A 72,089-nucleotide genomic window follows, 5' to 3' on the forward strand; every position below is an offset into this window, starting at 1 on the left:
CCAGCCCTGGAATCAGGAAGACCTGAGTTCAAATTTGACCTCAGACACTTAACACTTATTAGCTGTGTGACCCTGGGCAAGTCACTTAACCCCAATTGCCCCGTTTAAAAAAAAACAAATTAAAAAAAAAAAACTAGGACATTAGTGGAAACATCCCATACAGCCTCTGAGAGCCATTTGTTAAATTTTGAATGTGAGCAATCGCACCTCAGAAATTAACAAACACTATAAATTCGAGATCAATTTATTGTTTTGTTGATTGTATAGGCTTAATAAAGAGATGGATTAAAAAGTTAATAATGCAAATTATATTTCAAAGCATATCATTTATACAGGTTGGGTTTTTTTTAGTATCATTGTTAAACATTTACCAAGATACCCCTGTATAAAATGTTAAGTTATTGAACCAAGGAATTTTAAGGTCTGTTTCACCTATTATAAAATAAACTACTTTCAGATGTGAGTAATATTCTATGGCTTCTAATCCTTATGAGAGATATGTCCTCTATCTTATCTGAAAGATTACAGCCCTGTTTATGTGTGTCTCATATGTGTGTAGTTATGTACATATTAGCTCCCTCAGTAAATGTAAGCTTCTTGGGGGGCTGTACAGTCTTTTTGCCTGTATCTTCAGTTTTTTAGAAAGGTCCCTGGGTCACAGTAAGCACTCAGAAATGCTCATTTGACTGACTGAAATGTTTCAATAGCTGAGCCTGAGCATTATCTTTCTTTGTACCACCTTAAGTTTCAGGAGCAGTCCAGTGAAAAACCAGAGACCTTTAAGCCAAGTCTGGCAGAAGTCTCTCCAGTTCTGCTCCTTAGAAGGCCCTTGTCTCTGAAGCTTGAAACCTCCCAACAATATACACTGAGAGGGAAAATGTAGTTGTTCCACTGGAACATTAACTGGGGTTCTGAGCTGGGTCCCCTCAGTGGGACCTTACTCAAACTTAAGGTGATGATTTCATATGTTCCCATACTTTTTTCTTTGTAAGTTTGGTCATAATCAGATAATTGTCTTTCACAAAATAATCACCAAACAACTTTGGCTTTCCAGGTTCCCTAGTTTTATTAAGCTCTTAGGCTTACCTGGTGGTGCATGTAAATGAGTGGCTAGGAAAAATGTATTGCGGGGGCAATTGCATTGTCTCTACTGTACTTTTGTGTACTTTTCAAAGCCTGAAATGATCTACTCCCATCTGAAAAAGCACTTATTTTCTATTAAGTGAGAACCCAGTTTGGGTGAGAAGTGCCCTTACATCTCCCATTTTATAACTTTGCCCTTAAGACCTGCAAATTTCCTGAGGATTGAAAGGAGTACACCTTTATATCTGTGTGTATACATGTATGTGTGTGTGTGTGTGTATATATATATATATGTGTGTGTGTGTGTGTATGTGTGTACATACACATATATGTATATGGGTATGTGTTTGTATATGCATATATATATGCATATGTGGGTATATAAAGATAGATATATATATGTGTGTGTGTATAAAATTTACCCACATGTACATGCTATTTCTACCAATAGAATTGAAGTTGCTTGAAGTCAGAAACTTAATTTTTCTTTGTAATCCCAGTGTCATGAACAGTGCCTGGTATATAGTAGGTACTAAATAAATCCTTACTGATTGATTGGCATTGGTTAATGTATGTAAATTTATTTTGTGAATATTATCATTTTCATTCATTGTAATTCATTAGTTCCTCTCTAAGTTAAAGGTACTGTACTGCACTTTATGAACCTCTTCTACACCTTGAAATAAATTGTCCTCTTCATATAAGAGCATCTGTGGGACTTTAATAATTATAGGCATTTTCTCTTTCTACTCTTATGCAAGAAGAAATGCAAAAGATACCATGGAAGGCATATATGACAGTGAAGGGACATAAGCTTGTCACATAGAGGAAATGGTAGCAAAATCTGTAGCTCATGCACTGCTCAGGTACCCACATAACATTAAAAAACCAAAAACAAGGTCCCACTTCAAGTAAGGATGAGGTTGAATGAATAAGTCACCCTACCCTTATAATATGCTTTCAGGAGTTTTGAATTAATACTAAATTTCAAGTTCCTTTTATTATCTAATCATATCACTTATTTGTTGTCATTTATATATTTTATTGCTTATGGGGTTTTTTGGGGGGGGGCAGTGGGGGTTAAGTGACTTGCCCAGGGTCACACAGCTAGTAAGTGTCAAGTGTCTGAGGCCGGATTTGAACTCAGGTACTCCTGAATCCAGGGCCGGTGCTCTATCCACTGTGCCACCTAGCCACCCCGCTTATGGTTTTTTTTTTTTTCCACAAACTTTTTTATTGGGTATATACCATTTTTTAATCATAGTGAATAGTTTTTAAATGTACTACTTTATTGTCACCTAATGTCTTAGTGTGTTTTTGCCACTATATTCACTAAGAAAATGTTCATTTTTAGTGTTTTTATATAGGTCTTAAAATCAATACCACATTTTCCTCACCAAAGTTTTTGGGAAGTCGTCGTTATAAACAATCTTATCACCCAAGCAACCAAATAGAATGAATTATTAAGGACATTTATAATCCAATAAATGGAGTTCAATTAATGAAATGTTACTGTAATATTTTAGTTACTTCCCTTTGGTCTCCATTAGGAATCTTTATTTGTGGATTTATTCCCATTGTATAATGTGAAGAGCTCTATACTAGTAATTACATAGATCTAATATATCATCTTCAATATTTACTAAATGTTTGACCAAGGAAAAGTCCTTGAAACTCTGAGAACCTTAGTTTCCACATATGTGGAAAAGGAGATTAGTGTTATCTGTAGGAACAGTTTTACAGGTTGTTACAGGTTGTGGCAAGGCTCAATTAGGAACATGTATTCAAAGAACCTTTCAGATCTTAAATGATCATTATCAATGCCAGACATCATTCTTACCCTTCATTGTTCTATTACATATTGCAGTTGTTGATTACTCTGTCCTCCTGCTTTTCTATGCCTTGTATATTTCATGAAATTTGGGAGGGGGTTCTTGTTATTAGCTGTACTTTAAAATACTAATTGCATTAATTAATTAGTACTCTACAGCATATTTATGACCATTTCCACATTACTGAATATTTGTTTCTTCCAACTTTAGGCAATTAGAAATGATATAATTATAAACAATATTTCAAGAGCTCTTTTTGTTATTATTTTGATAATAGTTTCATTATGTTAATAAAATGGAATTCTGATATATTCTTTGTATTACAATTTTTGTACATTTTCCTTCAAACTGCTAAATTGTTCTCCCAAAATATTCTCTTAGCTTGCGACTGCACCAGCAGATTCTTTTAAAAGTGAAGAAAAAGTGTTAATGATCACTTGCTCAACTTCACTAATAATCAAAGAAATGACAATTAAAAAAAAACCTTTGAGCTACAAAGATTCATGAATTTTATATATGAAATATGTAATACATGGATTGTTCTTAGAACATTTGAAGAATTTAACTGGGAATACATGAAAGACATAGCCTTCCAGAATAATAATTTTTTTTTCTCCAGGTTGAACTGTTAAAATAAATAGTTTCCTGCTGCACAATTTATGGTATTTTATCTCTTTGTAAATAATCTATTTTTAAGCTTGTCATCACATAGTTGTGTGGAAGTATTCAATAGTTATTTCTTTTATCTATAATTTTTAAAATCACAATTGTGTGTGGATTATTAAATATTATTAAATATATAATTATTGTCTGTTTCTTGTTTGTCTCTCTTTTCAATTATGATTTTGCTGATTTGTGTTCCTTCTATCTTCTAAAATTTTTTTCAAATATTATACAAATTTTATTGATCTTTTCAAAAGACTGATCATGATTATACTAATGAGTTCATTTATTGTTTTCATTTTCTCTCCTATTACTTTGTGTTGTTAATTTTACAATTTCTCTCTTAAAAAACCCTTTTATTTGGCCATTTCCTTCACAACTTTCTCTAATGTTCTGAGAATGTGAGGATGTAGAAAAGGCAGATTAAAAACAAGGAAAATGTGGATACATAGGCAACAACTTGGAACTAGGAGTCAGGAAGAATGCAGAAAGGTGATTTTCATTAGTTAAGAGAAGTAGAATGTGAACACTCCAGGGCTCCTAGAAAATTAGTGATTTATACTGGTAAGTAAGTAGCCAATGTTATGACATTCATTCAGAGGGAGATGGGGATTGGGAAGAAATGGAGAGCAATATTATGGACGAAGAGAGGTTTTTAGATCCTGAAAATGTGTGTGTGTGTGTGTGTGTGTGTAAGAGAGAGAGAGAGAGAGAGAGAGAGAGAGAGAGAGAGAGAGAGAGAGAGAGAGCTAGATCCAGTGACACACTAGCAGGATCTTCTGCTCCCTGTCAGAAGGTGTTTTCACACAGTGGTGTTAATGGTGGGTTATATCTGCAAAATTGGAAAGGACAAAGATATTCCCTAATATAACTGTAAATCATTTAAAGCTTTGAGCCTACAATTTATTTGCTAAAAAGACAGAAGGAAAGGGAGATCAGAAATGAGAAAAACTTAGACACGGGAGAAAAGACAGACCTATACCCTTCCCAATTTTCCATCAGAAAGAACTGACTAAATCATAAACATAGTCCAAACAGTATTCCTAGGGTTGCACTTGCAAATGACTCAGTTGTAATATTCCACTGCTGAAACTTCCTTCCTAAACCAGTTTCCCTGGTGTACAATAAAGCCAAGAGGCACAATGAACTCTGGTGTAGCTACTTTCCACATGGTCCTTCCTTTTTTCCAAAATTCAGAGTCCTCAGCCCAGGATCTGTTTCCCTCTATTTCCTCCCTGCCATACATCCAAGGCTACAATGGAAGTAATTCTTACCAGTCTGTTTTCTACTGTCAGTGGGAAGCTCAGCACAGCAGCAATCTGTGTGTGTAGCCACAAAGCTGGGACTAGTTATAGGGACATGATTTCCTGAGTTCCCAGTCCCTCAGAGCTGTCTTTAACATATCACCTACTAGAGAAGTGGCACTGTCTGCAGGGGGAGGTGAACATTATCCCCAAAGAAAGAGTCAACTCTTGTCCCAGATGCAAATTATCAGGTACAATAATTATTAATAATCAGCTCCACATTAAGTGACTGGAACAGCTGAGACTTCAACTTTTCTGGAAAGCAAATAATGAGGGATGTGGAGACCAGGAAAAGAGAGAATATTTAATCTCAGCAATTTTTATGATGCATGTTTGTGTTGTGTGTGACCAATTCGGTCACTTTAAGTTCCATTTACAAGCTAAGTATCTATTTATTTCTTCTGAGATTTTGCCTGTAATTAATGTAGCAGCCAGCTGGTAAATAGTTGTGTCTCATTTTTTAGCTATTTGTGACACAACTTGTACTATTTTTAGTTGTGTAGAAATGGGCACATCTATCAAGATAGCCCATGAATGAAAACTCATGTGGAGTTTGTTCTTCTCCCTCCCCCATCCCTTAACTTCCAGATTACTATAGAGGGCAACACCATTCTCCCAACTTTTCAGGCTCTCAACCTAGGAATAATTCTGTATTCCTCACTCTCTTTCACCACCACTCCATACCCATACTATTGTCAAGACTGCTGGTTCTACTTTTGCAACATCTCTTGAAAATGTTCCCTTCTCTCCTCTGACACTGCCACCACTATAAGTATAGGTCCTTGTCACCTCACACTCAGATTATTGCACTAATTTACTGGTAGGTCTGCCTACCTCAAGTCTCTTCCCATTCCAATTGCAAAAAAAATTATTAACTATATCGAATCTGTAAATTTTATAACTGTGGGCTATATGAAAAATTATATCTATATGAAAAATTATAAGTGGGCCATAAATCCCATCTGGGTCACCATTCAAGTGTAAAAATATTTTTAACTAAACTGGGTGGGCCTAATCTGTAGACTTTTGACTGGCTGGCTATCTGACTGCTATTTATTTCCTAAGCTAGTCTGTTAGGGCCATTCCTTCCCCCACTGCCTCTCAGCCTGATAAGAAAAAAAGGATTAAAATGCCTTTTTTAATTAACGCAAATATGGGGTTTATTTAGGTGAATAAATTTGGAGTTAAATGTAGAAACAAGGATAACAAAAGTAAAATACGACCTGTCAGCTTTTCAAACCTTCGGCCACCTCTTGCCTATGGGTGTGCTGGCTGCTGATACTGTGGCCTGCAGCCGAGCCTCACTCAAACAGGTTTGCCTTCAGTCCTCTCCAACTTCCTCAGTCCTCTCTCTTTCACTCTTTCTCTTTCACTCCAGCTCCCCTGCACTTCTTCTCTCACCAACCTCTTAGCATCTCTAGTGTCTCTGTACCAACCGACTTTCTTCTAGCATTCCCCCTTTCTGTCTAACTTCCCTCTCTGGACTGTAGGGACGAACCCCTGAAAAGCCCCTAACTCCATACTGCTGTGAACCCCGCTTTCTGTCTAATTTCCCTCTCTGTACTGCCATGCTGCACACCCTAGCATCTCTAGCATCTCTTTTTACTCACCTCCTTTCTCAGGTGAAACTCAGGCTGCTCCCCTCTCCCCCCGCCCCACAAGGGCCGGCTGAGCCCCGTGCTGCCCATGCCTGGAGCTGGGGCTGGGCGAAGCAAACTCCAGCATCCCTCAGTTTTTTTCGTGTGCCCCTCTGCAGTGCACATGGGCTGTGCTGGGCCACACTCTGGGCCTGGGGCTTTTCATCAGCACAGTTTAGCCCTGCTCGGAGGCCCCCCCCCCCCACACACACACACAGCTGAAATGGAGGGGGAGGGGCAGCTCTGCTCAGGGAGCCTGAGGCTAATTTTTTTTTGGTTAGGCAATTGGGGTTAAGTGACTTGCCCAGGGTCACACAGCTAGTAAGTGTCAAGTGTCTGAGACCAGATTTGAACTCAGGTACTCCTGAATCCAGGGCCAGTGCTCTATCCACTGCGCCACCTAGCTGCCCCTTGAGGCTGATTTTAATGTCTACACAATCCATTCTCTGTTCAGTCACTAAATTGATTTTCCTAAAGTGCAGGTCTGACCATGTCACATTGCTATTCTATAAATCCAAATGACATCCTATTGCCTCTAGGATCGAATACAAAATGGGGTTTGACATTCAAAGCCCATTATCACCTACCCCTCTTCAGTCCCACTGGCCTCCTGGCTGTTCCACAAGCAAGACATTCCATCTCTGTGCTCCAGGCATTTTCTCTGGCTATCCCTCTGCCTGGAATACTCTTCCTTCTCTCCTCTACATACTGAACTTCTTAGCTTCTTTTAAGTTCCAAACCACAATCCTCTTTTACTGAGAGCCTTTTCCAACTCTTTTTAATTCTAGTGTCTTCTTTCTATTCATTATTTCCTATTTATCCTGTATACAGCTTGCATTTTATATATTTGTTATTGTTGTCTCCCCCATTAGATTGTAAGCCCTTTGAGGATAGGAACTGTATTTTTAATTTCTTTTTATAACCACTGAACTTAGTACTATTCTGGGGACATAGTAGCCACTTAATAAATGGATATTTATTAATCTTTTTTTCCCCCTGCAATGCTTCAAATTCTTTTCTTTTCTTGAGCATCCATCTTTGTTTCAATGATGATATTGCAATTTGTAAACTGTCATTTTTGCATTGCATCGTGACCTTCTTTCCCTTTAAAAATTTTTATTCCGGGGCATCTAGGTGGCACAGTGGATAGAGCACCGGCCCTGGATTCAGGAGGACCTGAGTTCAAATCCAGCCTCAGACACTTAACACTTACTAGCTGTGTGACCCTAGGCAAGTCACTTAACCCCAATTTCCCTGTTTTAAAAAAAGGAAATATATATATATATATATATATATATATATATATATATATAAAATTCCCTGGGGCAGCTAGATGGCACAGTGGAAAAAGCACCAGTCCTGGATTCAGGAGGACCTGAGTTCAAAGCCAACCTCAGACACTTGACACTTACTAGCTATGTGACCCTGGGCAAGTCACTTAACCCTCATTGCCCCACCAAAACAATGACAACAATAAAAAATATATTATTCCCCTTCCTTATTCAGTTTCTGATGGTTACAAAGTAATCTTGTGGGGGCAGCTAGATGACGCAGTGGTTAAAGCGCAGGCCCTGGATTCAGGAGTACCTGAGTTCAAATCTGGTCTCAGACACTTGACACTTACTAGCTGTGTGACCCTGGGCAAGTCACTTAACCCCCAGTGCCCCACCCAAAAAACCCCACAAAAAAACCCAACAAAGTAATCTTGTGTCATTTGAATTTCTTGGTATTTATATTTGAAGGGTTTTCTCCCAATGCCTTACAGAGTTTATTGTTTGTCATTGAAATTGTTGGGTTTAATCTCTGTTTCATGGAGTTTGATTCAAGCTTTTCTAATCTAGTAAATTTTCATCTTTATAATCCATAAGTCATATCAATTGTTCACTCCTAATCTCTCCCAAAATTCAAATTTTTCTCTTGAATCATTCTAGAACATCATTTTTCTTTGTCTTGAAATACATATTTTTAGAGGTGAATAATTTTATAATATCTCAGATATTGTGGTATGCATATTCTCTTTGGTCCTTTTTTGTTAATTCATAAACCAAATTTTCTACTTGACATATTTGGTAATTATATCAATCATGTATCTTCCTATTGCCCACCTTCTGAATTCTCCCTCTTTTGATGGTTTCACCCCCAAGAAATGGGACCTCAGAGGTATCACACTCTTTTCCCAAATTGGAAAATCACTTTTCTCTGGCTTCTGACAATGTCCCATTATCCCATTCATGGCCCAATGACTACTTTCTACTCTAATTTACATTCAAGACCCCATTTTCCAATTCTCTGCTTTTATTCTTGCTGTCCTCCACTCCTAGAATTCTCTGCCTCTTCACCTCTACCTTGTAGTTTCCCCAGTGTTTGGGGGGACTTGTAACCTGTAAGGGAGGTGTAGCTTACCCAAAGAATTAGAGGGTCATCATGAATCTTGTAAAATAGAAAGAAATTTATGAGAAGAGAGAAATATGGCCAGGGAACAGATCACCATGGTGAGTGTCCCAGTGGAGTAAGAGAAGCCCTGGTCTTTTGTATCTTTATAAAACAAAGAAGGAAAGAAATCATGGAAGGGGGAAAGGGACCCACATGTACAAAAATATTTATAGCTGCTCTTTACGTGGTAGCAAGGAATTGGAAGTTGAGGGGGTGCCCATCAATTGGGGAATGGCTGGACAAGTTGTGGTATATGAATACAATGGAATACTATTGTGCTGTAAGAAATGATGAGCAGGAAGAGTTCAGAGAAACCTGGAGGGTCTTACGTGAGCTGATGATGAGTGAGATGAGCAGAACCAGAAGAACATTGTACACAGTATCATCAACATTGAGTGTTGACCTACTGTGATGGACTATATTCTTCTCACCAATGCAATGGTACAGAAGAGTTCCAGGGAACTCATGATAGAAGAGGATCTCCAAATCCAAGAAAAAAAAAGAAAGAAAGAACTGTGGAGTATAGATGCTGATTGAACCATATTATTTCTTTTGTTTTGGGTGCTGTTCTTTTCTTTTTCTATTTTGAGGTTTTGCATCACTGCTCTGATTCTTTCTCTTGTAACAGGATTAATGCAGAAATAGGATTAATGTTATTATGTGTATATATATGTGTGTGTATATATATATCTATATATATATGTATAGATATATATAGATATAACCTATATCAGATTACCTGCTGTCTAGGGGAGGGGGGAGGGAGGGGAGGGAGGGAGGGAGAAAAATCTGAAATTGTAAAGCATGTATAAACAAAAGTTGAGAACTATCTTTACATGTAACGGAAAAAATAAAATATCTAAAATAAAAAAATAATAAAATAAAATAAAACAAAGAAGGGTAAGGGAGTTACAAAACAAGGGGAAATGAAAAAAACAGGCCAAACATTATGGGGTTGGGACATATTTGGAACTATTAAAATTTAAACTGGGGGGCAGCTAGGTGGCGCAGTGGATAAAGCACCAGCCCTAGAGTCAGGGGGACCTGAGTTCAAATCCAGCCTCAGACACTTAACACTTACTAGCTGTGTGACCCTAGGCAAGTCACTTAATCCCAATTGCCTCACCACAAAAAAAAAAAAAAAATTTAAACTGGCCTACTAGCTAAAGGATGAACACACCTTAAGAAGTAAGAGAGATAAGCCCATTAGGCATGGCTGCTGCCTGATTGCTGTCAGGGGACAGAGATAACTCCAAAAGTCTGGACCACCACCTCTCATTCAAGCCTTCCCCCACCCCCAAAGGGAACTTTCCATTGTCAGGTGGTGATCACCCCATCTACCATCTATAAAAACTTTTGCCTTTCTCCGGTTCAAGAAGATAGGTATCTCAGAGAATCATGTCTCTGAACTAGCTGCCCTTGAGAGAAGTTGGACTTCTCTCTTGGTTCTTTTCTCTAGTGTTTAAATAAAAGATTTACATTCACAGAGGGTGAATATTTTATTCCAGTTGGATTTGTGTGTGAGAGGGTATAATTCTTTTATGGGGAATACCTAAGAACCCCTACCAGCTATTACCCCCCATCACCATATTATTTTCCCCATGACACCATATAACTAAGAGTGGATCTTTGATAATGGGTTATCAATAGGATATGCAGCATCCGTCCATATCCTGCATACCCTCTTGCAGACCTTAGTATTGCTTCAGTGAACTAGGGTTATGTCCTGCCATACCTGAGGGGGGAGAGGGCTGTTTTTCCCTTGGCTTTGGGGGTTGGGATCTTTACGTTTCTTGAAATCCCACTGTATATCCACAACACCCAGCACCCTTCAAAATTCAGCTCAAATTCTACCTTCTTCAAGAGTCTTTTTCCTATCTCTTCAACTGCTAGTGCCTTACCCTCTCTGAATGTATATCTTCTAGTTTACCTAGGTATTTACATTTTTTCTTGCCTCTTAGAAAATGGGTTTCTTGGGTTCAATGATGGACTTCACCTTTTGTAAGATGAGCATTTCAAAACCTTCCAACCCTAACTTATGTAACTAATGAGATGTTCTATGCCTTGATATGTTTATCAAGTGAGAATACCTCTTTGAGTTAGATAATCTATCAAAGTTGTAAGACAGATGTGAATAATTCCTACACACATCTATTGAATCAACCAAAATTTTTTTTAAAAGTGTAAAATTTTGTTCTTCAGTGGTCTCAAACTCTTTGTGACTCCACAGACAATAATATGCCAGCAAATCCTCCCACAAATATTTGCAGAGATCATAGGAAAATGGGTACAAGCTTAGCAAACACATATGCCCAAAACATGACTCATAGGTTCTAATTGCTGGAAATCCTGCCCTCTCATTTTTAAGGTACCTGACAAATGAATATTAAGTATGTAATTTCTTTCCTGAGTTCCTTATGAGCCTTAGGATGTACATTGTCTGTCTTTGACTCTTAAGGTAGTCAATTATTCAACAAATCTTTCTAAGTGCTTATTTCTTATGCACTATGCTAATGGCACAATCTGCCTATATGTATTGTTGCCCTCCCTTTTCCTCCACCCCAGCCCTCTGTGACTTCTTCAAATGCCTTTGTAACATTGAATATTTATATTTTTTCATTGAGAATTAGGCTCAGGTTTGAAGTGTATGCCCATTTTTTATTGTAGCTTAATTTCCTTGCTTTATGAAAGAAATCATTTCATCCTGTGGTAAAAAGTTTTTAACAGTCGCCTGCTCTCCTGGTCTGATGACTGTGCTGCACACACAGATGCTGACTGGAGTTCGACTCGGCCCAGCTCACCATTAGCAGCACGTGCTTGACAAGGCTCTTCCCCCCCAAAGGTGGCCTTGGGCTTTTGGTGAGTTTTATATGGAATATAGACTAAGCTTAGACTTAAGACTATTTGTTTTGTATTTCTACTTTTCTATCCCTCTAATCAACATCACCTTGTAATTTCCAAACAATAAAAGCTCTAACTAGAGACCAGAGGCTTCTTCCATTTACTAGTCTGGGAGATAAATCGGGAAAAGTTACAAAGGGAGGTTAATACTCTAGTATCCAATTTTAAATCTCACAGTTATGCAATGGTTCCCCCAAGAATGGTAAATGGAGCTCAAGAAGCTCAAGGAACAGTAGAGGAGGTATCCAAAATCCCCTCTGACATTCCTGAGTCTTTATGGGCCTCATCCCCTAATGAGGTGGGGATCCTTAAGTCTGCCATGCCTGTTACCTTTAAAGTTAAGGGGGGACCACTCCCTTCCATTCCACAATATCCATTGTCTAGGGAAGCAATAGAAGGGATCACCCCTACGATTGAGGCTTTGAAAAGCCAGGGTATTATTATTCCATGTCATCACTCTCCATGCAATACTCCCATTTTGCCAGTTAAAAAACCCAAGCCTGGGCCAGATGGTAAACCTGTTTATCTTTTTGTGCAAGAATAGTGATCCTGTTTCAAAGGGGAATGCACGAGCTGATTCTGCAGCCAAGCTTGCTGCATTAGAAGCTCCTGAACATATATTTAACCTTTCACCTTCTGAGGATATTCCTTCCAACCTAACCTATGATGATTCTGAAGTAGAAAAGTGGAAAAAGAAATTTAAGGCAAAACAGATCAACATCGTCTGGGTGTCTCCAGAAGGTAAGCCACTTCTTCCCCGGAAATTCTACCACCAGGTATGCCTCTCTGTTCACAGAAAAGGCCATTTTGGCACACAAGGCATTGTAGACTCTATTAAGAGAACCTGGATAGCACCAGGTGTGACTAACACAGCATCTCGAATCTGCTCAGGCTGCTCCACATGTCAATCTTATAATCAGTATGCTTTTAAGGCCAAAGCTTATGGAGGGCATCCTCTAGCATATACACCTTTTGAGCACTTACAAATTGATTATATTACTATGCCAAAAGCAGGACATTATAAATTTTGCCTTGTTATAGTTGATCAACTCACTCCGTGGGTGGAGGCATTTCCCAGCTCCCGAGCCACAGCTGCCTTTGTTGCCAAAATTCTTCTAAAAGAGATAGTACCTCGTTTTGGCCCACCAGCCTGCATCGATTCTGACAAAGGCATACATTTTACTGATTCGATTTTATCCCAAATCTACTCTTTCTTGGGAGTGACTCCAAAATTCCACACGCCCTACCATCCACAAAGTTAAGGCCAAGTTGAACGTATGAATAAAGAGCTTAAGAGTATGATTGGCCAATTATGTACTGAAACCCATTTGAAATGGCCTGATGTTCTACCATTGGCATTATTCTATCTACGCAGTAGACCAAGAGAAGAACTTCATATATCTCCTTATGAAATGCTTTTTGGTCACCCTCCTATCCAAGCTAAAACTTTTCCCCCAGTTTATACATCACTGGTGGGAGGTGATACTTCTGTTGCCTCCGATATACAGGAATTACAGACCGGGCTACATGAACTCCATGAGGCAGGAGCTGTGGTCCAGGCAGGCCCATTAGACTTTTCATTGCACAGCCTCAACCCAGGAGATAAAATATATGTAAAGAATTTTCAGAGAACCAGTGGAACCCAACCTGCCTGGGAAAGACCTTTTCAGGTTTTATTGACAACTCCTACTGCCATTAAAATTGGTGAAAAAGACTCATGGATTCATTGATCTCATGTAAAGCCTGCACCATGCATAGGTGAAGAGATTTCAGATAGACCTGAAGTAGACGCTAAAGAGCAAAAAACCCTAACAATAGCAACTGTTAAAGAGCAAAGAGAGTTCAGGGGAAATAGGCAGTTCCCATTTGATAGTCCCACTGATCAGTTAAATGCTTTGGGACTCAGTCTTCATAAAGTATCAGGAGATGGAAATTGTCTTTTTAGGGCCTTAGCAAACCAGCTAGAAGGTCACTGTAGGAATCATCTCAGACACAGACAAGAAGCTGCTTCTTATATGATTAACCATAGACAAGAGTTTGAGTCTTTTAGAATAAATGACTCCCCTTTTGAAGAATATGTTTACAAATTAAAGAAATTTGGAAAGTGAGGAGGAAATGATACAATTGTAGCATTTGCTAGACAGCATCAGCTGAATGTGGTAGTTCATCAGTTAAATCAGCCCTTATTGAAAATCAGTGGCACAGACAAAACTGATGCTAGAAAACTCCACATTTTCTACCATAAAGAACATTATGACAGCATTAGAAAGAACAATGACAATTCAGAAACCCCTGCCACTTTGGCATGCAGAGAACTGGGGAACCAGTTAAAACAATGTGGCATACCCCAAATTCTAGCAGCTTAAATACCTTAAAAATTTAACAAGCATTTCCTTCTACAGGCAAAGCTCTGAAGCACATGGCCTAGTTTTCTGGCCCACCTCAATTTCCCCCACCCTTTTCTCTACCCTATACCTATTTTTTTTTTATCCTTTTTGTTTTTGGTTTTTTGTTTTGACTTTTGAAAGGCACTGAAAAGACCTGGAATTCACCACACCTTTAAGTTCTTTAAGAGCACAAAAGGGTGCTTATCGAATCTTTTGCTTTTTATTTTTGGTTTTGGTTTTGCTTTGTTTTTTGACTTTTGTTTCTTTTGCTTTTCTTTAAAACCCGATTTTGTAAACTAAGTGACTTTTCAAAGACATTTTAAATATATGCTGTGGGTGAGGCCATCGAGCCTCAGAAGCTACCAGAATTCTTTTTTTTTTACTCTTTCTTTTTGAGAGAACCATGAGTTCTAATGAGTTTTTATTTTTTTCTTCTCTTTTCTCTTTTATGGTATTCTGTTTAACTAAAAAAAGAGGGTTATTGAACCCTATTGCTTGATATCTCACTGAAAACATTGAATATAGAATCTTGCTAATTGAAGTTTTATTTCTTTTTGATAAATTGATCACCACTTTAAGTATCTGCTACTGTTATACTAGAGAATTCATGTATAAGATGATGTGATTTACTTGCTAAAAGAAGATTATATAATAATGTCTAAAAAGATTATGTAATAATGTCTAATATAATCAGCTATTTACATTCGTTTATTATTTATATGTCATTATACTCTGGGTATGGTTTGGAATTATTGTATATATCACTAATATATTCTCAGTTATGCAGCATAGCATGAATTTTTACCATCATACTGTCTTTGGTGAAATTAATATGAGATTTTGGAAGTATGGAAATTTATCATTTCAGAGACTAACTTGCTGTGAACTTTGATGCAGACCCTGGAGAGAATACATGTGCATGAAAAGGAGAGACAGGTATACGTAAGTCCATGGTTTGCTTATGATGGTGACTATGTAGAGCACAATTACTAGGCACAGTCCAGTATTCATCCTCTCTCCCTCCTAATTTAACCTAACTTAATTGAACTTTTTTTTCTTTTTGTCTCACTCAGTCGAACTCACCTGTGGCCTAGCATAATCACTAGCTGTCTCGGAACCATGAGATATGGTATGATAATCTTTCCATAACATTTTCAGGTGTCATGAACACATACTAAACTTGGCTTTGATTCAGACACATGGTGGTAAAAAGTGTTATAGATTGCATAACTACCTCAACCCTCTATTAGAAGTCTAAGGATATAAAGGAGGGAATGTAATGGAATTTATTAATTTGATCATTGACAATGCTATGCTAAGGTTTAGTAAAAATGCAGCAATTCAAACAGTTAAAGAAGATAATCCAGCTTTCCAGACCAGAGTCCAGAATCCAGTTTTTCCAGACCAGAATCCAGACCAGAGTCCAGAATCCAGTTTTCCAGACCAGAATCCAGTTTCCTCCTGATGACATCTTACCACTTCAAGAAGACAAGAGAACTCAGAGACTTTATATGAACTGTTTTGTTTTGTTATTTTTTATTATCTCCTTTCTGTTGTAATACACACCATCTATAACATGTACTCTCTGCAGAGGTCCTCCCTTTGCAAGACCAATGTCAAAGCGTCAGTTTATGAGGACAAAAAAAAATCACCCCTCTGGACAAAACTTTCCTCTCTTCCTTTTCTATATTGTTGTTCACATATTATTAGTTAGCAATAGTTATTATATTCTTTTTACAGTTCCGTCAAGGAAACATTTCATTTCTTGAGGAATCAAAGGGGGGAATGTGGTAAAAAAGTTTTTAACAGTCGGTTAGTGAATACGGAAAGACGCCAGTTTTTGAAGGACCACCCTTTTGGGGAGGAGACCAACGGCCATGCATGGGCTATGCATGCCAGTCCGGCTGTTAAGCACTCCACTTCCGGGGTGAGAGCTTAAAAGGCAAGGAGAGAATGGAATTGAGAGGTCTTTTGCCTGCTCTCCTGGTCTGATGGCTGCGCTGCTCAGACAGACGCTGACTGGAGTTCGACCGGGCCCGGCTTGCAGTTAGCAGCATGTGCTTGATGTGGCTCTCCCCCTGCAAAGGTGGCCTTGGGCTTTTGGTGAGTTTTATACGGAATATAGACTAAGCTTAGACTTAAGACTATTTGTTTTGTATTTCTACTTTCCTATCCCTCTAATCAACATCACTTTGTAATTTCCAAACAATAAAAGCTCTAACTAGAGACCAGAGGCTACTTCCATTTACTAGTCTGGGAGATAAATCGGGAAAAGTTACAAAGGTTACAAAGCTCTAGTATCCAATTTTAAATCTCACAATCCCCTTCTGAGGTTTCTTGTGGATAGAAAGTAGTCTTGTGTTCTTTGCATTTGCTTTCTTTTATTTTGGAGGTCTTTCAAATGGATACTTGAAGAATTTCTTGCTTGTCATTAGAATTTTTAATATTTTATGAGGATGTCTTAGAGTTTGCAGCATAAGTTTGGTTTTTTGTTTTTTGGGTTTTTTTCCCCCAGGAGGCTGGATGTTTCAATTGCTTTCTTTTTTGGGAGCAATTTTCTTCTGTAATTTCCTATAAGATGTTGCTCAGCTTCTTATCATTATTTTTATTATATTAAGAAGAAAAAGTATCACCTTTAGTTTATTTTTGCATTTCAATAGCATTGCATTTGTTGCTATGTCATAAAATTTGGCTTTCTTTTCAATTTCTTTGAGGTTACACATGCAATATGTGTAAGTATGTATGTATGTATATATATATATATATATATATATATGTGTGTGTGTGTGTGTGTGTGTGTGTGTGTGTGTGTGTGTGTGTGTGTATAAAAGCATATGTATATATGTTGCTACCACCTCTTCTAGCTTAGGGACAATTTATTCCTTTTCAGTAAGTATCCTGTTAGTATGGAAATCAAATATGGGATGATTCAGTTATGAATTTTGTAAGTATTCCTACACATTTTGGGAGACTTGTTGACCTGGATATGCTCAAAGACAAAAGAATTCACCTAGAAACCCTTAAAATTTATACTTCCCCCTTCATTTTTCAGTATGATCAGAAAGAACTCAGCACACAGTTTTGGCCAGTCACTATGTGCCTAATCATATCTCCCAACTCCATTACTACATTTTTGGAAAGAAACATATTATGACATATTGTGACATCTTGACAGCTACTTGGTAGCTTCTAAATATGTCTTTATTTGATAACTTGGACAGTTTCATGCATGTTTTTGAGGAGGACTCAAATTTGAATTCTAGACTTGCATGATTTTGTGGGTTCAGGAGAGTGTTTCATTATTTTAAATGAGTATCTGGGGTATTGCACTGGAAGAGGATAAGTAAGCGCTTCTTTGTGTCCAGGTTTTTCATTTTATCATGTTCATTGGAGAGTTGATGGTCTGATAAGTTCTCTTTAAAAATCCATCTTTCAAAATCAATAGCTTCTGCTCTTATAGAGATTACATTTTAATGCACTTTTGCCACTTGCTTCTTCTCTTCCAGATTGTCTATCACTTTAGTATATATTTGTATTCAAAATGTGTTAGTGGCTTTTTTGTTCTTTGAAGAAATGCATGAGCATATTTCTCCATTTTCAGAATAATCTCTGCGTGGAAATGTACAGTGCCTGTCCCATAATAAACACTTAGAAATGTTTATTGATTGATCATGGACCACATAATATGATGTTTGTTTCTTTTATATTTCTCTTAGGATTTTTGTGTATTTTTTAAATCATTTTCAGAATATCACATGGGTCTTCCTCTCTTGGGAATTCAGAAAATTCAGTATTTCATCAGCTATTGTCTCACTTTCTTTTGTCTCATAATATTTATTTAGTATGAAGATTATATATTATATAGAGATATAGACAAGCATTTCCACTGTCACCTATATTTTTCAATACTGCATTGAAAATCCTAGCAATAGCAATAAGAGAAGAGAAAGAAGTAAAAGGAATCAGAATAGAGAATGAGGTAATGAAACTATCTCTTTTCCCAGACAATATGATGAAATGCTTGAAAATCCCAAAGACTACCAAAAACTTAGTTGAAACAATTAATAATTTTAGTAAAGTAGGGGATATAAAATAAATCCACAGTAATCATCAGCATTCCTACATATCAAAAGCAAAACCCTGCAAAAAGAGATGGTAAGAGATAGTATAAAATACTTGGGAATATGCCTGCTGAAACAAACCCATAAAGTATATAAATGTCATAGGAGAATTATGGGTCCCGGTTACTCCAACAGTTCTCTGGGGAGTCCAAGGAACTTTTTTCTTGAAACCTCATGGGTTTTCCCTTGAAATCAAGTAGGCCTCTCCTTGAACTCAATCAAGGACACACACACACACACACACACACACACACACACACACACACACACACCCCAAAAGAGATAAGCGGCACCAGATCGAACTGAGCATGCTCCAGGACCACCACCCTACATTCTAGTACTCCTGAGCACCTGGATGAGGTAATCCAGGAGAAGACCACCTGGAACTGCCCATCAGCAGGCTGCTTAGACCCATCAGGACAAAGTTGACACCCACCACCAGATCACTCACAAGGGATTCCTCCTACCCCAGCTCAACTCGGGAGGACCCCCCAGCCCCTTACCCAATAAGAGACTCACCCCATCTAAACCATATAAAATGGCACTCCCCAAGCTAGTCGGGGAAGAAAGCGTTTTGTTCATGCAAAACTTTCCTCCTGGCCAGTTTCTCTTGTACCCCAATAAACCTGTTCTTTTATTCCTAATTAGGTCTTGTGCGAGAATGTAATTCTTTACAGAGGAATCCTAAGGACCCACATGCTTTCTCCTCCCGGTTTCCCCCCCATATCATTAACAAATTAATAAAAATAATTTTATATAAATAAAATCAGATTTAAATAATTGGAGAAATATTAACTGTTCATAGGTAGACAGGGCCAACATAAATTTTATATAAACTAATTTATATATTCAATGTCATCCCATTTAAATTGCCAAGAATATTTTACTAAATTAGAAAAAATAATAAAACTCATTTGGAAGAAAATGTCAAGAATATCAAAGGAACAAATAAAAAAATATAAAGCAAGGAGATTAATAGTGCTAGATCTTAAACTATATTATAAAGCAGTAATTATCAAAACTATCTGGTACTGCATAAAAATAGAAAGTTAGATCAGGGGAACAGAGTAGACATACAATTTATAGCAGCAAATAAATATAGTGATCTTGTATTTGACAAATATAAAAACTCAAGTTTTTGGGGAAAGAATTCATTATTTGGTAAAAAAAATATTGTTTGAAAAATGAGAAAGCAATCTGGTAGGAATTGGGAGTAGAACAATACCTTATACCATTTACTGAGGTAAGATAAGAATGGATATGTGACCTAGATAGACCTGAAGGAACAAAGATCTAGAATATCAAAGTTTATAATGAAAAAATGTAGGAATGGAAAGGTAATAACACTTCCAGATCTCAAATTATATTATAAAGCATTGTCCATAAAAATGATTTGGTACTAGTAAAAAACAGAAAAAGACATTAAGTATATGTTATACAGAAGCGTATGAGTACAGACACTTAGAGTGTGATCAACCCAGAGTTCCCAGCTATTATGGCAAGAACTCACTATTTACTGAAAACTGTTAGAAAAACTGGAAAATAATCTGGCAGATACTAGGTAGAGACCAATATCTCTCCCAAGCACAGGTGATAGCTTCAACAAAGGCACAGTGATGAGGGAAGGTAGGATGGTAAGGAAAGAATAAAGGGAGTTTGATACAGTGGGAAGAGTATTGAGTTTAGTTCTAGGAGTCATGTATCTGCTCTTCCCTTTCTGTGTAACCTTATTTCTTCATCTGTATAATAAGAGGGCTATTCTGGGTGACCTGAGGGTCCTTCCAGATTGAGATCAATGATCTTGTTATGGGGAGCAGTCCAATTTGATACTAAAGGGTTTGAAATGGAATAGAAAGAAATAAGCAGGTAGAAGAATGAAAAATGAAGGAGTTCCTTGAGTAGCACTGATGAGTTTACATTGTATTCATTTAGTGATAAGGAACCTTTAGAAGTTTATATATTGCAATGACATGATAATGGGAGAGTATTATTAAACTTTCCTTCCAGACACACAAGTACAATGGTTGACAGACACATAAATGCCCATAAAACAGACAAACAAACCAACAACTGAGATAGTGAAGATTGCTTCTTTCTGTCTACCTTACCATAGCCCACTCCTGGTGTGGTAGGGGCTGATCAGGAGGCCTGTCTACCTTAATTCCCCTCTTTCCTACAGACAATGGCCATTTGGTATTATAATAGAAAATCATTTGGTTTTTTTTTTCCCCAAGTCTAATTTGTTAAAATTTGTAAGGATCCACTCCAGGGGAAAGTCACATGGAATGCTTTCTCCTTGCCATTTATCATGGTGAGTTGGGTCAGACCTCACCAAGAGATGACCACACCTACCTCCAAATAGGTGCCTACAAAAAAACCCAAAGCGCATTTCTTAATTCAGGTTGTCTCCTAACTGTAGAGAAATGAAGATACGGATGAAGTCTGACCTCAGACTGTGGGGGGCTCCCTGACAAGACTGAGGCTCCTGACAGGAGAAAATAAAATGCACACCCCAACAGGGGAATCAAAGAGCTAAAGGAGCAGCCCACATTTTTACATGTCTAAGGACTTTTCCCAGGTTCCTGCACCCATAATGTTTGGGGGACTTGAGACCTGGATTGGAGGGGTAGCTCACCCAAAGAATTGGAGGCTCATCACAAATCTTATAAAATAAAAAGATTTATTAGGTGAGAGGAATATATGGCTAGGAGACAGAATCACTGTGGAGAATATCCTATGGAGTGAGAGAAGAACTGGTCCTTTCTATGTTTACAAACAAAAGTTGTATGCAAAGCAACTGGGAGAGGCAAAACAACCATAAGGTTAAAAAATGGGAAGGAGTACCTGGGTATGAATAGCAGTAATCCATATGAATATATCATTTTTGTTCCTTGCAGACTAGAATCTTTGTGATGGACCATACCATATTCCTGAGAGTGGAGGAAGAGCTGCTTTTCCCTTAATAAAGTTTAAGGATTTCTTGGGAGTTGGGGACCCTCATCCCACAACATTATAAGATGTTGAACTAAATCTAATTTCTTCCAGGCTACTTTCTATTTTTCCTGACATTTCTCATAAAATAGGGTTCTTGCCCAGATATTTTATGTTTTGGGGTTTATTAAAAGCTATTGATTGAATCAAATTATTTCTGATTCTTCCTTGTCTAGATTTCAATAAAATTACTTTTCTACTTTATTTAATCTGTACCAAGTAGTTTTGATGACTGCTGCTTTATAATTGACTTTGACATCTAGACATGCTATTCCCTCTTTAGTCTTACCTTTTTCATTATTTCCTTTGGTATTTTAAAGTTTTTGTTTTTCATGTTAATTTTATTTTGTATACTGCATCTTATAATTTATCTCATGGTTGTTGTAATAGAAAAGTGTATATTATCAGAATTAATGTCCTGTTATAAAGAATTTTATGCAGAAAAAATGTATTTTTAGGAATCTCTAGTGTGTGGCATTTAAAAAGTTTGAGAGACATAGTTTCTGGGTAATTTAATCATTTTTAAACTAATTTTAGTATGTTTATTAATTAAAGGATGGTCATTTGGCCATCTCTCTTAAGCCAAAGACTCCTAATGATTGTTTGGGCTCACAGTTTATATGTTCTTGGATCAACAGGTGGTAATCAACTCTGGTTAACAATTAATGAGAAAGTGAGTATTACAATGAGAGACTGGGCTATATTACAATGAGGGTATTGGGGTATATGACTTAGATCACCTAAATTTTGTCAAAGACACTTATCAATTTCTATATCACCTGTCTGACAAAAGGAAGGATCCACATTCCCTCAGATCTGTCTGAGGAAACACAATGAGCAGGAATGTACCCATTAGCCCAAACTTAGGATTACTTTTACTGTCTTTGATTAGATTTCAGCCTTCCTGGCTGGGTAAATATTTTAGAGAGCTCTCCCACACTGGTTGATTTCTGGATGAAGAAGTAGAAAAGGGGAGACACCTTGGTTTTGATTCAGCAATTAGTTATTAATACAAGAGAGAAATAATCATTTCTCACAAGTGAAAGATTATAGTTTTTGGTGGTCACATACATAAAGAATTATATACACACATGAAATCAATTCTCAACTTTTGCAAGAGTAATGTTCCTAGAAAACAGTGTGAAAGTTAAAAGATGAGAATGATGATAATATATTGAACTTCTCTTATTCTTGGGGTGCCCCCAATATGACTTGTAGGCATTCTTTGTTGGGTCCATTGTGAAACCTGGGTTCATATCATTTCTGTCCTTGACTCTGAATGTAGTCAATCAGTCAATAAATATTTTCTAAACACTTATTTGCAAGGCAGTGTGCTAAGGGCATAATCTGCCTACATGTATTTCTGTATTCCCCTCAACCTCCAAGATTTCTTCAAATGTCTTTCAAAATTGAATCCATATTTTTTTATAGTCCATATTTTTTCACTGATTACTAGGCTCAAGTTTAAAGTGTAGACCATTTTGTGTTGCTTTCTATGGTCCTTTGTTTTTTTGGAATATGTCATTCTATATCCTTCTGGAGTTTCTTATAGAGACAGAGTAGTTTTGTGTCCTTTCCATTTTCTTTCCTTTATATATGAAAGTCTTTTACCTTCACACTAAGAAAATGTGTTACTTGTCATTAAAATTTTTATATTTTATCAGTATGTATTTTGTAGTTTGGTTCATAGAGACTTTTTTTCAGGAGGCTGGATTTTTCACTCAGTGATTTGCTTTCTGTATTCCAAAGTTTGGGGCAATTATCTTCTTCAGTTTCTTGTAATATGTTGCTTCAGTTCCTCATTTTATTTTATTTTAATAAATTAAGCAGAAAGCTTTAATTTCATTTCTTTTTGCATTTCAATGTCACATTTACTATTGTGCCATAGGAATTTTGCTTCTTCAATTTCTTTCAGTGTGTGTGTGTAATGGAAGAAGCCTCTGGTCTCTAGTTAGAGCTTTTATTGTTTGGAAATTACAAGGTGATGTTGATCAGAGGGATAGGAAAGTAGAAATACAAAACAAATAGTCTTAAGTCTAAGCTTAGTCTATATTCCGTATAAAACTCACCAAAAGCCCAAGGCCACCTTTGCAGGGGGAGAGCCACATCAAGCACATGCTGCTAACTGCAAGCCGGGCCCGGTCGAACTCCAGTCAGCGTCTGTCTGAGCAGCGCAGCCATCAGACCAGGAGAGCAGGCAAAAGACCTCTCAATTCCATTCTCTCCTTGCCTTTTAAGCTCTCACCCCAGAAGTGGAGTGCTTAACAGCCGGACTGGCATGCATAGCCCATGCATGGCCGTTGGTCTCCTCCCCAAAAGGGTGGTCCTTCAAAAACTGGCGTCTTTCCGTATTCACTAACCGACTGTTAAAAACTTTTTTACCACAATAATAAAAATGATAATTCTACCTAAATTAATTTACTTAGTGCCATACCAATCATGCTACTTAAAAATTATTTTATAGAGTTAAAAAAAATTATAATAAAATTCATCTGGAAGAACAAGAGGTCAAGAATATCAAGAGAACTAATGGAAAAAAAAATTCACAGGAAGATGGGCTAGCCATATCAAATCTAAAGCTATAGTATAAAGCAGCAGTCATCAAAACTATTTGGCAATGGCTAAGAAATAGTGTAGTGTATCAATGGAATAGATTAGGCACAGGAGACACAGTAGTAAGTGACTATAGTAATCTACTGTTTGATAAACCCAAAGACTACAGCTTTTGGGATTGGAACTCAATATTTGACAAAAACTGCAGGGAAAACTGGAAGATGGTAGGGCAGAAACTAGGCATAGACCAACATCTTACATCTTATACAAAAATAAGGTCAAAAAAGGTTCAAGATTTAGACATAAAGGGTGATACCATAGGTAAATTAGAAGAGGAAGGAGTAGTTTACCTCTCAGATCTATGGAAAGGAAAAAGATTTATGTCCAAACAAGAGATAGAGAATATTATAAAATGCAAGATGAAAGACTGATTACATTTAATTAAAAAGTTTCTGTACAAACAGATGTAATGCATCCAAAATTAGAAGAGAGGCAAAAACCTGGGAAACAATCTTTACAGGCAGTATTTCTGAAAAAAGTCTCATTTCTAAAATATATAGGGAACTAAATCAAATTTATAAGAATGCAAGTCATTCCCCAATTGAGAAATGGTCAAAGGATATGAACAGGCAGTTTTCAGATAAAGAAATCAAAGCTATCTATTGCCATATGAAAAAAAAGTTCTAAATCACTATTTTTTAGAGAAATACAAATTAAAAGAACTCTGAGGTACTACCTCATACCTATCAGATTGGCTAATGTGACAAAAAAGGAAATTAATAAATGTTGGAGAACCTGTGGAAAAACTGGAATACTAATGCATTGTTGGTGAAGCTGTGAACTGATCCAAGCATTCTGAAGAGCAATTTGGAAATATGCCCACAGGGCTATGGGACTGTTCATACCCTTTTACCCAGTAATATCACTACTCAGTCTGTATACCAAAGAGATCATAAAAGAGAGAAAAAGACCCAAATGTACAAAAAAATATTTATAGCCACTCTCTTTGTGGTGGCAAAGAATTGGAAATTGAGGGAATGCCCATCAACTGGGGAATAGCTAAACAAGTTGTGGTACATGAATGTAACTGAATACTATTGTGCTATCAGAAATGAGGAGCAGGAAGATTTCAGACAAACCTTGAAGGACTTACATGAACTGATGCTGAGTGAGATGGACAGAACCAGGAAAACATTGTACACAGTAACAGCAACATTGTGTGATGATCAACTGTGGTGTACTTGGCTCTTCTCAGAAGTGCAATGATCCAAAACAATTTCAAACTCCTCATGACAGAAAATGTTCTCCACATCCAGAAAAAAGAACTGTGGGTTTTGAATGCAGATTGAACCATACAGTTTCTACTTTGGGGCTTTTTTTCTTTTTTGAGGTTTTCCCCTTGTGTTCTGATTCTTCTTTCACAATATGACTAATGCATAAATATGTTTAATGTGATTTTACATATATAACCTATATCAGATTGCTTTCCATCTTGGGGAAGGGGGAGGGAAGGGAGAGTGGGGGGAAAAATTTGGAACTAAAAATCCTATGAAAACAAATGTTAAAAACTATCTTTACGGGGCAGCTAGGTGGCGCAGTGGATAGAGCACCGGCCCTGGAGTCAGGAGGACCTGAGTTCAAATCTGGCCTCAGACACTTAATACTTACTAGCTGTGTGACCCTGGGCAAGTCACTTAACCCCAATTGCCTCACTAAAAAAAACAAAAAAATAAAAAAATAAAAAAAAAAATCAATGTGAAAACTATCTTTACATATTACTGGAAAATAACAAAATGCTTTTTAAAAATAAGCTTCCTTCTCTGCATATGAGTCAAGCTATAGGCTCATTTGAAGTTCTGCTGTGAGTCTGATGTCATGGGTTTCTGCTCCTATTGAATCTTTCAAGATTAGAAGCCTCTTTGTGTCTCCTCTGTTTCAAGAACATTTAGGAGGCAGGTAAAGGGATGGCAAGAGGAGGAAACATTCTACTTATGACTCCATGGTCACAGTTGAGACCAGTGTGACAATGGGGATGTTACTTGGACCAGAAATTAGAGGTTTGCCTGGGAAGTCTGGGGATCAACAGAAAAGGACTGATAGTTGGGTAACATAGTGACAGGAAGATAGAGATAGACAACATCCAGGGAGACTTTTGGTCAAAATAACTGAGAAAAAGAGTTAAAATCAAGTTGAGTGTGTAAAAACTGACAAATGTGCTCATGAGTAAAAGGATGGTTTGTGTTGCTCTGATCTTAGGGTGCCTTTTGGGTAAGAGATTGGAGTTCAGAATTTTCTGGACATGCTTATTGTGTTTGTGTAGGAGAAGCACCATGTAACCACTGGCTGAAAACATGAGCCCCAAACATAGCATATTTCTGAAAATGGTCATTATTAAATACACATGCATAATATGTTCTGAAGTACAAAACACATGATCAAACACATTTGTAATGTTGTTGCTGCTTCTTGGGCCTCTTGTACTTATTGGTACAGGAATTTCTATCAGCAGATTGAGGATCCAACAGAATAGATAAAAGGGGGTGGTATGTTGTGTGGCTCTAACTTTGAACTCTGCCCACCTGGAATTACTTGGGCTAATGGTAATGGCCTGGAAGGTACACAGGAGGCAAGTCAAGGAAATTGAAAGGCCTTGACTCACTCTGCGAAAGTAAAATACAACTTTGCATCCAACATTATCCAAGAAAAAGTTCCACCCCAAACCCTGCAATATTTGTGGAACTCCCTTGCTAATAAGCATAGTGGAGTTCACCAAGCTCAGCTGGATGAAAATAAAAGTTAGAGAACTTATCTTGTGGCCAGCAATGACATTTAATATATAAAATGTAAAAAGGAAAATGTTTGCTATAGTTCCTACTATTGTCACAGAAAGAAACACAATAACTAGGCAGGTGATTTTTGGAAGCATTCCATTCCTCTTAAAAATAAAACTTTAGGGAGAAAAGAAAAACCAGAGAGAACACAGGAAAACCTTTTGACTACAATAATTTTTTATCCCAGTCCACAGGAGAGGTTAAAAACACTATTTCTTCCTCATTCCTTTACATATGTTGATGGATATGATTATTTTAGAACGTTACACAGAATTTTCTTGCTCAAATCCTTATTCATTAGTTCCTCTAACCCAGGCCAATGTGTGGAGCTGAGCTTTATTATGAAGACTGAGGATTTTTATAGATTTGGAATTTTCATGTTTACAATTGCTCAACATAGTAGTTTCTGTTTAAGGTAAAAATTGCTATCCTGCAATTCCAACCATAGATTTTCCTTCATTGAGTTCTACAGATCTTGTTAGTAAAGGACCAAATCATTCCAAAACATAGTCCAATGATCTTTGTGTAGTCAGTACTGTTGTTTGAGGGGAATAAGAAGAAAAGGGAAAAGAGTTAGAGGTTAATATCATAGTAAGGGGTACAGAGATTATCATGTTACCCAGTGTTTTTTATCTTAGAACTATGGACTATTACTAAGAAGGGATCTTTGTGGTCTTATAAACCAGTGATGTCAAACTCAAATAGAAATAGATCTGAGCAGCTTGTACATTGACTTAAAACACCACATCGTAACAATATATTGTACTGTGAGAACCAAGGACCCCTGCCCCCTGCCGAGAAAGACATGAGGTGACCTTTCTGAGGTTTCTAAGGTCTGACTGGTGTCCCAGAAGTTGCCTCTATTCATAGACAGCCTTTAAGTTATGTCAATCAATGGACTTGAATGAGACCAGCCAATTAGCTTGGAGCTATGTGTGGGGACCACCCTTCTGAACTTCTGCTCGAACTGACTCAGCCTCTTTCTCTTTGGAAGTGTGAGCTGCTAGGGGAGGGAGCCTTTTCTCTCTCTCTCTCACTAGCATAGATCTGAGCTAGGGTTTTTCCATTCTTTTGGAGACATGTGCTCTTTCTCTCTCTTTACTAACTTCTAATATACTTTAATAAATGCTTAAAAGCCTAAACTGTTGCTGAATTTTAAGTAAATCCTAACTAGTTTCCCACACACACTGGGAGGCAGGTAAGGACACACACATTATTTTGCTCAACATTTTCTAATTACATATCAATTGGTTTGGGGCCATACATGGAAGTTTTGTTGCATGGGCCTGTGTGGAATAAGTTTTACAACTCAGTTTTAGTCTAACTTACCTTAACCATTACTTATGTCTATAACTGTCTTTGTTTTATGCCCTTCATCCCCTAGAAGAGTACTCTCTATATAATGTGCACTTAACAGGTTTTGACTGAATTGCTTAGAAGTTGAATTACTCCTTGTGTAATCCTTTCTCCTCTGGATTACTCCCTCAATTTGAATTTTCACTCTTGGTTTGGGATATCCATATGGTGACTAACCAGTACTTCTTTCGAGATCCTGAGGGTAACTGAAAAGTTGTGATTTTTTAGCACTGTTGTTCATGATCCCTCCAAGCCTCAGTGGTAGATAAGAATTGGTGACCAAAGAAGAGATAAAAAGAAATCCAGTGGATAAGATGGATAATTTTCATTAGATAAAATTAATTTTTTTGCCCAAACAACGTAGAAAATGGTAGAAATTAGGTAGAAAATAGATAGAAATATATTTTTGATCATATAATTTTTTAAAATTTGCCCAAATAAGTCAATACACTTAAATTAGAAAGAAAGCTAGAACCTAGGAAAAATGGCTTCAATAATTTTCTTTATGGGCAGCTAGGTGGTGCAGTGGATAGAGCACTGGCCCTGGAGTCAGGAGGACCTGAGTTCTAATCTGGCCTCAGACACTTAACACTTACTAGCTGTGTGACCCTAGGCAAGTCACTTAACCCCAATTGCATCACCAAAAAAAAAAAAATAAAAAGAAAGAAAGAAAGAAAGAAAATTTAAAAATTTCTTTATAGCAGCTCCTTTCATGGTGGCTAAGAGTTGGAAATCAAAGGAATGCCCATCAATTGGGGAATGCCTAAATAAGCTGTGGTACATTATAGTGATGTAATATTATTGTACTATAAGAAATGACAAGCATGATGACTTCAGAAAGACCTGGAAAGATATGTATGAAATGATGTAGAGTGAAGTGAGCAGAACTAAGAAAACATTGTGCACAGAGACAAAAATATTGTTTGGTGAAGAACTGTGAATGACTTGACTATTCTCAATAATACAATGATCCAAGACAATCCCAAAAGGACTATTGATGAAATATTCTCTCCACATCCAAAGAAAGAAATGAGATTGATGGAACAGACTGAAGTATGCTTTTTTTCTTTTAATCAAGTTTTCTTGTTAAAAAAAATGACAAATATGGTAATGTTTTATGTAATCGTACATGCATAACCTTTATCTGATTGAGTTGGGTCATTTGACATTTAAGTTTGAGAAACATGCTCAGATCTAAGCTGGAGCCTGGATCTTTCTTGTCCTATATCCCCAGTATCATAATCCTTGCTCACTCTGAACCAGATTGTCCAATAAAGTGAATGTTTAGGTGGCCAGTGGCATAGGATTCTTTGCAAATGCCTCAATTTGGGGTGATTAAATGACCCATGTTAAGGCCATTCTTCCTGTAATACTCTTTGCCACATAGAACACAATATGATAAGCTTTTCTCTGGTCATGGTTGATTTTACTGTAAATTTTCCCTCATCCCAATCCATGAGTAGCTTTCCTAATGGGGAATCCTGGGGAATATCACTCTTTCTAATCTTCTCCATGACATTCAGAATTTTCCATACCACATAACAAAGCCTGGTAAAAATAAGGATAGGAATAAAAAAATATTCATTAAATTCAAACTGACCAAGTCTCAACATGACCTTTTCCCCCCCGCTTGTCTGATTAGCCAAGCAAGTTAGAAAAGGAGTACTTAGGAATTTTTTAAAAATCCATTTGAAAATCTAAAGGAAAAACAGCTGGTACTTAGTACTACCTTGAAATTTAAAGGGATGGGCACACAGGAAATAGGGGGAAATTTCTTACCCAACTGGAAGATCAGAAGATCGGAGGGTTCAGCAGTCCTTTGTGGTCACCAACTGTGATGTTTAAAATCTAATGTGTGTCCTTACCTGCCCCCCCTAGTTTTTGGGGGGATGCAAACTAGCTAAGATTTACTGATAAATTCAGCAAGTGTTTAGACTTTTAAGCATTTATTAAAGAGTAAAGATAACACATGGAGTACAGTAAAGAAAGAAAAGCCTATCTCCTTTCCTCTCTCTCTGCCACCAACCCGAAGACCCTGAATGAAAAGAGCAATACTCAGGAGCTTCTCTCAGAAGCTCCCTGTGAAACAGGAAGAAGGGCAGTCCCCACACACAGCTCCAAGCTAACTGGCTTGTAGCATTGATTGATATGACTTACAGGTGGTTTATGAATAGATGTAACTTCTGACACCAGGCAGCTTTTGAGAAGCTAGTCATATGCTTTCTTTCCAGGAGGGCATTGCCCTGGTTCTCACAATATCTTTCTCAGCAGGGGGTAGCACCCTGATTCTCACACTCTATATGCATATGTATAATATGCACATGTATGTATGTAGATACACATATGCACGCACATATGTACATATGAATATAAATGTACAGTGCAGCAATTCCATTGGTATAGAAAAATCTTCTTGAGGAGGAGCCTTCACCCACTAATGCAGACTGGCATTTGTTCTATTACAATATGAGAGAGTAGTTTGGATCACAGAAGTCAAATGATTTGCTAGGTTCAGACTCTCGGAACCAGAGGTGGTAAGACACATTGTCAAGTATGTGATTAATGCATTCTTAGACAATATGGGATTATTTGATAATGTGAATATATGAGAGTCATAGTAAGTAAAGGGGTCTTTCTCATCAACTTACTTTTGCAATCTGAAACTGGATGTTCCACAGACACCTCAAACTTATATCCAAAATAGAACTGAAACTCTCTCAAACTCTCCCCTCTTCTGAACTTCTTTATTACTACTATTGAGGGCACTACCATCCTCCCAATCACCCAGCCTGAAAGTTCAGGGTCATGTTTAACATTTCTCTTGAACTCATTCAACATGATCCATGTGTTGCTGAGTCTTAGCATTTCTGCTTTCCAGCATCTCTTTTATATATTCTCTAATATTCAGTACAGTGAAACCATCTCTCATCACCTGGACTATGGCAATACCCTTCTAGTTGGTATCCCTTCTTCAAGTCTCTCGCCCCTTTGCTTCATTATCCACTCTGCTTTATCATCCACCCATGTATTATATGGATTTTTTCCTAAGCACTGGGTGATGATATTAGCCTCCTATTCAGTAAGTTCTGGTGGTTCCATGTTACTTCCATCCTCAAGAAATAATAAAGTCACTTACCTATTTTGGTCTCTGCTTCTTGGGTAGATAAGGGAAAGGGTGCTGGTCCCAGTGTGTATCTGTGGAGTGATGGGAGTGAGGGTAGTCTTATCATACTTATAGCTATGGGATGACCTAAGCTCATCTCCCCCAGATCTATGAGTATAATTGAAGCAAAGTGACACTGTCTACATTGGGAGTCTTTGGTGTCTCTGAAGAAGAACAAACTTTTGTCCCAGGTGCTAATAATTATCCACAATTAATGTTGATTAATGACAATTCCCAGAAACTTCTGCCTCCCTCCAAAGTAAGTAAGTGGTACAAGATGGAAGAAAACTTTTGTCTAGTCCCTGGGAGAGTCAGACAAGGTCATTCACAGAGGGCAAAAAAGAAGTCTGAGGCCTGGGTGTTCATGGTTACTCTCTCTTTTCTAGAATGACATAATCTCTTAGGTAGAAGAAATTTTTAAATATTAACAAAACTGAAGAACATATTAATAAAGCTCATATTTTATGCAATGTTTCACATAAATGTATTCTAGCCTTTACAAAGGAGCCATGAAATGTATCTTCTCCTTCATATTCTTTGGAGACATGTTTATGCCATACAATCTCTCAATATTCAGTTGATTTTTTTTGTAATTTTTGCTCTCTTGACTTTGTATTCCAGTTTATTACAAACAAATGTAATCATAAATATCTTTGTGGGCATCAGGGCTTTATTTTTTTCATTAAGGTTTATGAATTATTTGACTACTGTTGGAATTTCTTAACCAAAAGGGTCTATATATTTTAGTCACTTTATATCCATAATTCCAAATAGCTTTCTAGAACAGTTGTGCCAATTCACACCTCCACAAACAATGAATAATTTTGCTTTTTTTTTTCACAGCACCTTCAGTGTTGACTATGCTTATCTTCTGTTGTCTTTCTCAGTTTATTTGAGCTGAGCTGGAACTTCAGGTTTGTGTTTCTCTAATTAATAGTGGTTTAAAATATATGGTTATGAATCATTTATATAATTCATTATTGAAACTTTTTTATCCTTTCACTTTAAAAAAATTGGATAATTGTTTTTGATCTTATATCATTCTCTTAATTGTCTAAACCTTTGCATAACAAGCCCTCATTAAAATATATGATACAAATGTTTATTCACCTCAATTTGCTTTTCCTTATAACCTGAGCACATCAGTTTTGTTTGTGAAAACCTTTTCAATTTCATGTCATTTAAATGATAAATTTTGTCTCTTGTAACTGCCTCTTTTTCCCCTTTTTGATTAGGAATTCTTTCTCTGCTGATACCTTTTTCTATTTTAATTTTTATAGCATGGATTTTAATAATCAATTTATATTTCCATTTTGAAATATTCTGGTATATGGTATAAAATGTTAACTTTCAATTTTGTTTCTTCTAGATTACTTTTTAGTTTTCTAAACAGTTGTTATAAGATCAGGAGTTCTTTCTCAGATGGTTTATGCTTTTGGGTTTATCAAAAGCTGTGTATTGAGTTTACTTATTGCTTTTCCCCCAGACCTTTATTTTTCCAATTGCATATAAAGATAGTTTTCAACATTCACTTTTGTAATATATTGAGTTCCAAATTTTTTCCCACCTTTGCTTTCCTCCTCCTGAAACCAGCAAGCAATCTGGTATAGCTTATACATTACAATCATGTTAAACATATTTCAAAATTAGTCATTTTGTAAGGGAAGAATCAGAAGGAAAAAAACACACGAGAAAGAAAAAACAAAAACACCACCAACAACAGTGAAAATAGTATGCTTCAATCTGCATTCAGACTCCATAATTCTTTTTCTGGATGTGGAGAGCATTTTTCATCATGTCGTTTGGCATTGTCTTGGATCATTGCATTGCTGAGAAGAGCTAAGTCAATCACAGTTGATCATCACACAATATTGTTACTACTGTGTGCAATGTTTTCTTGGTTCTGATTATTTCACTCAGCATCAGTTCATATATGTCTTTCCAGGTTTTTCTGAAATCCACCAGCTCATCATTTTTTAAAGGATGATAGTATTGTATTACGTTCATATACTACAACTTGTTTAGCTATTCCTCAATTGATGAGCATCCCCTCAATTTTCAATTCTTTGCCACCACAAAAAGAGCTGCTATAATTTTTTTTTATACATGGGGTCCTTTCCCCTTTTTATGATCTCTTTTGAATATAGACTTAGTAGTGGAATTGCTAGGTCAAAGGGTATTCACAGTTTTATGGATTTGGGGGCATAGTTCCAAATTTCTCCCCAGAATGCTTGGATCAGTTCACAATTCCAGCAACAATACATTAGTGTTCCAATTTTCCCACATCTTCTCCAACACTAATCATTGTCCTTTTTTGTCATATTACCCAATCTGATAGGGGTTGGGTGGTACTGAAGAGTAGTTTTAATTTGCATTTCTCTAATCAGTAGTGATTGGAAACATTTTTTTCACATGGCTGTAGATAGCCTTACTTTATTCATCTGAAAACTTCCTGTTCATTTCCTTTGATTCCTTGGAATCTCTAGAATTTGGCTATAATATTCCTCAAAGTTTTCCTTTTGGGATCTCTTTCTAGAGGTGATTACAGGATTCTTTCAAATTCTATGTTACCTTCTGCTTCTAGAATATCAGGGCAAATTTCCCTGACAATTTCTTGGAAGATGATGTCCAAACTCTTATTTTGATGATGGTTTTCAGGTAGTCCAATGATTTTCAAATTATTTCTCCTGGATCTATTTTCCAGGGCAGCTGTTTTTTTCAAGGAGATATTTCATATTGCTCTCTATTTTTTTATTCATTTGGATTTGCTTTATTGTTTCTTGGTTTATCACAAAGTCACTAGCTTCCATTTGTTCAATGCTAATTCTTAGGCAATTATTTTCTTAAGAGAGCATTTGTATCTCCTTTTCCATTTGGCTTTTCCAGTTGTTGACTTTTTTCCCCATGAATTTCCTGCATTGCTCTCATTTCTTTTTCCATTTTTTCCCTCTACCTCTCTAAATCTTCCTTCTATCTCTCTTACTTTCTCTTCAAAGTCCTTTTTGAGTGCTTCCATGGCCTGAGACCAATTCATATTTTTCATGGAAGCATTGGATGTTGGAGTTTTGACTTTGTTATTATCTTTTGAGGGTGTAGTCTGGTCTACCTTTTCCCCAAAGAAGTTTTCTATGGTTGACTGCTTTCTCTGCCTACTCATCTTGACCCAGAAGCAGATGTCTGATTGAAATCAGACAGCTTGGTGTGCCTGTGCCCCTCCCCCACTGGGATGATACCATTCCAGTCAACTTATTGGTTCAGAATATGGGTGCTCTGCCTCAACTCCAGCAGAGACCACAGCTATTTCACCCTGATCAACCACTGAATCCCTTTACTGGTCCATGAGCCAAGTTTCAGAAGAGGCTGCTGGCACTGAAGATTCTGAGGCTCTGGAGGCATGGTCTGGCTGGGGCTGGGTCTTCGCCATGGGCTGAGCTCCTCTCTCAGCCTAAACAGCATGTGGTCACAGTTGCCTAAATAAGCCATATTTGGCTGGAAAATAGTATCATTCTGTTCTTTTCTGAGTTAGGTTGCTCTGAGAGTTGTCTTATGGCATTATTTTTAGAGTGTGTGGATGGGTTTGTTGGGAGCTCAGGGGAGTCCCAGCCTTAGAATCCAAAGTAAAAACTAGTTACCCTACTTCTCTGCATTGCAATCCAAGAGTAGAAATTCAAATTGAGGGAGTAGTCCAGAAGAGGATGGGTTACACAAGGAGTATCTTACCTTCTAAGCAATTCAATCAAAATTCCCTCTTCTAGGGCATAAGGAACATAAAAGGGATAGGTAACAGACACAAACTGAGATGTAAAAATTGATCCCCAGAGTCCTTATACAAACAGCAAAAGTTCCAAATATGGCCTGAAACTCACTCCTATGTGTAAGGGCCAAATTTAATAATGGGAAAAGATAATTGGGTGGCTTGCCTTAATATTGGCGTAAGAAAGGAAACAGCCTCTTTCAAAAACAAAACAGGTTTATTAATGGGAACAAGTTTAAAACACTATCTGAATTACACAAGTGAGATTAATAGAACTAGAAACAATGTATACATCTCGGGGGTAAAAAGGCCCCAGGCACCCAAACATGGCTCCAGCCCAGCTAGCTCCAAAGAGATAGCTTTGCCCCAAAAACAAAACAAACTCACCACACCCAAAATCTGCAGCTTTAAGGAGAATCAGTTGTGCAGTCTCTTCTGTTTTTGTCTGAAGTTAAACACCAGCAGCTCCTCTAAAAATGTCTGCCTTCCTTCCCCATTTCCCTCAGAACCCTTTCTAACTAACTTCCTTTTCACTTCTTCTCCCTCCCCCTAACTGAATCTCAACTGTATCTCTAACTGACTTTTTCACAGGAAAGGGAGGAGTGGTTCTTAGCTATGCTGAGTCTCTGATTGGCTCAGCACACCCACATGGGCTATCCCCATTATAATCTAGCCAGACCCATGTGAGCATGGGGAATCTATTAGAGGAATGCTTAGAAACATAGTTTCAATAAATGTTCCCTGTGGTCAGAGTTCCTCTTGTTTGTTCAATTGTCTTCCAAAGTACACACCCAAGCTTACATTTTTTCAGTCTGACCATAATGAAGCAAAGATAGGGTTATGAAAACCCCAAATCACAATTAATACCTTACATATGTAATTGGGAATATTTAACAAAATAAATAAAATTAAAATATAGATGGTGTAGGTTTTTTGTTTTTCTAAGTCAATCTGCAATCTGAGCGAACCCATTTCTATTTGAGTTTGACAAGACTAGATTAGAGGCTATAAGTGTCCCTTCTTTAATAATATTCCAGAATTACAAGAAAAAGAACACATGGTAAAATGATGATCTTTATCCCATTCAGTAGGAGATTGACTCATAACTCTTTGACTTTTTCTTCTTTTCCACTTCACACAACAGGACTGATTAGGGAAAGATCATTGGCCTATGTTTTGGCCTGATTTGGTCCTTCAGTAATGAGTTCTGCAGAACTCAATGAAGGAGAATCTCTGGTGGGAACTACAGGATGTCAGTTTTAACCTTAAACAGAAACTACTATGCTGAGCAATTGTAGGTACAAAAAGTCAATTCTATAAGCAATCATCAGTCTCTATAATGGAACTCAGCTCTGCCTCCTGCTCCCAATACCGGCCTGAGTTAGGGGAATTTTTGGATAAGCATTTGAGCAAGAAAAAGGCTGTGTAACTTTTCTAAAATATAAAGGTACTTCAACATAGGAATAGAAATGAGGCAGATGTAGTATATTGAGCCTCTCCTATGGACTGGAATACCAAATTATGATAACAACACAATTTTTCTGTGTCCTCTCTGGTTTTTTCATCATAAACTTTTTCCCTAAGACACATAAAATGCTTCCACAAAACCTCTATCTTGGGATTGTGTTTATTGCTGCAACCAAAATAGGGACTATAGCAAACTTCTTCCTCTTTACCTCTTATATGTTAAATGTCCTTTCTGGTGATAAGATAAGGTTTTTAACACTTATTTTCACCCAGCTGGGCTTGGTGAACACCACTATGTTTGTTAGCAAGGGAATCCCACAAACATTGCAGAGTCTGGGATGGAACTATTTCCTGGATGATGTTGGATGTAAAGTTGTATTTTACCTTTGCAAAGTGAATGAGAGCCTTTCAATTTCCTTGACTTGCCTCCTGTTTGCCTTCCAAGCCATCACCCTCAACCCCAATAATTCCAAATGGGAAGAATTCAGAGTTGGAACCGTATAACATAGCACCCCTTTCTGTCTGTTCTGCTGGATCCTCAATCTGCTGATAGAAATTCCTGTACCAGTAAGTGCAAAAGGCCCAAGAAGCAGCAGCAACATTACAAGTGCATTTTATTATGTGTTTTGTACTTCAGAATATATTATGGGTGTTTATTTGATAATAATCTCTTTCATAAATGTGCTTTGTTTTGGGGTTATGGTCATGGCCAGTGGCTACATGGTGGTTCTCCTACACGAACACTACCAGCATGTTCAGAGAATTCGGAGCACTAAACTCTCACCCAGAAGGCACCCTGAGATCAGAGCCACCCAAACCATCCTTTTACTGATGAGCACATTTTTCAGCTTTTATTCACTCACCTCCATTTTTAGTCTTTTGCTCAGTTATTTCAATCAAAAATCCCCCTGGATAATGACTACTTCTATCACCCTGTTGCTATGTTACCCAACCATCAACCCCTTTCCATTGATCCCCAGAGCTCTCAAAACATTCTGAATTGTCTGGGCCAAGAAAGGTCTCCACTCTCACATGGCCTCAATTGTATCCTTGGAGCCATCAGTGGAACATGCTAGTTCCTAATAGTACCTGCCTCCTAAATGTTCTTGAAACTCTGAAGAAGACCCAAAGAGCCTCCTACTCCAGAAAGATCAAATACAGCCAGAATCTCTTGAAGATAGCATCAGACTCAAGCACAGCTAAAACAAACTTCAGAGATTTTACAGCAAAATACATTTGCAAAGAAAGACACTTCTGAGGGTAAGCAGAATAGGTTTAATTTTTCTTCAACAAGACAACCTTTGAATATTTGAAGATGGCTATCATGTTCCCGTTTAATCTTCTTTCTTCCAGGCTTAATATCTCCATTCCCTTCAAATGATTATGATATATTCAGGACACTTACTATTCTGGTTACCTTCTTTCTAATGTTCTCCAGTGTTTCAAGAACCTAACTCAGTACTTCATATGTGGTTTGACCAGCACAGATGATAATAAACTTAGAACACCTACCTGGTCCTTGGTTTTATGTTTTTTGTACTACAGTCTAAGGGTGAATTATCTTTTCTGCATATCACATTATACAGATGAGCCATTTTGATCTTTAAGTCATCAAAATTTATATTCCTTTGGGCAGAGCCCCACAGGTAAGAGTACGATTCCATATGTGGACAGAGGAAGATGAAAAAAAGGAGGTAAAAAGGGAAGAAAGGAGGCAAGGAAGGAAGGAAGGAAGGAAAGAAGGGAGGGAGGAAAGAAGGAAGGCAGGAAATAAGGGAGGGAAGAAGGAAGGAAGGAAGAAATGAAGGAAGGAAAAGAGGAGCTAGTTGTTTTACCCAACTGGAACTGGGCAATTGGGTGCCCAATGGGGCAACTACCATTACTTATAGATCATTGTCCTTTGTTTTATACATACACATACATATGTATATATAACAAGAATTTATGTATACCTATTAAAATATACACATGTGTATATATACATATATGTGTATATATGTGTATGTATATATTTTTGTTGTTCTTCAGTCATTTTAGTCATGTCCAATTCCTCATTAACCTGTTTGAGGGACTCTGGGTAAAAATACTGGAGTATTTGGCCATTTTCTAGTCCAGCTCATTTTATAGATGAGGCATTGAGGAAAACAGGGTTAAGTGACTTGCCCAAAATAGCACAGGTAGTAAGTGTCTGAAATTAGATTTTGATTCATAAAGATCAGTACTCCTGGGTGATGATGAGTGAGATGAACAGAGCCAGAAGAACATTGTACACAGTATCATCAACATTGAGTGTTGATCTACTGTGATGGACTATATTCTTCTCACCAATGCAATGGTACAGAAGAGTTCCAGGGAACTCATGATAGAAGAGGATCTCCAAATCCAGGAAAAAAAAGAACTGTGGAGTATAGATGCTGATTAAACCACACTATTTCTTTTGTTTTTGGTGCTGTTGTTTTTCTATTTTGAGGTTTTTTGTCATTGCTCTGATTTTTCTCTTATAACATGACTAATGCAGAAATATGTTTAATGTTATTGTGTGTGTGTGTGTGTGTGTGTGTGTGTGTGTATAAAACCTATATCAGACTGTCTGCTGTCTAGGGGAGGGGGGAGGGAAGGGAGGGAGGGAGAAAAATCTGAAATTGGAAAGCTTGTATAAACAAAAGTTGAGAACTATCTTTACATGTAACAGGAAAAAATAAAATACTTTATTAAATTTTTTAAAAAAGAATGGAGTGGGTCACTAGCGGTAGGCTGGACATGAGCTGATAAACTCTTTGGACATGGTTACTCATGGCCAAAGAAATTTTAAAAATGCAAAATAACCTTTTCTTCTGTGGGACCCTTCCAGATCTACAGTGGTAGGGTCAGAGGGAAGAGGGGTAAAAGGCACTAATAATCACATTGTTTTTAGGTTCCCTTTAAGCATTAATTTTTTTAGTAATAAACATTTTCATTTTAAGTTTTGAGTTCCAAATTCTATCCCTCCTTCCCTCCCTCCCTCTCCTCCTCCTCTCTGAGGCAGTAGGCAATCAGATATAGGTTATACGTGTGCAATTACATAAAACCATATTAGTCATTTTGTATGAGAAAACTCTAAAAAAAGAAAAAAATAATGAAAGAAAGTGAAAAATAAAAAAAATTTTTTAAAAGATCAGTACTCCTAAATTCAGGTATGGCACTCTATTCACTGTTTCACCTAGCTATCAAATATATACAAATAAATAAATCAAAGTCAGTTAATGAAATCACGTCCATTAAGTGCATAAATTCAATAACAAAGACCAACTTGAAAAGTTGGTAGAATATTCAGTGCTCATGGCTTGGCATTCTCATACAATAGAGATAACAATATTCACAAAGGAAATTTAATAAGTTTATTGCTATATAAATCAAACCATGGAGAGAATTCGGAAAGCTAAATGAAATGATAACAAAATTCATTTGAAATAACTAAAGATCTGGAATATGAAGGGAAATAATGAAAAAGGTAGGGATGGAGAAAAATGGCTCTTCCAGACTTTAAACTCACTTAGAAAGCAGCAGTGCTCAAAATGACTTTGTACTGGTTAATTTAAAGAGGAAAGTAACTCAATTGAAGACTAGACAAGGAAGAATGAGAAATAGTTGAACTCAATACTCTAGTAAAATAATGGAATTTGGCAGATGCCCAGGGGTCAGACTTGATTGATTTAGTAGTGTTTGAATTGGGTGTGAATGAGGAACTACTAAGTTCCCACTTAAAGATGATTAGATTTGAGCCACACCTGGCCTTCCCTGTCAGACCTAGTCTAACTTGGCCAACCCTGAGAAGGAGTGTCCTCAGAGGCTGTGGACTGCATCATCAACAGGAAACCAGTCTCAGCCACACTACTTGAAGGGCCTCCCCTTTTGGGGGAGGGAGAAAAAGGTAGAAAAAGGAACCCCAACAGGAAGTAGCACACATTCTTACTCGCTCTCTGGCCTTGAAGGAGCTTTGAAGTGGACTGGCTGCCATACAAATTACAGAGCGCTGGTGTTGAGTAAAATCCAGCCCTTTGAATTAGCTGAGCTGAAAGTGAGTTTGGGTTTTGAGACAGCTTTTGCTAGAACCAGGGAGATTATCCATTTTCTCTTTTCCTATTCCCTTGTCCTTGACTTTATTAATTTCACCTTTGCTGTGTATTTAATTCCCATTAAATAAAACCTGATTTGTTTTTGGAAAAGAGGCTGTTAAGCTCCTTTCTTATTGGCCTGGGAGAAATAACTAAAAAAAGCAGTTTGGAGGGGAGGTAGCTTTGAACCTAGAGCTCCCTTGTTATTTTCTGAACCCCAATATTATGGTGAGCCACCCAATTAACTCTCCCCATATTAAATTTGGCCCCTACAATACACAGTTTTTGACAAATCCCAAACATAAACTATCTGGAAAAGTATTCACAATATTATTACAACTGCTTGTAAAACTGCAAAGTAATCTAGAAGAAATGAGATTTATGACATTTTTTATCTCATATTCCATAATTAATTCAAAATGGAAATATGAATTTATTGTTAAAGGCCATACCATTTAAAAAAATACACAAGAAAAAGAAAACAGTAGAGAATGAATTCCTAATGAAAAGGAGAAAAGAAGCAGTTACAAGAGCTAAAATAGATAGTTTAGATTACATGAAATGGAAAGGCTTTATTCACAAGCAAAATGAACCAACCTGAGATATAAAAGAATGTCACTGATTGAGAAGAAAACTTTATATCACCTGTGTCTAATGAAACTTTGCAATCCAAGCATTTGGACAATTAGAAGGCAAATAAACAAAAACTGTTGCTCAATGTTTAAAAAGACATTTTTAAAAGTTTTCAAAGTTCTTCAAATTTTTCAAACATATTTCCAACCACTAGTAATAAGAGAAACACAAACTAAAACTAAACTAAAATTCCACCTCAGATTCATAAAATTGAGACTGATGAAAAAGGTCAAGCATGGTCAATATTGACAAAGTTGTGGAAATGTAGCAAGCTAATTCATTGCTGGTGCAGATGTGAATTGGTACAACCATTCTGAAATGCAATTTGGAATTATGTAAATAAAGGGACTAAAATATCCAGCAGACCCTTTTGACAAAGAGATTCCAATTGTAGATATATAAAACAAACAGGTCAAAAAAAAGAAAGCCTTGATACCCACAAAAATATTTATAATACTACATTTCATCATAATAAACTAGAAACAAATTTGAGAGAACAATTATACAAAAAAACACTATAAAACTGAAAAATTATAATGCCCAATCTTGTCTCCAAAATAGATAAATGAGAAGGCTTTGTTAAGATGCTTTGTTTAGACTGGAGTCAATTCATGTGGAAAATTACATAAAATTTAAGCTGTATTAAAATGTTCTACAGTTGTGATCATTATTTTTTTCTGGTGAGAATTGGAATTCCACCCCCTACTAGAGAGATACTGTAGGGAAGCTCCACTATGAGGAGAAAGCATGTGATTTAGAGACCATGTGACTTTAGCATCCAGACATTACATCTATAAAACCACCTGTGGGACTTGTCAATCAGAGCTACCAGCTCTCCCCACAGTATAGTCCTACTCCAACTCCTATACTGGCTAGGCTATTTTATTCCTTACAAGGTTATAAAACCTACCTTCAAACTTAACTATTTCAGTGAAGTAAGGATAACAGCACTGACATAGCTTCCTGAAAGCCTAGAGAAAAATAAAGTAAATAAGGAGTTAGTTCTTCCCATAGATTCGTAATCAGCAGACCATTATATCCAACAAAAGGGCAAGCAAGAGGTGTCCAATTGAATTCATGTGAGATCTCTGAGAACAAGGATTGTTTTTTATTTTCTTTTTATTCTTTTTTTTTTTGTGGGACAATAGGGGTTAAGTGACTTGCCCAGGGTCACACAGCTAGCAAATGTCAGGTGTCTGAGGCCAGATTTGAACTCAGGTACTCCTGAATCCAGGGCCAGTGCTTTATCCACTGTGCCATCTAGCTGCCCCTCTTTTCCTTTTATTCTAAGAACTTAGCACTGTCTCATACATAATAGGTACTTAATAAAAGCCTGTTGATTTATTGTATACTTGTTAAATATAATTTCTCTGCACTACCTAAGTAAATTTTTTTTGACAATTATTTAAATGTCTATGAGTATCTCATTTAGTTTTTATTTTGAACCTGAAGCTCTTAATGAGCTTGAGTTGGGACTAGTCCATCACAATTTTAAATCATCACCAAGTAGGGACATGAAAAATTACAGACTATCATAAACAGTATTTTTTGGCTTTGGTTGCCACCTACCAGGATAGGCGAGGTAGCTTGTAGCTTTGACTGTAAATTAAAAGAGAGTTAACTTAAACCTATCAGGGTGTGACTTTCTAGGAAATGCTCTTTAGTAATAGAGCCCATAGCATTATATGGCCTAGCAGAACTAAAGTCCAGATAATAGCAGAGAACAACTGTGTGATGAAAAATTCAGAGACAAAGATAATGGGATGGACTATGGAACACATTGATAGCCATGTGTCAAATTGAGAATCATAGGTTTCTGAAGGAAAATTAGAATGACTCCACTTTTCCCTCTCTCTTCCTTTGTCCCTACAGGTGGACTTATTTAACCAGAGGGCTTCCCCTTCGGGGTGGTTATCTATGCCAGAAATCAAAAACCAGTTTTCTTATGTGAAGAAACTCTCCTGACCACAAGTTAGCTTCACCCAATGATTCTAGAACCTCTCAATATGACACATCTCATAATGATGTTAACAAGCTTACTCAGGAAACACAAAGTAGAAAACCCACAAGTTCACTTAATTGAATCACTATATCTAGCTGCTAAGTGAGAGTAGTTGCCAAGGGATACTAAGGATAACAGCACTGACATAGATAACCACCCCTAAGGGGAAGCCCTCTGATTAAATAAGTCCATCTGCATGGGCAAAGGAAGAGAGAGGGAAAAGTGGAATCATTCTTTTGTAATACTCAAGGGAAGAGAGGGGAAAGAGTGGAGTTATTCTTTTTGTAATGCTCCATGGAGTCATTGGTCATTGGATCTTCCTGCACAGGTTTTTTTTCTTTTTTTCTTTTTTGCGGGGCAATGAGGGTTAAGTGACTTGCCCAGAGTCACACAGCTAGTAAGTGTTAAATGTCTGAGGCCAGATTTGAATTCAGGTTCTCCTGAATCCAGGGCCAGTGCTCTATCCACTGCGCCACCTAGCTGCGGGCTGCACAGGTATTAAATATTCATTAAAGTAGCTACTATGTGCTAGGCTCTGTGCTAACCACTGGGGATACCAGTAAGAAAAAGGAAAACTGTTCTTTCCCACATAGAGATTATGATCTAATGGATGACCACAATACATAAAAGGGTTAGGAAGCTGAAAGAGGATCATGGAGCACTGAGAATAGTGGTGATGTATAAGTACCGAGGCTGATGCAGTCTTGCAAGGTGATAAGGTTCTTAGAGAGGCATGGTGGAGAAATCCAAAGAAATGCAGGTAAGTTTGGGTCAATAACTCAAGGCATAAGACATTTGCATCAAAATAAGGAGAAAATAAAATTCCTCAGTTTATCAGGAAAGAGGTCTAGACCCAAGGATATGCCAACCACCAAAATGGGAAGAATCAGAAATTGAGTGTCAGGGGCAAAAGACAAACCAACAAAGATTTCAAGAGAACAAAAAGTCAATTTAAAACAGACAGCACAAGCAAATAAATGAAACAAGAGGATACCATGCTTTTAAAAAATGATGAATACTAAAATGTCAAAAAATTATAAATATATTCAAATAAATGTTGAAAGACTAAGAAAATTGAGCCAAAAGTTGATAAAATACTCATTCTCTTGAATTCTCAAGAAAGCAGGAACCTACATGATGTTCTAGAGTGGTTCAAAAGACATATGAAAGGGGGCAGCTAGGTGGCTCAGGAGGACCTGAGTTCAAATCTAGCCTCAAACACTTGACATGTACCAGCTGTGTGACCCTGGGCAAGTCACTTAACCCTCATTGCCCTGCAAAAAACCAAACAAACAAAAAAAAATGAAAAAGATGTTTTTTTTTAAAAAAGACACATGGGGGCAGCTAGATAGCGCAGTGGATAGAGCACTGGCCCTGGATTCAGGAGGACCTGAGTTCAAATCCAGCCTCAGACACTTGACACTTACTAGCTGTGTGACCCTGGGCAAGTCACTTAACCCCCATTGCCTGCAAAAAAAAAAAAAGACACATGAAGGCCCTAAGAAAAATAAAAAGGAAACAATTGTCAGACCATGTGGTCAACAATCAATCAATAATCGTGTATTAAGCATCTACTATGGGTCAGGCACTGTGTTCTTCCACACAAAAGGAGTAAGTATAAGAAAAAAAAATTAAATCTATTGTGAGTTTCTCCAAAAAAAGAAAAAGAAATAGTAAAAGATTTTGGATATAAATATATTGAAGTAGAAGACAATCTGGAATAAGAGAAGAAAGAGGCAATAATACTTTAAAAAGTGGTCTCTACACAATTGTAAGCTATTGATTTTGAAGGGTTGAGACAACTTAAAGACCAATAGTTTCCCAAAAGAACATAATAAAATGAAAAACCTGGACACCAAGGAGCCCCCACTCTTCCTCTTTCAGTGAGATACCACAGATAATTAAAAATAATGAAGCATTCTCCTGAATAAGAGAAACCCACATCATTCAAGTCAAGAATTTAAATTTCTGAGTGTACCTCTAAAACATCCATTTAACTTTCCAATCTCTTATGATGAGAAACCTATATGTGGTCACCTTATTTCTGTCCCAAGTTTGGGAAAAATTAGCTGGGGTTCCTAATATAGTTGTTACTTATAAATTAGAAGCAGTAGCACCAGTTTGGGGGCATTAAAGCATTTATTAAAGTATATTAAATATTAGTCAAGAGAGCACACAGGTCTCTGAAAGTTAAGAAAAGGCCTATCTGGCCTAGAAGAGAGAATAGAGCTCAGCCTGACCTGATTGTTCCTCCAAGTCTTCTGCCACCAAGAGTGCCACTGAGAAACTCTAACTAAGAGTAACTGAGTATGTAAGCTTTTTCTGGGTCTGGAGGAGAGGTGGTCCTTACACACTGCTTCAAGCTAATTGGATAACATCATCCAAATCCATTGGTTTACTGGACTTGCCCCATGTTGAGGTCAGAGTTCACACCCTCTGAGAACACACCCTCTTGAGAGCCAAGCAGTTGTGGTTTTAATTGAATTAACTTTAAGTGAGTTAATCAGCAGAGTCAGTCAATCCAATCAATCCCCTCAAAGGGGTGGGGTGGCTGAGGGAGAGGAGGGCTTTGGGCATTCCCAGAATCCTATTATTTTCTTACAGTATCAAGGAAAGGCACATAAAAAGAGGTTCCCAATAGCTACTAAGATGTCAATTAAGAAACAATATGTTCCTGGGGGCAGCTAGGTGGTGTAGTGGATAAAGCACCAGCCCTGGATTCAGGAGTACCTGAGTTCAAATCTGGCCTCAGACACTTGACACTTACTAGCTGTGTGACCCTGGGCAAGTCACTTAACCCTCATTGCCCTTCAAAAACAAAAACAAAAAAATAGATAGCATAAGGACAGCTAGGTGGCACAGTGGATAAAGCACTGGCCCTGGATTAAGGAGGACCTGACTTCAAATCCAGCCTCAGACACTGGATATTTACTAACTGTGACCCTGGGAAAATCTCTTAACCCTCATTGTCCTGCCAAAAAAAAGAAAAAAGAAAAAAAAGAGAGCATTGATTTGTGGTTTCCTGATTCAATATAGAACCTGCAGGGATGCATTTCTAAATGAGGTTGACACCACTGGACTAAAAGACGACAAAGATCCCTTTTTACTAAGGTTTCAAAATTATAAGATAAAGAACAAATGGTAACATGCTAATCTTTATAACCCTTACTATAAGACTGATTTCTTCTTATTCCCTCACACAACAGGACTACACAATGATCATTGGTATAGGGGCAGCTAGGTGTTACAGTGGATAGAGAACCAGCCCTGGAGCCAGGAGGACCTGAGTTCAAATCTGGCCTCAGACACTTGACACTTACTAGCTCTGTGACCCTGGGCAAGTCATTTAACTTCAATTATCTCACTAAAAAACAATTATCATTGGTCTCTATTTTGGAATGATTTGGTCCTTCACTAGCAAGATCTGCAGAACTCAATGAAGGAAAATCATTGGAAAGGAAGGATTTCAATTTTTGCCTTGAGTAGTTGTAACTATAAAAATTACAATTCTATAAAAATCTTCAGTCACCATAATCAATTTCAGCTCTACCATCTGCTTCCCACACTGACTTGAGTTAGAGGAATCTGTGAATCAGGGTTTGAGCAAGAAAAAGGCTGTGAAACTTTCCTAAAATTATAATTTCCATCAACAGAGGAATAGGAATGAGGAGGAGGAAGTCATTTTCATGTGTCTACTGAGGACTGCAATCCCAAAATAGAAAAGTCATGCAGCTTTTCTTGTTCTCTCAGGTTTTTTTCTACCTATTTTTATCTTTTTTGAAGACACACAGGATGCTTTTTAAAAACATTTGCCTTGGAATTGTGTTTTTTGCTGTGACCACAATTAGAACTGTAGGAAACTTCTTTACCTTTCATACTTTAAATGCTCCTGTTGGCCACGAGGTCTTATATTAACCCAGCTGTACTTGGTCAACTCTACTCTGCTTCTTAGCAAGGGAGTCCCACAAACATTGCATGGTTTGGGGTGGAACTACTTCCTGGATGATGTTGGGTATAAGGTCATATTTTAACTTTGAAGACTGAGTGAGGACCTTTCAATTTCCTTCACTTGGCTCCTGAGTACGTTCCAGGTCATCACTATCAGGCCAGTCAATTCCAAGTGATCAGAGTTCAAAGTTAGAACCACACAACAGACTACCCCTTCCTATCTCTTCTGTTGGATCCTCAACCTACTGATAGAAATTCCTGTACCATTAAATGCAATAGGCCCAAGAAGGAGCAACAACATTACAAATGCATTTGATTATGTATATTGTACAATAAAATTATTATGGATTTTATGTGATAATAACTACTTTCAGAAATGTGCTTTGTTTTGGGTTTATGATCTTGGCCATTGGCTGCATGGTCCTCCTACACAAACACCACCAACATATTTAACATATTCATAGCACCAACCTCTCACCCAGAAGGCACACTGAAATCAGAGCCACCCTAACCATCCTTTTACTCATGAACACATCTGTCAGCTTTTATTCATTCACCTCTACTTTTATTCTTTTTCTCAGTTATTTAAATCAAAAGTCTCCCTGGATGTGAAAAAGTCTCCTTCTAACTTCCTGTCACTACATTACCCAACCATCAGTCCCTTGGTACTCATCCCCAGGGCTCTCAGGACTCCCAGAAGTGGGTGGGCCTAGAGAATCATCATGGAGGCATCAGCAGAACATATTTATTCCTAACAGTACCTATCTCCTGAGTGTTCTTGAAACTATGAAGAAGACCACAGAGGCTTCCAATCCAGAAAGATGAAATAAGACCAATATCTCATGACAATAAACATCAAAGTCACAGGAGAGTTTAAACAAAGCTCAGAGATCCTGTAGGAAAGGTCATATGCAAGGAAAGATACCTTTGAGGATAAGCAGAATGGGTTTAATTTTTCTTCTATGTGATGTCCTTCAAATATTTGAGAATATGAATGAGAAGATACATTCATGGTTCCTTTGTAAAGGCTGGAATGCATTCACGTGAAACATTGCATAAAATACAAGCTTTATTAATATGTTCTTCAGTTTTGCTGTTTTTAAATTTTTCTTCCACCTAAGGGAGTCTGTCATTCTAGAAAAGAGATAGCAACCAAGTACACCCAGGCCTCAGACTTCCTTTTTACCCTCCATGAATGACCTTGTCTGACTCTCTCAGGGACTAGAGAAAAGTTTTTCTGCCACCTCCTAACACTTGCTTACTTTGCAGGGAGGCAGAGGTTTGTGGGAATTGTCATTAATCAGCATTAATTGTGGATAATTATTAGCACCTGGAACAAAAGTTTGTTCTTCTGAGACACCAAAGATTCCCAATGTAGACAGTGTCACTTCTCTTCAATTATAATCATAGCTCTGGGGGGAGATGAACTCAGATCATGCCATAGCTATAAGTATGATAAGACTACCCTCACTCCCATCATTCAAAAGATACACACCGAGACCAGCAACCTTTCCCTCATCTACCCAAGAAGCAGAGACCAATATTGGTAAGTGACTTTTCTATTTCTTAGCCATGGAGACAGGGATGGGAAAGGCATGTGCCTTCCAGGAAAGAGATGAAGAGTCAAAGCAGACTCTTTGTCATATCAGGCCTTTCATCATGTTGCTCATTTGACTGAAGGAAAATAGCAGAAATCTTAGAGAAGAAAGAATTCACAGGAGAGAATATACAGTAAAGGAAAGGATAGTCTCTCTGTACTCTTCTCTGGTCAGACCATATTGCAGGGATATCTTCAGTTCAGGACCATTTTATTAGGAAGGACATTGAAAACTAGAGAAAATTCAGAAGCAGGTGACCACAGTGGTGGAAAAAAAAATGGGAAGGAATGATGGCTATGCCAGAAGAGCAGGAGTCAAAGTTAATAGGAATGAGTAGCCTAGAGAAGGGGAGACTGTGACTGTGAAAAGAGAGAGAGAGTGAGAACCAGTAATTGTCAGCATTTGTATTTTTAGGGAGCACTCTCTCTTGGGTGTTTCCCTCACCCACTGTCTGAGAGTCTCATTAAATTGGAATCTTTTCACTTTGAAAATAGTCCCTCTCTATATAATTGCCTGAGAGATATGAGATGGAAAAAGGAGTAGAAGGGATCCTCAGTGAATATCCTCATTTTTAAATGTGAGTCAAGGTCTTTTCAGGTGAGAGGATAGGGGTAAGTGGTGAATGGTAGCACTGAAGAGGGACAAGAAAGTGTCCAATTCTTTATCTGAGGAGGAGGATGGCAAATGGATTAGGGAGATAAAAAATTTTCCTTGGTGCAAGGGATTAGGTGAGGAGGAAGCTCCCTAAATTGTAGTGGATGGACCTCATCAGCAGGATTTCATAATTTTCTCCAGTTCCATTCCACAACATGTGAATGTGAGCAAAGAAGGTAGATAGTGGAAGTAATCTAAGACTGCCACTTGACAGGGCTGGATCACTGATTAAACAAGGAGGCAAGTGATCCAAGTGTTGGAAATAGTTCACAGTTACACTGCTTCACCAATGGGTTGAGATTATAAAGGAAAGAGCATAGAATACATAAAGCTATAGTAGCCTAGGAAAAACCACTGTCTCCCTTAATCCCTTTATTCAGCTACCTTTCTCTTAACCCCTTCTTCTCCTGCTTCTCTCTTAAGTAAAATAGATTTCTATGCCAAACTGAGTGCATTGATGTACATATAGATATACATTCCTCCCTCTTTGAACCAATTTAGTTGAGTGTGAGGTTCAAGTGTTGCCTGCCACCACAACTCTCCATTTTCCTCTCTATTCTAAATGCTCTTCTAGTGCACTTCTTTTATGTGAAATAATTTCCCCATGCTTGCTCAACCTTCTCCCAATACATCCCTCTTCCTCAAAACTTCATTTTTTTTTTGATCATCAGAACATAATCAACTTAGAGCCCTCCCACTGTCTGTGTAGACTTGTGACTAATAATGGTCAATTTCTTTGGAATTGGATGTCTCATCTTCCCAAAGAGAAATGTAAAATGTTTAATTTTATTGAGTACCTTGTGCTTTCTCTTTCATTCTTACCTTTTTAGGCTTCTTCCGAGTCTTCTGTTTCAGTGTCACATTTTCAATTCAGTTCTGGTCTTTTCTTCAGCAATACTTGAAAGGCCTCTATTTCATTAAATGAATTTTTCCCTGAAGGGTTGTACTCAATTTTTATGGAAAAAATTCTAATTTGTTGTATTTCTAGCTTATTTTCCTTCTAGAATGTGACATTACAAGTGCTCTGCTTCTTTAACATGGAGGCTACTAAATCCAGCATGATCCTGACTGTGGCTCCATGATATTTGAGTTTTTTCTTTCTCAATGTTTGAAATGTTTTTCACCTGTGAGCTCTGGAATTTGGTAATAATAATTGCAGGAATTGCATTTGGGGATCTCGTTCAGAAGGTGATCAGCAGATACTTTACATTTTTATTTTATCCTCTGGTTCTCAGATAACAGGGCAGTTTTCCTTTCTCATTTCTTGAAATGTGATGTCCAGGCTCTTTTTTTTTTTTCTCATCATGGCTTTCAGGGAGAACAATAATTCTTAAATTATTTCTCCTTGTTTTTTTAATGTTATTTTATATTTTCCTCTAGTTTTTCATCCTTTTTACTTTGCTTTACTGTATTTTGATGTCTTCTGGAGTCATTAGCTTCCATTTATCCAATTCGAATTATTATGGAATAATTTTCTTCAGCAAGACCTTGGGTCTGATTCTCCATTTGGCTATTGTGTTTTTAAGGAGTTCTATTCAATGAAATTGATGGCCTTCTTCACCACTTGGTTAATTCTTTTTAATGTATTGTTTTCAGTAGTATTTTTGTGCCTTTTTACCAAGCTGTTAATTCTCTTTTCATAATTTTCTTGCATCACTCTCATTTCTTTTCCCAGGTTTTCCCTATCACTCTTATCTCTTTCTTCAACATTTCCAGTAATTTTTGTAGGTCTTATATCCAGTTGCCATTTTCTCTGAAATTTTGCTTGTTGCTCTTTTCACTTTATTTGTTTTTTTGTTTTTTTGTGGGGTAATGAGGGTTAAGTGACTTGTCTGAGGTCAAACAGCTAGTGAGTGTCAAGTGTCTGAGGCCAGGTTTGAACTCAGGTCCTCCTGAATCCAGGACGAGTGCTTTATCTACTGTACCACCTAGCTGCCCCAGCTTGTGGTTCTTTTCACATGGTTGTCTGCTTCTGAATTTGTGTCTTTATCTTTACAGTCACCATAGTAGCTTTTTATAATAAAGTTCTTTTTTGTGTTTTGCTCATTTTCCCCAGCCTATCTCTTGACTTTGAAAATTATATTAAAGTTGCTGACCTGAGGGTGAGAAGATGCTGTTCCAAGCTTCAGATTTTTCATGCTGCTGTTTTCAGAGCTACTTCTGGGAATCTGTAAGTTTTCACTGCTTCCAATGTGATATGATGTGTGGTGAGGTATGGTCACTTCTCTCTGAGTCTTCTATTGATTGGTACTCAGGAAGAGCCCCTGCTTACCTAAAGCTTCAAGTTCTAGAGCTCCTCTTGGCCTTAGAACTGTGAAAGCAGACCCTGCTGTCCTGAAACTAAAAATTCTAGTGCTTCTCTCTGCCTTGGAACTCTGATTAGGGCTCCAATGATAAGAGAATCTTTCCCCAGTAGGACTGTGACCTACAATTATGTATGGGAAATAAAGTTTCCAATCAGCACCAGGTCTTGAAATTGCATCCAGCAAAGGGTCCCCTTTAATCTCCTTCTTGACAAGGTGAAAGTTGAATCTCTTGCTATTTCTAGGCTTAAAGCTCCCAACTGCTGCTGCTACTGTCATGGGCCCACATCCTGCTGTCACAACCTTCTTCTGCCATGACTTTGGCTGGAAAAACTTTTCTTGTCTTCAGTGAAGTCGAGTACCTCTTTTACTATTTGACTAATTCTGTTTTTCATGTGTATTTTAAGTAGCATTTTTATGTCTTTTTAAAATCAATCTGTCGATTCTCTTTTGATTATTTTATTGTATCAGTCACATGTCTTTTCCCATTTTTCTTCTACCACACTTATCTATTTCTTTAACACTTCGGGTAATTCTTGTTGGTCTTCTGTCCAATTGTCATTGCTCCCTTCCCCAGCCTTATTTCTTGGCTACAAACATTATATTAAAGTTTGTCTCCAGTTACTTGGGTGTGGGGAAGCAATAGCCAAAGGTTCAGGTTTTTGTGATCTTGGTTTCAGAGCTAATTCTGGGGAACTGCAAGTTTGCAGTGCTTCCAAGGTGATATGATCTGGGAAGAGGTGTGACTACTGCTCTCCTGATATGCACTCTGGATTTTACCCATGAAGGGGCCCTTCTCCCCTGCAGCTGAAAGTGGTAGAGCTCCTTTTGGGTCTATAACTGACCGGGTATCCTTCCACCCTGCAGCCAAAAGTGCTAGTGCTGCTTTGTCCCTTGGAACACTGTCCAGAACCCCAGTGACAAGAGAATCTTTCCCCTGTGGAATTGCAACCAAGAATTATGTACAGGCAATAGAGTGGCCAAATGGCACCAGTTCTTGCACCTAATTCCAGCAAATCTCTTTCCTAACTGTTCTCTCACCCTTTTACTGCCTCTGGGATGAAAGTTCCCAAAGGTGCTGATGCTGCTGTCATAGGCCCCCATACCAGTGTCAGAAACTTCTCTTGATATGTCTAACTCTTCAAAATTGTCTTGCACTGACCTCTTCCTTCTGTTGCTCCAAAATTCAATGTAAGATATTATTTTAAATTTGTTTGGAGGACAATTCTGAGAGAGTTGGGCTGAGTTATTGCCTCTACTTTGCTGTCCTGACTCTGCCTGATGATCTCTTTCTATTCCATTTCATATCCTTTATATTATAACCAAAATCAATTGCTCCCCATAGCAAGATCATCAATCTTCATCTGGAAGGGTCCTTTGTGGTCACCCAGCAGAGCCTCCTCATTATACAAATGAGAAAACAAGATTACGCAGAAACGGAAGAGCAAAACCAGGGTTCCTAAATCTAAACTCAATGTTCTTCCCACTGTCCTGGGCTCTCCTTATTCTTCCATTACCATCCTACCTTCTCCTATTACTGTGCCTTTCCTAAGGCTACCATTGATGCTTAGAAGAGATAACTATCCCCTCTCTGTACTGATTTCTATCAAATACCCTCTGTGTCACTAGACATCTACCTAACATGTCTCAGAGATATGTTTCCAGTTAGTGTGTGTATGTGTATACCTGCAAATGTGCTTGTTTTACTTATACCACAGTTGAAGTCTCCAACTGATAAGAGGAGGAAGAAAATCCTTTCTATACTAATATTTGCAATATTTTTAAAAGAGATTTTATGCAAATTTTTTATTGAATTATCTAACCAAACCCCAGATAAGGAAATTTCCTTTTCACCATTGGTCAGAGTCTGAAATCTTTGCGCTACCTACAATCCCTGTAGATTCCAGTTACTACATCTCCACTTTTTACACACTCTCTATAGCAAAAAAACAAACAAAAAACCCTCTTACTATCAGATCAAAATTATGCTTCCCTGCAAACAAAATTCATCATTCAAGTACAAATAAAAAGTAAACAAAATTAAAAGAATAGTGAAACACTAGAATTAAGCAAGGTCAGTTTTCCAGGCAGCAATGCAGAGGAGGAGAAATGTAAGGTAAAAAAATTTGCCAGGTTTTAGCAGTGCCTTGGGATAAGCACAAACAGTCAATTTCAAAGATTATTACTTTGGGGAGGGGAGGGGCAATGAGGGTTAAATGCCTTGCCCAGGGTCATACAGCTAGTAAGTGTCAAGTGTCTGAGGCCAGATTTGAACTCAGGTCCTCCTGAATCCAGTACTGCGCCACCTAGCTGCCCCAAAACTTTCTTTTCTTTTCTTTTTCAGGGCAATGAGGTTTAAGTGACTTGCCCAGAGTCACACATCTAGTAGGTGTCAAGTGTCAGAGACTGGATTTGAATTCAGGTCCTCCTGAATCCAGGGCCAGTGCTTTATCCACTGTGCCACCTAGCTGCCCCCCAAAGATTATTCTTGAAGTGGGTCAGTAAGAAAGAAAATGTTCCGCTTGTAATCAAAATAATATTATTATAATTGTCCTTATCTCTAGATTTGTTAAGAATGCATACACGGGGGCAGCTAGGTGGTGCAGGGGATAAAGCACCGGCCCTGGATTCAGGAGATCCTGAGTTCAAATCTGGCCTCAGACACTTGACACTTACTGGCTGTGTGACCCTGGGCAAGTCACTTAACCCCCTTTGCCCTGGGGAAAAAAAAAAGAATGCATACACTACCCATAACTATGAAGAGCATGTGATTTGCTTACCTTCTCATTTTTTATGATATGATCGAGATTGCTATCCAGTTTTTCTAAGTTTTCTTGGCAGAAAGACAGTTGTTCCTGGGAAATCTGAGTTTTCTATTTTACTGAATGCTGAGTTATTAAGTTCAATTATTACTGATTCCTCATAATACAATCTGTTTCTTTGGTCATCTTTCCATTTTTTAGATACAATTTCATTTTAAGTTTTGAAATATCTTATTCTCTCCTCCCCTCTTCATACCCACTGAAAAGGCAACAAAATAAAATTCATTACAAATATGAAAAGTGATGCAAAAAAATTCCTGCACTTGTTATTTCCAAAAAAAGAGGAAAGAAGGAAGGAAGGAAGGAAGGAAGGAAGGAAGGAAGGAAGGAAGGAAGGAAGGAAGGAAGGAAGGAAGGAAGGAAGGAAGGAAGGAAGGGAGGGAGGGAGGAAGGAAGGAAGGAAGGGAGGGAGGGAGGAAAGATGGAAGGAAGGAAAGATGGAAGGAAAGAAGGAATGAAGGATATAAGTATGCTTTAATTTAAACTGAGTCGGGGCAGCTAGGTGGTGCAGTGGATAGAGCACCGGCCCTGGAGTCAGGAGGACCTGAGTTCAAATCTGGCCTCAGACACTTAACACTTACTAGCTGTGTGACCCTGGGCAAGTCACTTAACCCCAATTGCCTCACTAAAAAGAAAAAACAAACAAATAAACTGAGTCTATTTGCACTCTATCTGGAGGTGGATGACATGGTTCATGAGTCCTTTGGAAATGATGTTTGTCATGGTGTTGATCAGAATTACTAAGTCCTTCAAAGTTCTTAAGTTGATTATATTTACTGTGTCACTACTATTGTACAAATGGTTCTTAGAACTCCTTGTATCGCTTTGCATCTATTCATACATATCTTCCCAGATTTTCATGAAAATATCCCTTTCACCATTTTATAAAGGATAATAGTATTCCACACAATATATGTATATACATAAACATATATATATGTATATATATAAATGTTTTTTCAGCCTATACCAAGATGATGGAAAGCCCTTCAATTTTAATTTTTTGCCACCACAAAAAAAGGTGCTATATTATGGTACATACAGGTCCTTTACTTTTTTTGTTGATCTTTTGCAGGTATAGACTTAGCTGCAGTCTTGCTGAGTCAAAGATTATGCATAGTTGAGTACCTTTTGGGCATAGTTCCAAACTGATTTCCAGAATGGTTGAACTAATTTCACAGTTTTTCCAATGGTGCATTATTACCAATTTATCTGAAGCTCCTGCATTATTTTTCATGGTCCTTTTTTGCCATCTTAACCAATCTAAGAGGTGAGATATTGTTTTAGCTATTTTTTCTATATATCTTGTAATTGAGCAAATTTTCTTCATATACACATTGATTATTTGAATTTTTTCCTCTAAATTATGCCCATTCATATTGTGAGAATATTATTGCCAGGGGCCTCCTGCTGACAGAGCAGGAGACCATCCTCAAGCAATCAACTTGAAAGAGTATGGAAAGCAGTTAGTTTTGTCAGTTAGTGGTTGGAACCTGGTGGTGGTGGTAGTGGAAGAACAAGAAGGGTTGAACTCTGATTTCTCCTCTTTCAGAGACACTTGTTCTCAAATATATTTTAATAAAGGTTTAATGCCTAAACTGTTGTCCTAGCTAGCTTTCCCCAAACAGGGGACAGGTAAGGTGAGTAAACACATTTAGTTTCACCTGTCACAGTTTTGGCAAGCCAGCTAGGAGAGCTGAACTGCTCAATCTTTTGATCTTCACTGTAAAACAAGTTGGGTAAGAAATAAGTACCTGTTTTCTTCCCTTTAAATCAAATGGGTTTCTTTAACCTTCAAAGTACCTTTTTTTAAACTTTGGCCTGGGTAAGCTGAGAAGCAGAGGAAAAGATCGTGTTAACTCTTGGTCAGTTTTAATTTAATGATTTTTTTTCATATTTATTTTTACTTTTTTTTTGTTTTGTGGTAAGGAAAGTTTTGAATGTCAAGGAGAGGATTAGAAAGAGCACACCCTGTGAAATTCCCCAGGACGTTACATTAGGAAAGCTACTCAGGGATTGGGATGAGAGAAAACTTATGGTGAAATCAAACTTGACCAAAGGAAAACTTATCAAACTTTGTTTTATGTGGCATAGTGTATTAGAGAAAGGATGGCCTGAACATGGGTCATTTAATCCTCAAACATTGAGGCATTTGCAAAGAATCCCATGCCACTTGCCACCTAAACATTTATTTTATTGAAAAGTCTGGAGAAAAGTGAGCAGAGAACTGATAAAAGGGAATAAAAGAGAAAGGGGATCCAAGCCAGAGCTTGAATTTGAGCCTGTTTCTCAGGCTAGAATGCCAAATGGCCCAACTTCTATCTCTACTCCTTCTATTTCAAAAATAGAAGAAGAAAATTCACCTTTAGAGGAGACAGAAAAGACCAAAATCCTTCCCATTCAAGAGATCTTCACACATAACTGAAAAGATACTATAGTAAAGTTCAGACAATACACACCTTTTGGGCCCATAGATTTGAGTCCATGGAAATAAGAAATTCCTAAATTTGATGAGGATCCCACAGAAATTATCAATCACATTAGAGCAATTTTCAGAGGATATCAATCCATTTGGGGTGATGTTACTGATCTCATGAAAATAATGTTATCCCCAGAGGAAAGAGCTGATATATTAGCTGCAGCAAACTCCTTAAAATTATCAGGAAAAGTTAGTATTCAATGGCCTTTAGAAGACCCCAACTAGGACCCCAATATCCCTGAGCATTTTGATGATTTGCCGGAAGCAAAGGAAACATTGTTGAAGGCAATGAAATCCTATGCTAGCAAGACTGATAACTGGCAAGAATTTATACAGTTCAGAAACCTAATGAAAGACCTAATAGATTCTATGATAGATTGTGTAAGAGTGCCAAACAATATACTCGACTGGACCCATTAGATTCTAGAGATGCCCACTTTATATCTAACCATTTTGTGCATCAATCCTTGCCAGAAATATGGAAATATGTTGAAAGGCAGTGTCCAGGTTGAAACTCCCTGAGTACTGACAGAATTTTTAAAATAGCAACATATATTTATGAAGGAAATGAAAAGGAAGAAAGGAACAGACAGAGCAAATTTTAGCTCCATTGCAGGAAACCATGGGGCAGTGAGGTCAGGCAGTTGAGAATCACAATCAAACCCTGAATCAATATCAACCCCCTAGATTTTGCTATTACTACAATAGATGGGAACACATAATGCAGTACTGTAGGATTAGGCAAAGGGAACTTAGACAGATGATGACTGGTGAATTTAGAAACCCCTTCAGGGGGCAGAATCAAAACAGTTATAGATCCTCTCAGAGAGGTACAGAGGGGCAGAATCAAAACAGTTATAGATCCTCTGTGAGAGGTATAGAGGGGCAGAACCAAAACACTTATCTATCCATTCAGAGTGAAACAGAACTGATGGTGATGGGGAGGGGAAAGGATGGTGAATCTGAAGACTTTACCTTTCCAGACCCTGAGATCTTTAGCCCTCTTGTGCCAGTCTATTCACACTCCCCCCTGGTGGGGGGAGATACCTCTGTTGCTTCCTATATACAGCAATTACAAGCCAGGCTATGTGAACTCCATGAGGCACAGGTAGCAGTACAGGCTGGCCCTGTGGACTTCTCCTTACATGATTTGAAACCAGGAGACAGTGTATAAATCAAAAATTTTCAGCAGACGAGTAGGATTCAGCCAGCTTGGAAAGGTCCTTTCCAGATATTGCTAACTCCAACTGCCATCAGAATTGGAGATAAGGACTCTTAGAGCCATTGCTCCCACTTAAAACTGGTACCAGCATACGTAGACTGTTGAATTTCACTGTCTCTTATTCTTCCATGTGTATTTTGTCCTATTCACCTATCTATTTTTTTTTTAGTGAGGCAATTGGGGTTAAGTGACTTGCCTAAGGTCACACAGCTAGTAAGTGTTAAGTGTCTGAGGCCAGATTTAAACTCAGGTTCTCCTGACTCCAGGGCCGGTACTCTATCCACTGCACCACCTAGCTGCCCCTTATCTCTCTATTTTTAAACCAATGTAAGATGCTTTTGATTTCATAATACAATAATTAATTCTGGAAGTATTGTTCTCCCATATTCTAATTTGTTTTTCCAACTGATTATTTGATCAAATTCTAGAAAGTATTTCCTTGGTAAATTGGTTGCAATGGCAAGTGTAAATTAATTCTAGAAATATTATGTTTGTTAAGCTTAAAAAAGTTATTATTTGGAATTTTTATTGTTGTATTATATTCTGAGTCAAAGCAAATTCACATTGTTTTTTGCTGCCATCATTACCCTCAGTTGTTAAATCCATATGAGACTTGGATTATGAGAATTTACCACTTGAGACATTAATTGCCTTTATTCTGAGTTATCAGATCAGAGCAGCCAAGATGCCAGCCATCCATGAGAAGAATACATACAAGAGCAGGCATTGAACTGTCACAGAAGGGGAGACATGTACAAAGTCCAGGTACTGCACTGCCTTGGGTAAGGCAGAGAGAACAGCTATTGGGAAGAGCTGAGTTTGGATTTTTCTTGCTTTAATTGTCCCCCTACATAGCACCAGATGGCCAGGCTATGCTATCTCATTCTACACCTGACTTCAATTCCCCCTCCTATACACCTGATGCCATGGACATTTCAATCCTAAGCATCTGATTAAGCCTGACTCAATTTCCCCTCAACATACAAAGTTTGGCAATGCTCATTTCTCTTCCTTCTTTGTTGGTTTATGGAAACCCCATAATTATCTCAGATGTCATAATGTACATAATGTTGAATTTGGCATTGTCATCTCTTATCATTTACAGAAGATTCTTTACTCTCTCATAATGGCATGAAGATAATTAGGCAGATGATACAAAAAGTCATGAAAAACAAAGATTTATAAAACAAGAAAATTCAATTTTTGTTATTATTATATCTCTAAAAAATTCTGAATTTCCTTAGATACATTTTTCTTTCTTTCTTTTTTTTTTCCTGAGGCAACTGGGGTTAAGTGACTTGCCCAGGGTCACACAGCTAGTAAGTGTTAAGTGTCTGAGACAGGATTTGAACTTAGGTCCTCCTGAATCCAGAGCCAGTACTCTATCCACTGTGCCACCTAGCTGCCCCCACCTTAGATATGTTTTTGAGAACTCTCATTGTTTGATTTAGTAATTGGCAAAGCTATTGAAAGTCGTGTTAAGATTAATTTTGTAGTAAATTTTCCATCTGAAGAGACTTTCTAGCTGATCATCTGTATCTGAAACACCTGAGAGATTTTTTTTTCTTACAACGACACCTGAGACAATGCCCAGGATCCAGAGCAAGAATCCAGAGCTGTGCCCAGAGGACATCCCAAAAATCATCTAAGAAAAGATTTCTAAAGACTTGGACGCACATTTTCTTGTTTTCCTTTTCCCATTGCATACACTATTTGTAATGTCCACCTTCTAAAGGGGAGTGCCCCCTTTAGTTTTTGTCAATGTGTCACTCAATTCCTTTTCTCTCTTTTCATTTCCTTTATATTGTTAGTTATAAGTAGCTGTGATGTGAATGGTTCATTTAAGGAAACCACTGTTTCTTAATGAAGCACAGGGGGGAGTGTGTGAATATTATTACCTGGGGCCTCCTGCTGACCGATCATGAGACCACCCTCAACCAATCAGCTTGAGGCAGTGTGGAAGACAGTTCATTTTGTCAGTTGGTGGTTGGAAACTGGTGGTGGTGGTGGTGGAAGAATGAGAAGGGGTGAACTCTGATTTCTCCTCGACAGTAGATAGCTTTTCCTATTCGTTCAGACACACTTGTTTTCTAATATATTTTAATAAATGTTTAATGCCTAATATGTTTTCTTAGCTAGCTTTCCACACACAGGGGACAAGTCAGGTGACTATGCACATTTAGTTTTACTTGTCACAATATCCTTTGACAATTTATCAATTGAAGAATGGCTTTTTTTCCTTTAAATTTGACTTTGTTCCCTATATATTTTTTAAATTGGGTTTTTTTTTTTGGTGAGGCAATTGGGGTAAAGTGACTTGCCCAGGGTCACACAGCTAGTAAGTGTCAAGTGTCTGAGGCTGGATTTGAACTCAGGTCCTCCTGACTCCAGAGCTGGTGCTCTATCCACTGTGCCACCTAGCTGCCCCTAAATTGAGTTTTTATCAGAGAAAGTTGCTGAAGTGATTTTTCCTCATTTCTAGTTTTTCTTCTATTTTAAGTGTATTGTCTTGTTTGGGCAAAAGTTTTTAATTTTATGTAATGAAAACAATCAATTTCTAGATTTTTTCTAACTTTTTCTAATTTCTACCCTTTTCTATGTTCAAGGAATTGGTATGTTTGGGCAAAAAAAAAATTATCTAATGAAAATTAACCATCTTATCCACTGGATTTCTTTCTATCTCTTGTTTGGTCACCAATTCTTCCCCACCATTGAGGCTTGGAGAGATCATGAAAAACAGTGCTAAAAAGTCACAACTTTTCAGTTACCCTCAGCATATCAAAAGAAGAGCTAGTCAGCAATCCTATGGGTATCCCTACCAAAGAATCAAAATTCAAATTGAGGGAGTAAGCCAGAGGAGGAGGGCTTACACAAGAAGTAATTTAACTTCTACCCAATTCAATCAAAACCTGTTAAGTGTACATCATGTACAGAGTACTCTTCTAGGGGATTAAAGACATAAAAAAGACAGATGTAGAACTAAGTAATAGTCAAAGTAAGTTAGACTAAAACTGAGCTGTAAAACTCCCACACAGGCCCCATACAGCCACCACAACTTCCATTTATGGCCTGAAACCAACTGATATGTAATTGAAGAATATTGAACAAAATGAATAAAAATATAATACAATATAGATGTTGTTGCAATGTGACATTCTAAGTCAATGTGCAACCTGGGGGGATCCATTCCTATCTGAGTTTGACACCACTGAGTTAGAAGACCACAAAGATCCCTTCTTAGTAATATTCCATAGTTCTAAGATAAAGAACACTGGGTAAGAGGATAATCTCTGTACCACTTACTATGAGATTGACTCACAACTTTTCCCTTTTCTTCTTATTCCCCTCAAACAACAGGACTGATGACACAAAGATCACTGACCCATGTTTTGGAATGATTTGGTCTTTCACTAACAAGATCTGCAGAACTTAATGAAGGAGAATCTATGGTTGGAATTTCAGGATGTCAATTTTACCTTAAATAGAGACTACTACCTTGAATAAATGTAAAAATTCAAAATCTATAAAAATCCTCAGTCTTCATAAGCAAACTCAGCTCTACCATGTGCTCCACACATTGGCCTGAGATAGAGGAACTTATGAATAAGGATTTGAGCAAGAAAAAGCCTGTGTAACTTTCCTAAAATAGGAATACCCATCAACATATGGATAGGAATGAGGCAAGAATAGTGTTTTGAACCTCTCCTGTGAACTGGAAAGTATTATAGTCAAAAAGTTTTCCTATGTTCTCTCTGGTTTTTCTTTTCTACCTAAAATTTTCTTTTTAAGAGGAATGGGATGCTTCCAAACATCATCTTCCTTGGGATTATGTTTCTTTCTGTGACCACAGTAGGAACTATAGCAAACTTCTTTCTCTTTACCTTTTATCTGTTAAATATCCTTTCTAGGAACAAGATAAGTTTTTTAACTTTTATTTTCATCCAGCTGAGCATGGTGAACTCCACTATGCTTATTAGCAAGGGAGTTCCACAAACATTGCAGGGTTTGGGGTGGAACTTTTTCTTGGATAATGTTGGATGCAAAGTTGTATTTTACTTTCACAAAGTGAGTCAAGGCCTTTCAATTTCCTTGACTTGCCTCCTGTGTACCTTCCAGGCCATTACCATTAGCCCAAGTAATTCCAGGTGGGCAGAATTCAAAGTTAGAGCCACACAACATACCATCCCCTTTAATCTCTTCTGCTGGGTCCTCAATCTGCTGATAGAAATTCCTATACCAGTAACTACAAGGGGCCCAGGAAGCAGCAAAAACATTACAGATACATTTGACTTTGTGTTTTGTACTGCAGAACATATCATGGCTGTTTATTTAATAATGACCATTTTCAGAAATATGCTTTGTTTGGGGTTCATGTTGTCAGCAAGTTGCTACATGGTGCTTCTCCTACACAAACACCACAAGCATGTCCAGAAAATTCTGAGCTCCAATCTCTCACCCAGAAGGCACCCTGAGACCAGAGCCACCCAAACCATCCTTTTACTCATGAGCACATTTGTCAGCTTTTACATACTCGACTTGATTTTAACTCTTTTTCTCAGTTACTTTAACCAAAAGTCTCCCTGGATGTTGTCTACATCTATCTTCCTGTCACTATGTTACCCAACCATCAGTCCCTTTCTGTTGATCCCCAGACTCCCCAGCTGTACTTGTAATTTCTGGTCCAAGTAACATCCTTATTGTCACGTTGTCCTCAATTGTGACCATGGAATCATAGGTAAAATGTTTCTCCCTCCTGCCATTCCTTACCTGCTTCCTAAATGTTCTTGGAACATGGGAAAAACAAAAAGGCTTCTAATCTGAAAAAAATCAAATGAATGCAGAAACCCATGACATCAGAGTCACAGCAGAACTCCTAAGAGCCAGTAGCACAACTCATATGCAGAGAAGGAAGCTTCAAAGGAATAAACAGAAGATGTTTACACCTTCTTCCACATAATACTCCCTTCAAATATTTGAGCATGGCTGTCGTGTTTCTATTTCATCTTCTCCTACCCAGCCTTAATATCTCCATTCCATTAAAGTGATCCTAATATGATCAGGAGGACACTTACTATTGTGGTTGACTTCTTTCTAATGTTTTCCAGTCTTTCAAGAACTTAACCCAGAAATCCATATATGGTTTGAGCAATACAGATGATAACAGCCTTTTATCATACCTATTCCTTGGTGCTATGCTTCTTATACTGCAGTCTAAGAGTAAATTATCTTTGCTGGCTGCTACCTCAGGCAAGTGACCCATTTTGACCTTTTAAGCCATGAAAAACTCCAGCTTTTATTTGCATCAACTGCTGTCTAGCCATGTGGACTTCATCTTCTCCTTCCAATGTTAATTTTTGAGCCCATGTGAAAAAAATACACTTGTATTCTTAATACTTATCTTCTTATTTTGTAATACTGGGGACACTCCCCACACATAAGTCACCAATAAATATTCAGCACATGCAAGGTGCTATCTGAATAAGCATCTGATCAGATCCCCAGTTTGTGAGCACTAAAGAAACCATTTACTTTTCTCAGCCACCTAAACTCAATGGCTTTAATAAACAATGTGTAATAATGTCAAAAGAAAAAATTCTCCCCAAGGACAGAAGTCATCATTTCCAGAAGTGATCTTTCAGAAAAGGTAGACGTGAAAGAATCATGTAACCAGGAAACATGTATGGATTACTCATATTTTTTTTTTGTTTCTTTGTTTTTTGTGAGGCAATTGGGGTTAAGTGACTTGCCCAGGGTCACACAGCTAGTAAGTGTTAAGTGTCTGAGGCTGGATTTGAACTCAGGTACTCCTGACTCCAGAGCTGGTGCCCTATGGAGTATCTTAACTTTTAAGCAATTCAATCAAAAGGTGTTTAGTGCACATTATGCCCAGAACACTCATCTAGGGGAAAGGGGACATAAACAGGATAGGTAAAAACAGAATTCATGGTTAAGGTAACAGTTAGTCAAGGACTGAGATGTAAAAGTTGATCCCCTGAGTCCCCATACAAACAGCAAAAGTGTAGGTTGAAACTCATTCCTACGTAATTGGGAATGTTTAACAAAATGAATAAAAACAAAATATAGATGGTGTTGAATTTTTGTTTTTCTAAGGGATCCATTTCTATTTGAGTTTGACACAACTGGATTAGAGGCCATAAATGTCCCTTCTTTAATAATTTTCCATAATTATAAGATAAAGAACATATGGTAGGGGGCAGCTGGGTGGTGCAGTGGATAGAGCACTGGCCTTGGATTCAGGAGGACCTGAGTTAAAATGTGGCCTCAGACACTTAACACTTACTAGCTGTGTGACCCTGGGCAAGTCACTTAACCCCAATTGCCTCACTAAAAAAAAAAAAACAAATGGTAAAGTAATCATCTTTATCCCAATCACTAGGAGATTGCCTCATATCTCATTTTCCTTTTCTTCTTATCCACGTCACACAACAGGATTGACTGCACAAAGATCTTTGGCCTATGTTTTGGACTGATTTGGTCCTTCATTAATGAGTTCTGTAGAACTCAATGAAGAAGAATCTTCATTGGGAACTACATGATGTCAGTTGTTACCTTAAACAGAAACTACTATGTTGAGCAATTTTAAGTATGAAAATTCAATTCTATAAGAAATCCTCAGTCTCTATAATGGAACTTAGCTCTGCCTCCTGCTCCCAATATTGACCTGAGTTAGAGGAATTTTTGGATAAGCATTTGAGCAAGAAAAAGGCTGTGTAACTTTCCTAAAATAGTACTGTCCATCAATACAGGTACAGAAATGAGGTAGATGTAGTGTTTTGAACCTCTCCTATGGACTGGAATTCCAAACTATGATAACCACACAATTTTTCTCTATTCTCTCTGGTTTTTTCTTCCTAAAGTTTTATCTTTAAGAAACATAAAATGCTTCTACAAAACACCTATCTTGGGATTGTGTCCCTTGCTGCAACCACAATAGGGACTGTGGTAAATTTCTTCCTCTTTACCTCTTATACATTAAATGTCCTTACTGGCCACAAACTAAATTCTTTAACTCTTATTTTCACCCAGCTGAGCCTGGTGAACTCCACTATGCTTATTAGCAAGGGAATCCCACAAACATTGCAGGGTTTGGGGTGGAACTATTTCCTGGATGATGTTGGATGTAAAGTTGCATTTGCAAAGTGAGTGAGGATCTTTCAATTACAAGCCAAAACTCTCAACCCCAGTAATTCCAGGTGTGAAGAATCAGAGCCACCCAAACCATCTTTTTACTGATGAGCACATTTGTCAGCTTTTATTGATTGACCTCCATTTTTACTCTTTTTCTCAATTATTTCAATCAAAAATCGCCTTGAATGTTGACTACTGCCATCTCCCTGTACCCAACCATCAGCCCCTTTCTATTGCTCCCCAGAGACAAGAAAGGTCCCCATTCTCACACTGCCTCAATTGTATCCTTGGAGCCATCAGCAGAACATGCCAGTTCCTAACACTACCTGTCTTCTGAATGTTCCTGAAATTATGAATAAGACCCAAAGAGCCTCCTAATCCAGAAAGATCAAATATGACCAGAATCTCTTGATGATAGCATCAGAGTCAAGCACAGCTTAAAAAACTTCAGAGATCTTATATCAAAACCCATATGCAAAGAAGGATGCCTATGGGGATAAGAAGAATAGAACTAATTTTTCCTCCACATGGCATGCCTTCAAATATTTGAAGATAGCTATCATGTTCCCATTTAATCTTCTTTCTTCCAGGCTTAATATCTCCATTTCCTTCAAGTGATTATGATATATTCAAAACATGTACTTACTATTCTGGTTGCCTTCTTTCTGATGTTCTCCAGTCTTTCAAGAAACTAACATAGTACTTCATATGTGGTTTGACCATTAAAGATGACAATAAACTTGTAATGCCTACCTGGTCCTAGGTTCTATGCTTTTTGTTTTTGTTTTTTGGGGCATGGCAATGGGGGTTAAGTGACTTGCCCAGGGTCACACAGCTAGTAAGTGTCAAGTGTCTGAGGCCAGATTTGAACTCGGGTACTCCTGAATCCAGGGCTGGTGCCTTATCCACTGCACCACCTAGCCACCCCCCCCCCCAGTTCTATGCTTTTTGACCTACAGTCTAAGGGTGATTTATCTTCTCTGGCTACTCCATTATGCAGGTGAGCCATTTTGATCTTTACATGATCAAAATTTATATTCTTTTGGGCAAAGCAGCACAGCAAAGGCTATGATTCCCTATGTGGACAAAGGAAGAGGAGGGAGGAAAAGAAAGAGGGAAGGAAAGAGCAAAGGAAGGAAGGAAGAAAAAGAGGAAAAACTTATGTTTCTCAACTAGAACTGGTCAAGGGTCCCCAGTGGGGCAGCTACTATTACTTTGCTCTCCTTTGTTCTCAAAGCCACCCATGAAATCAGGAATGTGATGTCATGATATGTAAGTGAATTGGATTTAAATAAAGGAGAGCTCTGCAAGGTCACCAGCCACACTCTCCTCCAGAATCATCTGGATCCAGTGGCAAGATATAGAACAAGATGACTGGAAATGGCCAGGAGTACAGGGGGAGACCTTGGTCTTTTTAAACTAAGGTCTTTTACAGGTCCCAGTTTGACTGAGGCAAAACACTTATTCATCAATTAAGAATAGGTAAGAAATGAGGTGTGGGAAAAATTATTTGTGGGAAAAAATTATTGGAGTTTTAGCTGACTCATTTGGGAGGGGCCACACCTGGCCCACCCTGAAGTTACATATGCTACTGAGGTCAGAAGGAGAACTCTCCATGGGTAGTTTTTGAAGGACCTCCCCTTTTGGGGGAGGAAGATTGAATGCTCACTCAGCTAGCTCTCTCTCTCTCTTCTGCCTTTCCAGTGGCGCAAGCAACTGCAGACATCCCAAGTGTGGTGAGTGAACACAAATTCCTTTGAATTAGCTTAATTGGAAATGATCTGGAGATTGCATAGACTTAGTTTAGAGTTAAGAGAATTTATCTGTATTTCTTTTTCCTACTTCCTTATCTTTGATTTTTATTAATTTCACCTTTGTTGTTTAATTGATTCCCAAGCAATAAAATCTGACCCTTTTGTGGAGAAGAAACTGTAAGGCTCCTTTCTCATTGGCCTGGGAGAAATATCTAAAAGGGCAGTTCAGAGGGGAGGGAGCTTTGAACCTAAAGGTCCCTCATTATTTCCAGGACCCCAATATTTTGGCGAGTCACCCAATTAACGCTCCGTATATTCAATTTCGACCCTCACAGAGGCAAAGAGTGACCTCTTTTACCCAGTCCAAAAAAAATCAATCTGGGAGGGAAAGATCCTCAGGGTTTCTGTCCAGAATAGAAACAATTGCTGTTTAAGCTTACTGTGATCCTTCAGAGCCCAAACAATGTCTAAGTGAGGCTTGGGCTAGGACCTATTGTTAGCCAGTGAAGGAGAGTCAGTTTGATTAGGATTTAAGGCATGGTCCTTAAAAAAAAGAAGTCTAGCTCATAAACTCCAAGATATCTTTCAAGGTTTCAGCAGTCAAAATTTATATTCCTTTGGGCAGAGCACCTGCAGGTAAAGTTCTGAATTTCTCAGACTTGGGAGAACACACTGATTAGAGTTGAAACTCTAATTATATGAGGTAAGCAGTTCTAATTCCTCAGAGGTAACCATACATCCTCATAGGAAGATGTAATCTTGTCAGTTGAGATAATTATCTTTAGTGCTTAAAAAGTCTAAATTTGGGAAATCCTAGGGAATGGAGAAAAAAAAAACCTGAGAAAAGTGCTAATTCCAGAAAAGTTATATCACAAACCCCATTCAAAAATTATCAATAATATTTCCATATAATAGTAAAAAAAATCAGAGCATAATAATACAAAATTAAGTCCCCTAGGAAGCAACAAATATATAAATACATATGTGTATGCAGAAAAACAAATTATGTAAACATATAGAAGAAAAATATAAACATGTGTATATATATATATACATATAAATGTATATATGTCTATGTTTTTGTTGTGGTTCAGACATTTCAGTCATGTCCAATTCTTAGTTACGCCATTTGAAGTATTCTTGGCAAACATACTGGAGTACTTTGCCATTTCCTTCTCCGGCTCATTTTACAAATGAGGCACTGAGACAGACAGGATCGAGTGACTTGCCCAAGATAACACAGGCAGTCAGTGTCTGAAATTAGATTTGAATTCATGAAGATCAGTATTCCTAAATTCAGGCATGGCACTTTGTTTACTGCACCACTTCGTTACCAAATATATACATATAAACATATGGAGGTCAGTTAATGAAATCACACCAAATAAGTGCATAAATTCAATAACAAAGACCAACTTGAAAAGCTGGTAGAACATTCAGTGCTCATGGCTTGGCCATTCCAATATAATAGAGATTACAATATTCACAGAGGAAATTTAATCAGTTTATTGCTATACCAATCAAACTATGGAGAGAAGAATTCAGAAAGCTGAATGGAATAATAACAAAATTCATTTGAAGAAACAAAAGATCTGGACTATCAAGTGAAATCATGAAAAAGGTAGGAATTAAGAAGAATGGCACTTCCAGACTTCAAACTCACTTAAAAAGCAGCAGTCCTCAAAATGACTTGGTACTGGTTAATTTAAATAGCAAACAAACTCAACTGAAGACTAGAAAAAGAAGAATAAGAAATAATTGAACTCAATACGCAGCTTTTGGCAAATCCCAAACATAAACTATCTGGAAAAGAACTCACAGTCTTATTACAACTGTTTGTAAAACTGCAAAGTAATCTGGAAGAAATTAAATTTATGACATTTTTTATCTCATATTCCATAATAAATTCAAAATGGAAATATGAATTGATTGTTAATGTCCATATCTTTTTTTTAAAAATACACAAGAAGAGGCAAACAGTAGAGAATGAATTCCTAATGAAAAGAAGGGGAAGAGGGGCAGCTAGATAGCAAAGTGGATAGAGCATTGGCCTTGGAGTCAGGAGTACCTGAGTTCAAATCCAGCCTCAGACACTTAACACTTACTAGCTGTGTGACCCTGGGCAAATCACTTAACCCCAACTGCCTCACTAAAAAAAAGGGGGGGGGAGAGAAGCAGTTACAAGAGCCAAAATAGTTTAGCTTACATGAAATTGAAAGGCTTTTTTCACAAGCAAAATTAACACACCAGAATATAAAAGAATGTCACAGATTAAGAAGAAAACTTTGTATTACGTGTCTTTTTTTTGGTGGGGCAATGGGGGTGAAGTGACTTCCCCAGGGTCACACAGCTAGTAAGTCAAGTGTCTCAGGCCAGATTTGAACCCAGGTACTCCTGAATCCAGGGCCAGTGCTTTATCCACTGTGCCACCTAGCTGCCCCCTCTATTATGTGTCTTTAATGAAGCTTTGCAATCCAATGGTTTGGACAATTAGAAGAATGATATAAAAGCAAAACCTATTGCTCAATTTTTAGAAGGAATGAAAGGATATTTTTTTTAAGTTTGAATGGTAGAAACTATCAATAAATACTGGAATTATTCAAACATATTTCAAAACACTAGTAATAAGAGAAATACAAACTAAAACAAAACTGAAATTCCACTTCAGATTCATAAAATTGATAAAGATGACAAAATCAAGCATGGTCAGTATTGACAGGGATGTGGAAAGGGAGGCAAGCTAATTCATTGCTGGTATAGACATGAATTGGTACCACCATTCTGAAATGCAATTTGTAATTATGGAAATAAAGTGATTAAAATATACAGACCCTTTTGAGCAAGAGATTCCAATCTAAATAAACTGACAAACTGACAAATTTAGAATCACAATCACGACAAGACTCTTATTCACTAAGATTTTCTAAAACGAAAATGAGCTATGAAGGTCAATGGTCAATTCCATGCATGTCACTAGGAGTCTTCAAGAGGAAGCTAAAAGACCACTTGTTGAATTTGCTAGACAAAGAATTCCTTTAAATACACTAAATTTCAGTTGGAAAAACAAAGTCAAGAATATCAAAGGAAATAATGAAAAAAGTAGAGAGGAAGGGAGTACCAGATCTTACTGTATTATAAGGCAATGATTTTCAAAACTATCTGGTACTGGCTAAGAAATAGAAAGGTAAATCAGTAGAATAGAGCAGACATACAATTTACAGCAGCAAATAAACACAATAATTTAACAAGTGTAAAGATATAAGATTTGAGGATAAGAAATCCTTGTTTGATAAAGATTGTAGGAAAACTGGAAAGCAGTATGTCAGAAATGGTTTGAAGCAATATCTCACGACATTTACCAAGATATGTTCAAAATGGATACATAACCAACATATATTTTAGAAGAAAATTAGAACATTAAACATATCATTTATCAGACTCATAGATAGTTGAACAATTTATGAATAAATAAGAGATAGAGAGCAACATTGGATGTAAAATGTATCATTTCAATAACATTAAATTTAAGAGATTTTCTACAAATAAAACAAATACAGGTAAGATTAGAATGGAAGCATAAAATTGTGGGGGATAGAGACAGTTTATCAGATGAAGGTCTCATATCTAAAATATATAAATAAGTTTATCAAATCTATAAGAATACAAGCCATTCCCCAATTGATAAATAGACAAAGGATAAGAACAGGCAGTTTTCTAATGAAAGAATCTAAAACATTTATAGTCATATAAAAACGCTCTAAATCATGATTAATTAGAGAAATGCAGATTACAACAACCTTGAGAAGTTGTTTTACACCTAACAGCTTGGCTAAAATGATAGAAGTGAAAAGTGACAAATGTTAGAGAAGATACAGAAAAATTGGGATGCTAATTCATTGTTGCTGGAATTGTAAAATGATGCAAACATTTGGAAGAGCAATCTTGAATTATGCCCAAAGGGTTATTAAACTACCTATACCCTTTAATCCAGCAATACCACTACTTGGTCTATTTCCTAAGATTAGGGGAAAAGGAAACGAACATACAGGTTCTATAATAATTATAGCAACTCTCCTTCTGGTGGCAAAGAACTGGAAATTGAAGGGATGCCCATGCATTGGGGAAAGAACTAAACAAGATGTGGTATATATTATTGTGATGGAATACTACTGTGCTATAAGAAATGATAACCTCTTGACTAATCTGAGGGGTGTGTGTGTGTGTGTGTATGATTGCTTGCCATGTTGGGGAGGAGGGAGAAAAGTGAGGGAGGGAGAAAAATTCAAAAATGCAAAATGCAAAAATTCAAAATGCAAAAACTTACAAAAATGAATGTTGAAAACAATCTTTACATGTAATTGGAAAATAAAATAAAATACTGCCATAAAAAAGAAAAGAAATAATTTTGTCTATTTGTTTGTTTTAAGGGCAATGGGGGTTAAGTGACTTGCCCAGGGTCACACAGCTAGTAAGTGTCAAGTGTCTGAGGCCGGATTTGAACTCAGGTACTCCTGAATCCAGGGCTGGTGTTTTATCTACTGTGCCACCTAGCTGCCCCCAAAAAGAAGTAATTTTTAAAAAGAAGTGATGACCTCAATGATTTTAGAAGAACATGGAAAGAATTGCACAAAATAATGAAGAGCAAAATGAACAGAACCAAGAGAACATTAAATACAGTAAAAGCAATATTGTTTTAAGAATGACTTTGAGTGAATAAGCTATTTTGTCTCATAAATGCCCAAATTAAATATAAGGGACATATGAAAAAAAACTATCTATACCCCGAGAAGGAACTGATAAAAAGGATATATAGAATAATTTATATATATATATATATCTGTGTTTTGGTGTGTGTATATAGATATATGTGTATATATCTATATACACACAAATAGGTTTATGTGTATGTGTGTGTGTGTGTGTGTGTGTGTGTATGTACACACAGAGACACAAAC

At 37.5% G+C, this 72,089-nt stretch overlaps 2 protein-coding genes and 2 pseudogenes across 2 annotated transcripts; 3 read left to right on the top strand and 1 right to left on the bottom strand.

Moving 5' to 3' along the window:
- Positions 1–25,940: 25,940 nt before the first annotated feature.
- LOC122741459 (vomeronasal type-1 receptor 2-like) lies at positions 25,941–26,831 on the bottom strand. Its single transcript, XM_043984964.1, has one exon. It carries the CDS (start codon positions 26,829–26,831, stop codon positions 25,941–25,943), a length of 891 nt encoding a protein of 296 aa, XP_043840899.1.
- A 9,771-nt stretch (positions 26,832–36,602) lies between these two features.
- On the top strand, positions 36,603–37,475 carry LOC122745342 (annotated as a pseudogene).
- Positions 37,476–46,997: 9,522 nt separating this feature from the next.
- LOC122745352 lies at positions 46,998–52,060 on the top strand (annotated as a pseudogene).
- Positions 52,061–62,029: 9,969 nt separating this feature from the next.
- Positions 62,030–62,920, top strand: LOC122741434 (vomeronasal type-1 receptor 2-like). The gene has a single exon (XM_043984916.1). The coding sequence runs from the start codon at positions 62,030–62,032 to the stop codon at positions 62,918–62,920; it is 891 nt and encodes a 296-aa protein (XP_043840851.1).
- Positions 62,921–72,089: the final 9,169 nt, after the last annotated feature.

The sequence above is a fragment of the Dromiciops gliroides genome, chromosome 1 (assembly GCF_019393635.1).
Source record: "Dromiciops gliroides isolate mDroGli1 chromosome 1, mDroGli1.pri, whole genome shotgun sequence".
In the NCBI taxonomy this organism is placed as follows: domain Eukaryota; kingdom Metazoa; phylum Chordata; class Mammalia; order Microbiotheria; family Microbiotheriidae; genus Dromiciops; species Dromiciops gliroides.

Excerpts from the sequence above, each read along its gene's own strand:
- LOC122741459 (XM_043984964.1), bottom strand. The coding sequence starts at position 26,831 with ATGCTTCCAAAAATCACCTGCCTAGTTATTGTGTTTCTTTCTGTGACA.
- LOC122741434 (XM_043984916.1), top strand. The coding sequence starts at position 62,030 with ATGCTTCCAAACATCATCTTCCTTGGGATTATGTTTCTTTCTGTGACC.